Genomic DNA, 72,089 nt, shown 5'->3' on the forward strand with positions numbered 1-72,089 from the left:
GACTGATCATAAAATGTAATGGGACATAAGGAGTGTGGATGAGGTTACCATGAATTTGACATTGATGACATCTCTGAACATACGCGGCTGCATCGTCTTCCATGGTCGCCCAATAATATTTCTCATGGATCTGGAGAAATAATTTCTTTTTTCCTTAGTGTTCGCCTTCTTGCATCTCCTTCAAGATTGTGGGAACTTCATGTCCGAATAGGCATCTCAGTAGACTTCCACCGAAGCTTTTACGATATAAAATCCCTTCCAGGTAGTCCGCCGTTTGGCTGCCTCTTTCTTTTCTGATGGTAAATCATTGTCACGAAAATATTTGATGTAAGGTTATCTCCAGTCCCCAGTGTCATGGACTGTTAGAACTTCCAGATGGTGAGGTGGCGTATGGAAATTGGGACATGATCCTTGCAGCATTCTTGACTGAGTTTCCATGGTGGTCCAATAGTATTCGAGTCTTTGAAGTCTCCTGTTAAGCGTGACCACTATGGTTTTCCTACATATCTCTTCATGTATGCGCTCGAGTTTCTTGCTTGCTTCCTCATCTCCAACGCATCGTGAGAAGGATCCGTCAGGATTGTGGTAATATAATGCTCCATGTAGCAGAAAAAAGTTCTTCAATTCCTTGAGACTAATTTTCCTTCCGTGAGAGAACTGCTCAATTCATGGATGATGGGTGATCGCCAGTCGTTTGCTCGAATGTCATCGACTTGAGAAAGCCATGTAGATGATACAGATCGTATTTGCACCATGATGGATTCTTTGACCCCTCAAATTGTAATTTAGATGCAAGAGTCGCTAGGCAGTCAGCATGTCTGTTGTTGGTGCGACCGGTATGGAAAATACTTGCATCAGATAAATGAGCTAGCAGTCGTTGTGCTTCGGCCCTAAATGGAGCAAGTGTTACTTTTTTTAAGAGAGTACACACCATTCATTTGATTAAACAATAACTTTGAGTCTCCTCTTATCTCCGGGTGTGTTTCTCCTGCTTGCTTTGCCAAGGATAATCCTAGGAGGAAGGCCTCATACTCTGCTAAATTGTTGGCGCAATGGAAGTCTAGCTTGAAGGAATGTGAGAAGACTTCACCAGATGGAGATACTAGCACAACGCCTTCTCCACCAGTATCATTGATCGGAGTGGCGGATCCATCAAAATACAATAGCCATGTTTCTTCTTGAATGATTGAGATCTCTGGAAACTCACCGCGCACTTCTTCATTCAGCATTGTGATGTCTTCTCCAGGGAAAGCAACAAGTAAGCTTGCAACTGGTTGTCCTTTGATTGATCTTGAAGGGACACATGCTATGTTGAACTTTGACATCTGTAGTAGCCATTTTGCCGGTCTTCCAATTAGAGCAGGTTTCAACAGTAAGAATTTTATGGGATCAGCTTTGGCCATCAGAACAACTCGGTTTGATAGTTCTTTCGGCTTTTGGGTATCGGATTTGAGCATCCCTCATTATACGACTGAAGTAATAGATTGGACGTTAGATTCCTTCTTCGTCATCTTGAGCGAGAAGTGCCCCGATAGCAACATCACTGGAAGCTGTGTAAAGTATCAATGGGCTCCCTTTCACTGGAGATTTCATGACAGCAAGTTATAACGGTATCTGATGTATCTTCTGGAATGCTTCTTGTTGAATGGTCGTCTATAAAAAAATTTCTCATTTCTTAAACAGAGGAGTGAATGAAGAAATAAGTTGAGCCAACCCAGGGATAAAATGCCGAATATAATTTACCTTTCCCATAAAGCTCTGGAGCTCTTTCACAGTGCGTGGAGGAGGCATGGTAGTGATAGCTTTCATTTTATCTGGATCTACCTTGATTCCTTCTGCAGTGACCAGGAATCCGAGAAATTTTACAGAAGAGACACCAAAAGCGCACTTGAGAGGATTCATCTTTAATTTTTATTCTCTTCTCCTTTCAAAGACTTGTCTCAGGAGTCTTCGATTTTACCACTACATCATCAACGTATTCTTTTACTTGCTTGTGCATCATGTTGTGAAATATAGCAGTCATGGCCCGCTGATAAGTGGATCCTGCATTCTTCAGACCGAAAGGCATCACTGTGTAGTGAAAATTTCCGATGGGAGTCCAAAACGCAGTCTTGTTAGCATCATGTTTCTACATCTTGATTTGGTTGTATCCGATGTAACCATCCATGAATGAGAACATGTCATGACCACTGGTTGCATTGACGAGCATATCAATATTGGGCAAACGAAAGTCATCCTTCGGGCAACATTTTTTCAGGTTCCTGAAATCCACACAACATCAAATTTTACCATTTTTTTTTTCACTGGGACGATGTTCGCCAGCCACGTTTGATGTTGAATGGGTTTGATGAATCCTGCTGTCAATAATTTCTGGATCTCAACCTTGATTTGTTCCTCAACATCGTGTCTGAAATTCTTGGGCGATTGCTTGACAGTTTTGGAGCCGGGATTTATGTGCAAATGATGAGTAACTAGCTTGTCATCTAGACCGGGCATTTCTTCGTATGTCCAAGCAATGATATCTTGATATTATTTCAACAGACCTATCAATCCTTCTCGTTCCTCTGGTGATAGAGCATAGATGATTAAGATTGGTCTTGGGTTCTCATTTATTTCAATGTTGATAGTTTCAAGATCATCGGTGGTGGAATCTGTGCCATCTTGTAGTTGCCGTGGTGCATCTTGGATTTCTTCGTCGAATGATTACTCGCTCTGACATGATTCTTCGGGGCGGAGAGGCTTGTCATCGGACGCCCCAGTTAATTGCTAATATTTGTATCGGAGATAAATGATCCTTCTTTCCATATAATGACTTGTTATAAAGTTAGATTTCTTATGAGTCCTACCTTGATCTTGGCGACGCTTGAGCGGTGTAGAAGATGTCTTGATTGGTTCATCACTTGAAGTTGACGGTCTGTCAGCAACTTTCTCGATGGATTTCCAGCTCGAGAATGGAGTACTATAAATCTTGCTCGGAGATCCGGGGATGCTTTTTGGTGATTCCAGGAATTCAGCATCGCAAACCGGAGCGTAAGGAGATACTGAATCTGCAATAGGGAAGATTTTGTTGTTGAGCAAGGCTTTCATGCACTTACGATATGTTGAGGGGACAACCTTGTTGTCATGGAGCCATGGTATTTCGAGTATCATGTGATAATCAAGATCCTTATCGATCACATGAAACTTGACCCTAGATTGAATAGGTCCCACTTTTAGGTCCGCATAGACTTACCTGTATGTGTGACTGGCTTCCTTCAAAACCCGTCATCAATATAAGATGATGAACGATCTTGCTCTTAGGGAAATTGTCTTCCTTGAGAGTCTTCATAGTGATGACATTTGTAGAAACGCCTGTATCGATAAGAGCTCTCTTGAATTCAAAGTCTTTGATGAAAGCAGTTACGTACAAAGCTCGGTTATGTCCCTCTTCTGCCATCCTATCATCCTTAGTGAAAATAATATTGTTTATCGAGTGTTCATACACCATGTACACTTCTTCAATACCTAGAGATGGCGGAATCATCTGCACATCAGATGATATCTGATTGAGCGCTGCAAACGTGTTTGTACGCTGATCATTGGAGAATTGCAAGAGTTCACACAAGTTTTCAGTTGAGCGCACAACTTCCTGATCCACCGGATTCTCATAAGTGGTGAAACTGTTGGTTTGAGGAGGGTCATCAGTTAAGGGATTTGGACGCTCCACCATCTATGCTCCCAAAAGTTTTGTCACGTGTACCAGGCAAGTAAACAGGTTGTCAATTGCTCCCTTCAGCCGGTCTACATTTCTTGACAAATTTTCTTGTCTCCGTTCTAGTTCAGCCCAATTCGGGACTTCTCCATCAATCGATTCAACAGAGATGAATGGGGAGGTAAAGTATGAAAGTTCATTGTAACCAGAATTATTCGAAGGGACGTGAGGAACATTACCATTTGATAGATTCTGGCTAAGATTTGAAGTAGTCGAATTAGTAATGAGACCAACCATCTTTGTGAAAGCTTGTGATTGCAACCGAGAGATTAATCTCCCACTTTGGTCGCCAAACTGTAGATGGGGAAAAACGATTTGCTGGTTTTTTAGGGAAGTGAAGAGATGACGGTTCGAGCGAGACTCCTCAACCGAGCAAACTGCTTAACCTCACGCAGATGCACTACATGGGAGTGCTTTGAGTTCGAGAGATCAATCTGTAGGACTCCGTCCTAAACCAGGTCAATGGCCGTTCCATAGTCAATTCGGTCACAAAAAGGGAGATGGGTTGATCTATAGGAGGGAAGCTGAGAATTGTCGGATCGATGATGATCAAGGATTGTGGACGTGTTGAAGGTTTCTGCAAATATGTGTAAATAAGTTTGATCGATAGGACTTGTGTGTAGAAGATTGTTCATTGTTTCAGTCACCAATTCAGAACTTATTTATATTATCAGAATAGCGTACACATTGATCCCAGTAAGTATGACGGTTTCATGAGTGAAAGAGTGGGAAAGTGGGAGATCGTGGTAAAACCAGTTCCATATCGTGCGGATACTTGGTTAACCATCCACACACTACTTTGATAACTCCTTCAACCGTTTGCACGACTTACTCACATTTGTCATCGTGGATGAACACACATGTCGTAGGCCGCCAGACCAAATCCCTAAGTAATATCCCCCTATATGACGTGATTGATGTCTCACGAACGTGGAGTCTTCCAGGCAGACATGTATTTGATTAGTCAGTCGTTGACTATTAGACAGTGAGTCTAAGTTTTGTTGAATCGAGCATGAGTGATCGAATGATCAATGATTCATGGATTGAATATGTTAGATGTTCTAAGATATTGCTCGTCTGAGAAAATATTGTAAATTCGAGGAACTGAGCATCGATAAATTACTGAATATTGATAGTTAGATCAATATTCGAGCAACTGAGCAAGTATTGATCAATTCGAAGAATTATTTATCGGTGACTGTAGATGGTGGATTTTCAACAAAGGTCAAAACCGTAAAATCATGATACTGCATGTTTCTTACACGGATTTCAGGCATATGACGATTCATATTTTATAAGCCATGATGAATACGTCTTTTGAAAAGCCTCCACTAGATGAGCGTTCGATTTCTGGCATTTCATCATGCCCTCTATGTAGAATAACATAATTGGGCGGTTCTATGTATGATTGAGAACTCAACGCCTTCAGGACGTTGGTGACGCTCACTGTTCCCTGACTATGTAGAGAGACCGTGTATAGACTGAGGTAGTTCTCCGTAAGATTGAGAGCAATAACGCCTTCAGGTTACCAGCAACACTCGCTGCTCTCTTACTATGCACCTTTTAGAATGTGTATGACGCTTTAACTGGCTAATACCCTTTCTGCAATAGATTAATTCTATTGTAACATTCACCACTGAATTCCCAGAAGATAATCTATTTTTATCACGTTGCTCCGATTTCATGATCGAATCCACAACTTGATTTCATGAAATGGCAATAAACAACTATCTTATCTCATTACTCCAATTTCTTGATCGAATCCACAGCTGATCTGATGGAATGGTGATAGATAATTCTATTATTCTGAATTCATGGTCGAATCCACAGTTGATCCTATGAATTGATAATAATAACTACCTATCTTTATCACTCAGTTTTATGAATTATTCACCACTGAATTTCATAAATACTCAACAACTGGACATCTGGACCATCACTGAGTAAGCCCCATAAAATGGTGCAAGTGTACTCGACAATGATGCACGACCGGGCACCCGAATGCACAAACGAGCATTCAAAAATATGGATAAATGAGGAATCCTACACAAAACAGGAGAAAACAATAATAAAAAAATAATAAGAGGCTCTATGGGCCGACCCACCGGCTGGCCGGCCGTGCCCTAGCCGTGGACGGTCCCATGCCTCTCCCATTATTTTTCCTTATTTTGTTATTTTCATGAAATCATGAAAACTCCTCCATTCCAGCAACTTTCCTTGTTTGAGCAAAACTCGCGGTTTCTCTATATTTTCATGGTTTCATGAGAAATAATAATATAAAATAGGGAAAGGTGTTTCCCTAGCCGTGGTCGGTCCCACACCTTGCAATCCCTAGTCTTTCATAATTATTATTTCCCTAATCTCATGAAACTCCTCTGTTTCAAAAAAATTCATGGTTTCTCCATAGTTTCACGGTTTCATGAAAAAATAATAATATAAAATAGGGAAAGGTGTTGCGGAACCGGGCAACCTGCCGGCCAGCCATGCCCTAGCCGTGGCCGGTCCCACACCTTATAATCCCTAGTCGTTTATAATTATTATTTTCCTCATCTCATGAAACTCCTCAATTTAAGCAAAAATCATGATTTCTTCATATTTTCTCAAATATTGCTCAAATCATGAAAAAGCCAAAAGCCAACATGGTCACACGACCGATTAGCCTCTCACGACAATATTAAATGTTAAAATAATCTTATTTTATTTACAAAATATTGATCGAATGAGCATGCATGCCCATTCTAGCAAAAATCAAGAATTTCAATCAAGATCAAACTCTTCTGAAAATTCAACATGTTGCTCAAACGCACACCAGAAAATACCAAAACTCTCAAGACTGAGATACGGACGTCGTGGTGGCATAGGCATGCTCCCTTGACCGACTAAGGGCGGCTCTAAGGCTTGCAACAAGCCGGTCCGACACATTTTCACAATTCTGACTTAATTTGCTCAATTTCTCATACTGGGCCCAAACTCTTTTCAACCAACCTGGAGTTTGCTCAAATGACCACCAGCTGGTCCCACGACCACCAAGAGCCGGTTTCATGCCCTCTTGGTCGGTCCCTCACTTCTTCATAATTAGGTTTTATCACCTAATGTTGAATCGAGCAATATTTCAATAAATGATGAAACCGTCATTTAATCATCATTCTTTCACCAGCCGGCCAACTAAAGACCCTGGTGCATGCGCAATCGAGCAGTTGGGAGCCATATGGATGTCCACCATCCCGTATGGTCGGTACCTCTATCACTCATGACCTATCTTCAGCGATTCATCAATTGACGAACAATTGATAAAAAATTAGGGTTTCGAATAAACGCTCCACGAATCATCATTCTGAGGAAGATTCAAACACTAATAAATTTATATTGGTTCAGCAATCAAACATCTGGATTAAACATATAATATTTGGTAGTCTACCAATATTCTAATTAATATTTTATTGGGTCACGACATCCACAAATAGTTTGTCGAATTGAGCAATACTTTCTCAGTCCATCAATATTCAGTAAATTATCAGTAATTTGCTAAAATGAGCAATACTTGCTCAGTTTCTCAAATATTGATCCATCAATCAATATTCTGTAGTTTATCAGTAATTCATCGTCAAATTTACAATTTTTGGCACAATGTAAACATCGTTTAAAGAAATTCGCATGTTCAATCCATGAATCACTGAGCATTCATCGCTCATGCTCAATTCAACAAAATCTAGAATCACTGCCTAATCAGTCAACAACTGACTAATTAATACACGTATGTCATGCAGACTCCACGTTTCGTGAGACATCAATCACGTCACATTGGGGGATATCAATTAGGATTTTGGTCTGGCGGCCTACAACACGTGGATTCATCCACAATGATAAATCCGAGTAAGTCGTGCAAACGGTTGAAGAAGTTAGCAAAGTAGTGAATGGATGGTTGACCGAGTCTCCACATGACCTGGAATTGGTTTCACCACGATTTCCTACTTCCCACTCTTTCACTCATGAAACCGTCACACTTATATGGATCAAGTTCTTTACGCAATATAAATAAGTCTCTGAATCCACGATTGAAGGACATGATCACCAGCAATCAGCAATCGTCTACACAGAATTTCTCGAGTAACTACTCTCAAGAATTCATCAATCTATCAGAACTTATTTGAACTCATCAGTTCACTAAAATTTGCAGAAATCTTCAACACATCCACAATCCTTGATCATCACTGATCCCACACAATTCTCAGCTTCCCTCCTACAGATTAACCCATCTCCCTCTTTGCGGCCGAATTGACTCTGGAATGGACATTGACTTGGTTTATGCCGGAGTCCAACAGATTGATATCTCGAATCTAAGCACTCCCTTTGTAGTGCATCTGTGTGAGGTTAAGCAGTTTGCTCGGTTGAGGAGTCTCGATAACACGCTCGTCTCTTCACTTCCCTAAAAAACCAGCGAATCGTTTTTCCCCATCTACAGATTGGCTACCACAGTGGGAATTAGTCTCTCGGTTGCAATCTCAACTTTCATAAAATGGTTGATCTTAGGTCAGGTTCAGTTACAAATACTAACACAAACAACGCTATCATTAACAACAACGGTGGTACTCTAGAAACCACTCCTTCTTCCAACATCGGTGTTGTTGATACTACTCCTCCTCACAGCAACATCGAAAATCATCCTCTCTTCGGCCGACATTCCGAGGAAGTCAGAGAGAACCGCCTACCATAGTTGATCTCATGACGGCGCAAGAGACTCTTGCCAAAAATCAAACTGACATGGCTGCAACACAGAAGGATCTATGCAATTATCTCAAAAATCTCACTGACAAGATGTCAGAAAAAACTCAGGAGAAGGGAAAAGGCAAAGAAACAGCTTCAACTGTCGATCCAGAAGTTATCCCAGTCTATGTAGTCGACGATGATGAAGTCCACAAAGTTGCGGAGAAACCGACATCAAAGGATCCCGTTGGTTTCATCACTCGTGAAGATCTGGAACGCTTCATGGAGGACCATGGAAAAGGCACTATCCATCGTCACCAACCTCCGTACCCTGCTGCTACACAAAATATCCCTCTCCCAAAAGGCCACACTTCTCCAACATTCACGTTGTACAATGGAACGGGGAACGCTCGAGAACATGTCTCTCGGTTCCTAGAAGCGCTAGGCGAACATGAGCACAACCATGTCGTCCATTTGAAAGAATTTTCAAAATCTTTGACGGGCCGAGCGTACACATGGTACAATAACATTGTACCAGTAAGCATCGCAAGTTGAGGAGAAATGGTCAATGCCTTCTACAAGAAATACGTCTTCGTCTTGAAGCAGATTACTCTTTCTGACTTAGGAAGGATGACTCATAAGAACACTGAACACCCGAACGAATTTGCGAAGAGGTTCAGGGTTCACTCCTTGGATTTCCATGATCCGAATGTCACCGAAAGAAAACTGGTGGACTTGTGCATCAATGGGATGATACCTATCTACAGAGCCCTACTGGAAAATCTCCGGTTCCAGACTTTCTCAGAACTCCATGAAGCAGCCAAGCGATCAGCAACTACCGCGCATGTTTTACTGAAAGAGAAATACCTAAACTGGGAACCTCGTGATACTCAGCGTCTCTTCAACAGACAATACAACCTCCATCCTTCCATGAACGTTGTTGCTAAAGGAAGCAAAAGGAAATCCGAAGCACCACAGCAGAAGCATACTTCTCCAATCTCTCAGGATTCTTCGGAAGCGCAAAGAAAGGATAAGGAATCCTGAAATGCACAAACCTCAACCCTGCATCAACAAACGAGGAAATGATCAGACATATTCAAACTTCCCTCTTCTCATTGAAGAAGTGATCGAGTTACTGGTTGTCTGGATTCAAGGTGGTGCAACCAAATTGACATTCATCAAAAGGTTTCGCATTCAGGCAAGTCTCATTCCTCCCATATCCTCACATGTTATTCTAGCATGGGGACTCAATTCTTCTAGCATCTCTGTTACTGCAAGACATTATGAGTAGGTAATTTCACCTCAGCAATATTTTACCAATGGGTTGAATCTGACACCGCTTCGAATCGAGCATCTCATCGAGACATTCACTACTGAGAGATGACGGAAACATGGCAAAGAACGCTTTGGGTATTTCTCCATAGACTTGCAGGAATGTCCACGAGTGCCACAAAATCATAAATCTATGATGTCTGCACAAGTGTTGAATCCCACTATCACAGCGGAATGCTGAATTAACAGAAGATACACAAGGCCAAGACGATCAAGCCTAAGACATTCGACGCTTCAACGCTCAAGCATCCAAGAATTCTTCAAATTTTACTCCCAATCAAAGAGTACACCCTTTTCATTAGAGCCTATGGCTTCAGCACAAATATCTCGACGATGACACGCTGATTCAACACCAACACGATCAATCGATAAGTTTTCACTATCCCATGATAAGACTTCTGGATCAGATGCAACATCATTCATTCATCAATGGATGCTACAAACTCCTTCAACTCTTCTAAGTGAATGAGGGATGCACTGGGGACTTGATCTTATTGGAAATATCAATTCAATATATTTCAATAAATTTTATCCACATATGCAATCTGATGTGATTCCATGAAACGTCATCAAACAGAACCTCTCTACATCACAAGCCCCTGCACGACTTGGAATTTCCTACCTTCACCAATCAAATTCAGAATGGAGACTTCCGCTGTTATCTGCCACAACTACATCGATTCCCTGACGAAGCCACTTCACAGTAAAGTCATATTCAGGATAATTTGGGTTGAAATCCTAGTACACCTTCATCCAAGGAATGCTCAACTCACAAATTGGGTCGTGCATGTAAAGGCTCACTGGATGGAAGAGCAAAGACTATCATTTTCGGTCTCTGGAACAACTCCAAACATAGTATCGGCATCAACAAGGACATGTGGAGGAACTCCATTCATGGTCTCAGTATCAACAAAAATTTCTGGAGAAAATTCAATTGTGATCTCATCAATCTCAGGCGCAACATCCAGCTTCATCAACTATCCATTCTCTGAAGCGTTACTCTATGGATCGTACTTCTTCAAGCCCTAATGATTCATATCAAGATTTTTAACCTGAAAACATGGTAACATGAACGTATTCCCAGATCTTACACGACAGACGGGGACAAACCAAAGTTTTCTACAAGATGTTCTCATCGCCTCCACAAAAGAGATACAACACATTTCAGGCCATGGGTTTACAAAAACGTACCAATGGGTGAGAAATGGGACAATTCCTCCTCAACAAAAGATGTTCTCCTATGTATTTTCTACAACATACCAAAAGGGCGCATCAATCAGATACACGAGCTGAAAGATATGGCCTTTACCGTCAGGTCTACGAAATCTGAAAAATTTGTACGGGATTACAAATTACAAATGTGCACGCTTCGTTGCCTGACCTCTACAACTCCAAATTGAATGACTCTTTTTTCATGTGATAACTCAGTCTCTTATCTTCAAATGTTGGGGTCAAGTATCGAATTACGACATCGTATGAGGTTCCTACAGCTTCCAGAGCATACAACATGCAAGAAGCAATTCTTAGACGGGATTCATAACTTCCACAGTCGATCGGTGTCCACCAGGTCATTCCGCTAAGTCCTTCATCAAGGTACCTCCAACTTCGACCACCTAGGTCTTTACATCAATTTTTCTACCTGGGTCCTCTATCTAGGTCTGCTATGTCCAAGACTCGTGAAACCAGACTCTCATGCACTGATCATTCATCATAAAAGTAATGCTGCCACCGGGTTATGCAATCATGGTCATTACATCACCCCCTCTTGAGAGCAACCTCAGTGATGATCCCGTGACCAAGGTTTCGGAAGTGATGTTTCTACGACTGACAGAAATAAGATGGCACTGCAAGCACCATGCTCATGTATCAATCAAGGGGTCCTGATCTCAAATTAATCAATGACATCAAAATCCTTCACCAACCGTTCAAGACACAAGCGAATGATCTAAAGACACAACATGAGTGTTTTACAACAAGCCCGTCTGAGATAATTTTACGCTTCCCTGTATAAGACGAAGAACTGGGAGCAATTGGTGAAGAATATAGGTATGGGACATACATATACCATTCTCTTCATATGGATGTTCTCTACAACATATCCAAAGTTCACAGCAATGGGAGAAACGAGCAAAACGATGTGGCCAAAACTTTGGACTACGGACCAGCTGAAAGTTTTCTAAAAACTTCATGGAAGTTTATTGTTTCATCGATTTCGACCCCTAAACATGTTTAAATCTCAAAAATCTTCTTCGCTAAAGCTTGGAAATTTCCTGGGCATGAGGATACATGGGTAGATCGCGAAAATCCGACATCAGATGAAAATTTTATGGCGTTTTTGTTAAAAGACGGAGTTCTGAATTTTCTGTTTCGGGTTTTGGGAATTCTCCGTCTCACCATGGTCCAAGGATGAATGAGAAGCATCAATACCTTGTTCATCCACGATAAATTTTTCCTGGATGCATCAACAACAATTATCATTATTTCATTCAAGGAGATGCCACGATCACCTGCACGAAAGAGATACTTACATCGACTTCTTCTTCGGTGCTGGATTCCTAAATTGTTTGCTCGGGAACAAGTTGAAGACCTTCAATCGATGGAGCAAAATTCTGAAAAGAAATAACAAACCTTGGTTTTGTGATCCTAATTGCACGGGCAAAGTCATGACACAAGGAGCGCTAACAACTCACCAAAGAAACGGATGGGGACTGCACGTCATTTGCTAACATCATGTAGTCCTTACTTCTGGGTTCTCCCCTCCCGTAGACTTTCTTCCATTTCCGTGGAGTCTACATTGATCAGGGATCTCACTATACGATCATCCTGTGGTAAAGCTAATGAAATAACCAGGAGTACAACATAGTATGAAGGATCTCTCACCATCACTCAGAGGTCCCAGAAGTACCATTACTTAAAGTTTCATCCGTAGAGATGTAATCTCTGGAAACACCATCTTTGGAAGTATCATCATGGGAGTCAGTCATTCTTGCAAAGTGGCTATTTCAGCACATTGTTCATACAAAGCGCAGGATTCGACAAAACAATGAATCATGGAATAAAGGTGCTCACAACAACGTCTATAAAAATGGTGACCATCCAACTCTTACCTATTTATAATGTCACTATATGTAGTGATTACAATCTCGAGAATTTGTTCGCTCCTTCAAACCTGCAAAGACGAACAAAATTCATTATTCAAAACCATAACGTGGTTTTCATAAAACTGTGAACAATTCACGAAACTTCCATCATGTGAAAAATTCACATTATTTTCACTGTGTGAGCGACTCCCACCAAGTGAACACTCATTGGTTTTGTGCATACACTATCAGATCACAAAATCCATGCAAACAGTATTTTATCAAAAATTGTTTACTTCTAGCAATTGCTGAAAATAAAAAATTTAATTTCACATAAATTTTCACTGTGTGAACATTCAATGTTTTTTCAAAAATTGGAAAAACATCCATTCTACAATCGTGAAAACTCACATACAAACATTATTTCACCGTGAATAATTATCTACTTTCACCAGTTGTTCAAAATCAAAACATTGATTTTACAAAAATATACATTTTAACGTGAAACTTATGTAACTTTGGCATCCGCCTTTGAAACGAGAGTTTATTCCCTTTTGTGAAATCTCACATATTTAAAAAATAAAAATTTTGGCTTCCGTGAAAGCGCATAGACAAAATTTTTATCATTAGACTCCAGTCTATTTTGTTTGTTTCTTAAACTCACGAACGAACGTGCGTTCCTAAAACAAGGATTTCCTTTTTTGGGCCGGGACTGCAAACGCTATACCGACCGCAACTGGAATTTTGACTGACCAAATCAGCAGTGCCTCATCTCTCAGCGTTCATGGTATGACTCTCTATCATGCTATCAAGGTCCTCACCTGAACATTTGCTCGTAAATGACACCATTGGAGTAAATTGGGGATCCTGAAAATATCTTTGTACAACTGAGTTCAACCACTGATATCATCGACTAAAAGTCACCATTCAATGCTTACTTCGGAACATGACTATCCCCCACTAAGCAGGGGACTTAATGTAGATGGTAGATTTTCAACAAAGGTCAAAACCGTAAAATTATGATACTGCATGTTTCTGACACGGCTTTCAGGCATGTGACGATTCATATTTTATAAGCCATGATGAATACGTCTTTCTAAAAGCCTCCACTAGCTGAGCGTTCGATTCCTGGAATTTCATCATGCCCTCTAAGTAGAATAACATAATTGGGCGGTTCTCCGTATGATTGAGAACTCAACGCCTTCAGGACGTCGGTGACGCTCACTGTTCCCTGACTATGTAGAGAGACCGTGTATAGACTCAGGTGGTTCTGCATAAGATTGAGAGCACTAACGCCTTCGGGTTGCCGGCAACACTCGCTGCTCTCTGACTATGCACCTTTCAGAATGTGTATGACGCTTTAACTGGATAATACCCTTTCTGCAATAGATTAATTCTACCGTAACATTCACCACTGTATTCCCAGAAGATAATCTATTTTTATCACGTTGCTTGGATTTCTTGATCGAATCCACAACTTGATTTCATGAAATGGAAATAAACAACTATCTTATCTCATTACTCTAATTTCATGATCGAATCCACAGCTGATATGATGGAATGGTGATAGATAATTTTATTATTCTGAATTCATGGTCGAAGTCACATCTGATCCTATGAAGTGATAATAAATAACTACCTATCTTTATCACTCAGTTTTATGAATTATTCTCCACTGAAATTCATAAATACTCAACAATTGGGCATCTGGACCATTACTAATAAGCCCCATAAAATGGTGCAAGTGTACTCGACAATGATGCACGACCGGGCACCCGAATGCACAAACGAGCATTCAAAAATATGGATAAATGAGGAATCCTACACAAAATAGGAGAAAATAATAATAATAATAAAATAATAAGAGGCGCCCATGGTCCGGGCCCACCGGCTGGCTGGTCGTGCCCTAGCCGCGGCCGGTCCCATGCCTCTCTCATTATTTTTCCTTATTTTGTTATTTTCATGAACTCATGAAAACTCCTCCATTCCAGCAACTTTCCTTGTTTGGAAAAAACACACGGTTTCTCCATATTTTCATGGTTTCATGAGAAATAAATATATAAAATAGGAAAAGGTTTTGCGGGACCGGCAACTTAACCGGACGGGCATGCCCTAGCCGTGGCCGGTCCCACACCTTGCAATCCCTAGTCTTTCATAATTATTATTTCCCTAATCTCATGAAACTTCTCCGTTTCAACAAAATTCATGGTTTCTCCATAAGTTCACGGTTTCATGAAAAATAATAATATAAAATAGGGAAAGGTGTTGCGGGACCGAGAAACCTAGCCGTCCGGCCATGCCCTAGCCGTGTCCGGTCCCACACCTTACAATCCCTAGTCTTTTATAATTATTATTTTCCTAATCTCATGAAACTCCTCAATTTGAGCAAAAATCATGATTTCTTCATATTTTCTCAAATATTGCTCAAATTATGAAAAATCCAAAAGCCAACATGGTCACACGACCGACTAGCCTCTCACGGTAATATTAAATGTTAAAATACTCTTATTTAAATATTTACAAAATATTGATCGAATGAGCATGCATGCCCATTCCAGCAAAAATCAAGAATTTCAGTCAAGATCAAACTCTTCTGAAAATTCAACATGTTGCTCAAACGCACAACAAAAAATACCAAAACTCTCAAGACTGAGACACGGACATCGTGGTAGCACGAGAAAGCTCCCTTGACCGACCAAGTGCGGCTCTAAGTCTTGCAACAAGCCGGTCCCACACATTTTCACAATTCTGACCTAATTTGCTCAATTGCTTATATTGGGCCCAAACTATTTTCAACCAACCTGGAGCTTGCTCAAATGACCACCAGTTGGTCCTACGACCACCAAGAGACGGTTTCATGCCCTCTTGGTCGGTCCCTCACTTCTTCATAATTAGGTTTTATCACCTAATGCTGAATCGAGCAATATTTCAATAAATGATGAAACCTTCATTTAATCATCATTCTTTCACCAGCCGGCCAACTAAGGACCCTGGTGCATGCTCACTCGAGCACTTGGGAGCCATATGGACGTCCATCATTCCATATGGTCGGCCCCTCTATCACTCATGACCTATCTTCAGCGATTCATCAATTGACGAACAATTGATCAAAAATTAGGCTTTCGAATAAACGCTCCACGAATCATGTTGAGCAATTGAGCAAGATTCAAATACTAATAAATCTATGTCGATTCAACAATCAAACATATGGATTAATCATGTAATATTTGGTAGTCTACCAATATTTTAATTAATATTTTATTGGGTCACGACATCCAGAAATAGTTTGTCGAATTGAGCAATACTTGCTCAGTCCATCAATATTCAGTAAATTATCAGTAATTTGCTAAAATGAGCAATACTTGCTCAGTTCCTCAAATATTGATCCAGCTATCAATATTCAGTAGTTTATTAGTAATTCATCGTCAAATTTACAATTTTTGGCACAATGTCAACATCGTTCAAAGAACTACGTATGTTCAATCCATGAATCACTGAGCATTCATCGCTCATGCTCAATTCAACAAAATCTAGACTCACTGTCTAATCAGTCAATAAGTGACTAATTAATACACGTCTGCCATGCAGACTCCATGATTCATGAGACATCAATCACGTCACATTGGGGGATATCACTTAGGGTTTTGGTATGGCGGCCAACAGCACGTGGATTCATCCACAATGAGAAATGTGAGTAAGTCGTGCAAACGGTTGAAGGAGTTAGCAAAGTAGTAGGTGGATGGTTAACCGAGTCTCCACATGACCTTGAATTGGTTTCACCACGATTTCCTACTTCCCCACTCTTTCACTCAAGAAACCGTCACACTTACAGGTATCAAGGTCTTTAGCAATATAAATAAGTCTCTGAATCCACGATTGAAGGACATGATTAGAGCTGGCAAACAAGCCAAAACCCGCGGATTTACCCGGTCCGGACCGTAAAAAACCCGCACCCGGATCGGCTGGTGGCTAAACAAGTCGGGTTAGGGTTGTAGAAATGCTGGCTTGTTAGAAAACGGGTTAACCCGTCCTGGCCCGTGAACCTGTCTGCCCATATCCATATTCCATATCTCCCAAAAGTCGAGAGTAATTCATTCTTATTCTCTCTTCTTCTTTCGCCTTCTTTTTCTTCTGGTCTCAAGTTCTTCTTTTTCTTTCTGCCATCTCAATTCAAAAAATTGAGTTAATTTTTGTGTAAGAAATTCATAAGAACGTGTTTAGTATGATGAATATAAGATGATGAAGTTAGAACTGAAGTTGATTGAACTCGGGAGACGAAGGGATTAATGTTGTTGTAGTTGAATTGGGGTTTATAGAGTTGATTGATGTTCTGAAGACTTAGAAGATGAACTATGGATCTATTGATAGATGAAGAATCATGGGTAGATGTTAATTGAAGCTTTGAAGTTGATTCAATGACGAGTCTTTGAAAAGGTAAATTAGGGTTTCTGTCTAATGTATATTTCTTGTGTTTTTTGATTGATAATTGATTAATTAGTTTTGGGTTTGTTCTCAATTGAAGAATAGTTAGATGCTTTGCGGTTAAATTCAGTTTATGTAGGAATTGAGTAAGAAATTAGGGTTCATCCTATTTAGGGTTAGTTGATTTGGAATTGGGTCTGTGGGGAAGAAAATTGGAAGTGGTTGTAGTTCAGGTCATGTTGAGACTTGAGATACATGGGATGTGGAGTTTAATTTTGAATTGAAGTGATGGTTTGAGCAGTTATAGAGTGAACTGGTGATGGGGTATATGATGGAGATGAAGTTGTTTAGCTGGTGATGCTGAATTGAGATGCAATTGAATGTTAATTTAACTAGTAGTTAGTTCATTTTGATTATAGAATATTACTTGAGTGAAACATTTGATGAACTGAACAACAATGATTCGACATGATTCGTATGTATGTTTTTGATGAAGATGCAGTATAGTTGTGGTTCAACTGATGGAGTTATTGATTAAATTGCAATGTAAACGGGTTAACCCGTAAACCCGCAAGCTTAACCCGCTACGGGCGCGGGTTGAAGAAATGACCACCCGTGAAGAATATCGGCCCGCGGGTTTTGACCCGTGTTAACCCGAACCCGTGTAACCCGTAACAAGCCAGCCCCGCCCCGCCCGTTTGCCAGCTCTAGACATGATCACTAGCAATCGGCAATCGTCTACACAGAATTTCTCGAGTAACTACTCTCAATAATTCATCAATCCATCAGAATTTATTTGAACTCATCAGTTCATCAAAATTTGCAGAAATCTTCAACACATCCACAATCCTTGATCATCACTGATCCCACACAATTCTCAGCTTCCCTCCTACAGATCAACCATCTCCCTCTTTGCGACCGAATTGACTCTGGAACGGCCATTGACTTGGTTTAGGCCAGAGTCCTACAGATTGATCTCTCGAATCTAAGCACTCCCTTTACAGTGCATCTGTGTGAGGTTAAGCAGTTTGCTCGTTGAGGAGTCTCGATAACACGCTCATCTTTTCACTTCCCTAAAAAACCAGCGAATCGTTTTTCCCCATCTACAGTAACGTGACCCAATAAAATATTAATTAAAATATTGATAGACTATCAAATATTATATAATTAATCCAGATGTTTATTGCTGGATCAACATAAATTTATTAGTGTTTGAACTTGCTCAGAATGATGATTTGTGGAGCGTTTGTTCAAAACCCTAATTTTTTGATTAATTGTTCGTCAATTGATGAATTATTGAAAATAAGTCATGAATAAGGGAGGGACCGACCACGTGGGATGATGGACGACCGTGTGGTGCCCAAGTGTTCGAGTGAGCATGCACCAGGGTCCTTAGTTGACCGGTTGGTGAAAGAATGATAATAAAATGTCGGTTTCATCATTTATTAAAATAGTGCCCGTGTGAACGTTAGGTGATAAAACCTAATTATGGAGAAGTGAGGGACCGACCAAGGGGGCATGAAACCGTCTCTTGGTGGTCGTGGGACCAGCTGATGGTCGTTTGAGCAAATTCCAAGTTGTTGGAAAGAGTTTGGACCCAATATGAGCAATTGAGCAAATTAGGTCAAAATTATAGGAATGTGTGGGACCGGCTCCTTGCAATCCTTAGAGTCGTCCTTGGTCGGTAAATGATGCATGCCAGGGTCACCATAATGTTCGTGTATTAGTACTGAGAGTTTCGGTATTTTTTGGTGTGCGTTTGAGCAATATCTCGGATTTTCAGAAGAGTTCGATCTTTGACTGAAATTCTTGATTTTGCTCGAATGAGCAAATAGGACTTTGCTCATTTGATCAAAATTTGAAAAATATGAAAATAATAATATTTTAATATTTGGCGTGAGTAGCCCAGTCGGTCATGTGACCATTTGATTTTTTGGCCTTTTCATGGTTTGAGCAGTATTTGAAAAAATATGAAGAAACCATGATTTTTGCTCAAACGGAGGAGTTTCATGAGATGAGGGAAATAATAATTATGAAAACAAGGGATTGCAAGTTATGGGACTGGCCACGGCTAGGGCATGACCGGCTGTCTAGGTAGCCCGCTCCCATGACACCTTTCCTTATTTTATTATATTTCATGAAACCGTGAAAATATGGAGAAACCGTGAGTTTTGCTCAAACAAGGAAAGTTGCTTGAATGAAGGAGTTTTTATGAGTTCATGAAAATGAATAAAATAAGAAAAATAAAAGGAAAAGGCGTGGGGGACCGGCCATGGCGGCATGGTCGGCCGGCCAGTGGGCCCGGTCCTTAGGCGCCTCTTTTCTATTTTTTTTAATTATGTTCTCTCTCCTATTTTGTATAGGATTCCTCATTTGTCCATATTTTCGAATGCTCGTTCGTGCATTTGGGTGATCGTTCGTGCATCTGGGTGCTCGTTCGTGCATCATTGTTGAGTACGCTTGCACCATTTCATTGGGGCTTACTCGGTGATAGTCCAGATGCCCGATTGTTGAGTAATTATTACTAATTCATGAAATTCAGCGGAGAATGATTCATGAAACGGAGAAATAATCATGAATTGTGCATCTATTACCAATCCATAAATCCAGCCGGGGAATTCAGGGAACATGGCAATGAGATGAGTTGGTTATCTATTACTAATCCATGGAGTCAGCCGGGGGTTCATGGAACGGATTAATGAGATATAATAGATTATCTTCTAGGAATTCAGTGGAGAGTGTCACGGTAGAATTAATCTATTGTAGAATCGAGATATGCGATAGTTGAAGCATCATACTCGTTCTAAAAGGTGCATAGTCAGGGAACAATTAGGCAGCGTTGCTAACATCCTGAAGGCGTTTAGCCCCCTCAACAAACAATTATGTAGGAGAGCCGCCCGAATCTATACACGGTCTCTCTACATATTCAGGGAACAACGAGTGTCGCCGACGTCCTGAAGGCGTTAAGCCCTCTCAACAAACAATTATGTAGGAGGACCGCCTAATCGTTCTTATATGTAGAGGTGGGTCTCTCTATGTAGTCAGGGAACAACGAGTGTCACCGACGTCCTGAAGGCGTTAAGCCCTCTCAACAAAAAATTATATAGGGGGACCGCCCAATCATGTTATTCTACATGGAGGTCATCATGAAATACTCATCATCGAACGCTCGTCTAGTGGGAGGCCTTTCGAGAATCATATTCATCATGTCTCTGAGAGGAACTCGATCAGAGATCATGAAACGGTTCACGAATTGTAAAATATGAATCATCACATGCGATCCTGAAGCCGGTTCAGAAACATGCAGTATCATGATTTTACGATATTTACCTTTGTCGAAAATCTACCATCAACAACATTCCAGTCCGAAGTTAACTTGTAGTAGGCTATAATTTGTAGCGACTTAATACAGTTTGGTGTTCAAGTCTGGACTAGGTCCCGGGGTTTTTCTGCATTTGTGGTTTCCTCGTTAACAAATTTTTTGGTGTCTGTGTTATTTCTTTTCCGCATTATATTTTCTTTATATTATTGAAATATCACAGGTTGTGCGTAGTTCAATCATAGTTGATAAATCCAACCTTGTTTGTTGGATATGACTTGATTGACACTCGAATATTGGTCTTTGGTACCATCCGAGTTATTCTCATAACAATCAGATTCGCGGATTTATGTGTGTTTGATTTATTTATGTTGAGAAAGAGATAAATATCTTTGATATGTTTCCTGATTGAGACTAAGTAACTTGGTGCTCTCAGAATTATATTGGAGTTTAGTCCATACCGATTTTCGAACGAATTAGTTGGATGTGGTTGTTATACCCCGTGTTTTCATAAGTGTCTATGAGAGTTGTAGCAAAAGAGAACATAGTCATATAAAATAGTTCGCGACCTTCTGTTAAAATGAAACATTGCAAACCGAGTTCACAAACCACTAACAGTTCACCAAGTAAAGCTTTAAGGGTTTGCAAACCTTGGAAGTTTGCAAAGTCATATTAAAGGGGTTTCCAAACCAACTTTACAATCATATCGCCATTCTGGAATTCAGGTGTAAAGGGTTCGCAACCAAGTTTAAAAATCTCTACAGTCTGCGGAATCCACACTGACTTAGGTAATACACACAAGTATATGTACCTTGCGCCAAACAATTCTATTTTTCTCATAATTGATTTGAAACATTCTCAATATCTAGAAACAGTAAAAACTTTTGCTTGGGAAATTTCCAAATGATCAAATTAAAATAAAAATAGTTTGTGGACAATAAATTGTTTTAAATGAGATTTCTAAGGATTTAGGAACATCCATTGCATGAATCGTATTTCAAGAGTTTGTCCAAGACAAGCTTGAACTCCAATTTTCTTCTTTACAATATTAATATACTAAAATCATACGACATAGTCTCATAAGATAAAATGGTAAATGTCGTGAGTAAATTGGATAGGTTACATGCCTCTTTGTTGATGAATTTATCGAAAATGTCTTTGTTTATTCTTAAGTCTTTAATCGTCGAGGGTTATTCAGTAATGTCTGATACTCAACTACCATACTCTAATCCTAATCCGAGACTTGACTTTAGTAGACTAGAAATCAAGATAAATTTTTGTATATCTAACATTGACAACAAGCTTGAGATATAAAAAGTTACGAGTTTGACCGAGAGATGTTCTAACAATCTCCCCCTTTGTCAATTTTATTAACAAAACTACTAATACATAAAAATAAACCTTTCAGCTCAATTTCCATAATGCTTGTGTTAGAGCATCACTCGGTCAAACTCACAAGTTTTAGTATATCAAGGTTGTTATCAATTTTAATTGTTCAAAACTAAGTCTTGATTTATAATCTACTAAAGTCGCTCTTGGACTAGGATTAAAGCGTGGTAGTTGAGTATCAGAAATCACCAATCGACCTTGAAGAATTGAAGACTGGAGACTGCGTAAACGGAACATCTATCATCAAAGGTGTGAAGAATGACTATCCTCTTTACCCATAATATCTAACTTTTCACATTCTTTCATGCACAATCTATGTAGAGAAGTTTTTTTTACTTAGCAGTTATATACAACAAAATGTTCCCGAACTTGGATTTGTTTGTAAGCTACCAAGGTTGTTTATCATTAAAAAGAAGGGACTCTATGCACATTAGAAACTTAATCCTATCACTTTTATGTCCTAGTTGCAGACTAGAGTCGTAGAACCTAAATTTTAGTGAGAAACATAATTATGTTATGACTTGAAAGATTTCACTATGAGATCTTGAAGCCTGGTCATACTATATTTTACCAGATATTTCTTATTATCCGGATCTTATTTTTACTGATTTCCTAAGTTCTCAAAACTTTGGATTAGGAACTTGATTAATAGAAATCATAAGGTTCGTTTCGTCTCAGAGTTTGTGATTTCGCAAAGAAAGATATCTCAATCATTTCTCGTTTTATTTGTTTAGATTGTTCTTGTGAAGTGATATTAATTAGGCATCTAAATAACTTTTGAAGGGGATAAGTTCAACCTAACCTTTGAGTTTGCTTAATTTTTTTTTTTTAAAGATCCCTCATATCATATCGATTTTCATACCTTGATTGAATATCTAAATGAAGGAAATCAAATAGGTTTTTTTTAGAGGCATAATAGTCATAGAGTCTTCACTTAGGCTGAAGCAACTCATATGTCTATAAATGACGTCAGATAGGGAAATCGTGTTACGCATGGTCTTTCAAGATCCAAGAGACGTAAAGGAGCACAACTGAAGCTGAATTTATTGTATGGTTTATTTGGACTCAACTACATTCCATTCTGAAGTCTGATAGTATGGTGCTCACTTTCTAGACTAGGTCATGGGCTTTTCATCTTTGCAGTTTTCCTCGTTAACAAAAATTTTGGTGTCTTATGTTATTTTTTTCTGCATTATATTATTTATCTTTCTAATTTAATTATCACAACTAATATTTTAACATAACCTAGATAATTTCTTAAGCCTAAAAGACTGTGTGGAACCTACAAGATTTATTCTTGAGAAATTCGTATCTTGATAGGAAGATTACAAGGTTTGTTTTTGTTAGAATTCGGTTCGTGTTACAGTTCGGGTACATACTAGGTTATTACTTGGATACTGATTTTTGAGATCATCCAAGTTAAACTTTTCTCTCTAATCAGGTATTAGATCATTATTGTTGGTATGTGCTACTGATCCTAGCAAATTTGTCCATACATGTTTCCGTATTAAAATTAGGAGGTGTACTTGGCACCCCCTATTTTTTTAATTGGTATCAGAATAGGAAAACACCGGAAATACGTAACTTTCTGTACTGTTTGAAGCGGTCTGAAATCTATGGACAAGATCCATTAATGTACCACCACCCTTTGATGGTACAAATTACTTATGGTGGAAAATAGCTATGCGTTCGTTCTTACAAGCTCGTGATTTCGCTACATGGGTGAAGGTTGTCAAAGGATACATTCATCCGACAATTATTGTTAGCACTGTAACCTTTGCCAAGGATATTTGTGAATATGACGCTGATGAAATCCTTGCTGCAAAGCATAATTCTGATGGATTGAATGCAATTATACATGACATAAGCCCGGATCTTCAACATCATGTGTCTTCCTGTGAAACGTTGAAGCAAGCCTAAGATATTATTGAAATCGTATTCGAAGGAAACACCTCAGAAAAGGAGGCACGATTTCAAAATCTAACTTCTAACTGGAAAAACCTTTATATGGATGATGAAGATTCGTTTAAGGAACTTAATCACAAACTTTATGAAATAGTGAATGCCTATCATGCATTAGGAAAAACTATTTCAAAAAAGGAAATCGGTGGTATTTAGGGGGTTTTAGCATTGTGAGGTTCTAGAGGGGGTTAAATAAATAACTGCAAAAGAAAAAGGAGTTACTTATGCCGCTAGCCTGCTACATGTAATATGCATCTTTTCCAAAAAAAAGAAAAAGAAAAAACTTGCAATATCATAGGGTTGAAATTACCTTCCTTTTATTCCTGCTTATACATTTTATTCCTGCTTATATATGGATCGTTTCTTAGAGACTCCAAAAACCCTAATTCTAGGAATATAATACAGAAACCCCAAGAGCAAGCTGCCGATCCAAGAGAAACAAAAAAAATACTACAGTAAGCCACAGCAACGATAACGCATTATTAGAAGTGTGTTCGATAAAAGTTCATTACTACCATCCATCCTCTTTTTCCTTATCAAGAATGTCATCTTCTTGTTCTGTTCTTCATCAGCTTCGTTATCAACATCGTCATCGTTCTAACATCATGCATTATACATTACGAAGAATGTCATCCTCCACATTTCGACTCATTGGCCCTCCTGAAATTTATCAAGCTCCCTTTCTTCTGTCTTCACCACCGCCCACGCCATCAAATAATCTGCCAGCCTCGTCTCCCTTCATTGATCCCACGGTAGCCAATTTCAATAAAGAAAGTATTCCCTATCAAGCAAGAACAGAGAATGGCTCACCAACTTTTGCATCGTCTGGAAACCCATTACTTGATTTCTTCTTTCATGTAGTTCCTGACACGCCATCTAAAGGTGTGACTAAAAGATTAGAACTAGCTTGGAATCATGACCCATTGAAAACCTTGAAGTTAGTATGCAATTTAAGGGGGGTTAGAGGGACTGGAAAATCAGACAAAGAAAGTTTTTATGCCGCGGCATTATGGCTTCATAAACATCACCCTAAAACCTTAACGTGTAATCTCAAGTCATTTGCTGAATTTGGTTACTTCAAAGACTTACCCGAGATTCTACACAGATTAACTGATGAAGAAGCGGCTGAGGAGAAGCAGAGGGAGAAAGAGGAAAAGCTTATAAGGGAGAGGGAGGAAATGCTGACACCAGTTTACTATGGTTCGGGAATAATTTCCCCTAAAAGAATACGGGAATTGATGATTGAGAAACAAAAAATACCGCGAGAAATAAGGATTCGAGAAGAGATGGAAAGAGTTCAATTGGTGAAAGAAAAGGCCGCAGTTTTGAGGAACGAAAAAAGAATCAAGAAAGCAATAAAAGCAATCGAGAGATATTATGGTGATGCAAGTTACAGATTGTTACACGATCGAATCTGAAGTCTTTGCCGAGTGTTTAGTTTCGGATTTACAGTTTCTGAATTCTGGTGAGTTTTACAAGATTAGTCTTGCTTCAAAGTGGTGTCCTTCTTTGGATTTATCTTTCGATCAATCAACTCTTTTGTGTGAAAGCATTGCCAGAAGAATTTTCCCCCGCAAATCATGTCCAGAATATGAAATAATCGATGAAGCTCATTACGCTTATAGGATCCGTGACCGTCTAAGGAAAGAAGTCCTCGTACCCTTGCGTAATGCTTTGCAACTACCTGAACTCTACATGAGCTTAAACAGGTGGGAATTGTTGCCGTACAACCGAGTTGCCTCTGTTGCCATGCGAAGCTACAAGCATATCTTCATAAAACATGACGAAGAAGGGTTCAAAAATTATCTGGAGAGCGTAAAAAACGAGGGAGAAAAAGATTGCTGCTGGAGCTTTGTTACCGCACCAGATCATATCGTCTTCAAAATATGATGATTGCGACGTGGCGGAACTTCAATGGAGTCGGATGGTGGAAGACTTGTCAAAATTTGGTAAACTAAAAGATTGTCTGGCAATTTGCGACGTATCTGGAAGTATGGATGGAACTCCAATGGATGTGGCAGTCGCTCTTGGTTTGCTAATATCAGAGATGAGTGAAGAACCTTGGAAAGGAAAAATTATCACTTTCAGCAATTATCCTCAACTGCATAAGATTGAAGGCGACAACTTGAGATCGAAGACCAAATTCATCAAACAGATGGACTGTGGTTATACAACTGACATACAAAAGGTGTTTGAACAAATATTGCAAGTGGCCGTTGATGGGAACTTGAAAGAAGATCAGATGATAAAGACTCTTTTTGTGTTCAGCGACATGGAGTTTGACGAGGCTTCGGCACATGGTTACGTTCACCGAGGTGGATTGCTGTGTTTTGGCCGTCTTGTTGAGAGCACATGGGAGACGGATTACCAGGTGATAGAGAAGAAGTTCAGAGAGAAAGGTTACCTGAATGTGCCTAAGATTGTGTTCTGGAACCTTAGAAACTCCAAGGCAACTCCAGTAATGGGTGCACAGGAAGGTGTGGCGTTAGTCAGCGGATTTTCAAAGAATTTGCTTAAGTTATTTCTAGAAGGGAAAATCACTGATATGAATCCAGTGGCTTTCATAAGAAGATTATGCTCATATTAGTTGGGTGGAGAAGTTCTATCATTATCAATTGTTATTATTTATTGCTAGAGCGTTCTCTTTATCTTAGGTGCGGTTATAGGTATTCTAGTATATTTTCTTGCAGTGGAGAACCAGGAAAATGAGGTTAAATTTTCGTGGCTTTTCTCAGTTAGAAATTTAGGCCGACTTTTTTTAGTCAGTATTTATTTACTCTGTAATATTAACAAGTGTTCCAATTTAAATATTATGCAGTGGTGATATGAACACAAGAATGAATTCGGGTTTCTTAGTTTGTTTTCTAGAATAAGCAAACATTATACTGTATTAACTATAGGTGACGCAGGCTGCAGAACACAGCCAAACATCCAAGGAAGAAACGAAAATACGTCTGCTTTTTGTTTGAAAACGAAATAAATACAACGAAAACAATAACCATGCTATTTGGACATCAGTTGACTCATTCGGGCAAATGTTATGTGACAGATAAAATCAAATCCGTATGTGGTTGATCTGGCTACCAGCTTGGCTTTTCTGCTTAAACAAAAACAATAACCATGCTATTCTTTCGGTATATACTAATTAAATAAAAAATTTAGAATTTCAACTGCTGCCAAAAGCTAGTGGAGGTCTCAGGTCTGATTGTGTCTTCCAGTGTCATTTCTGTCTCACACGTCTATCTTTGTTTGCAAAGCTAGGCTTCTCTGCTTTCTCTTCCCGCCACTTCTGCTTCTTTCTTCTGCTTCTGCTTCTCTTCCGCAACTTGTCCTTGATTAATGCAGAAGCAAATAAAATTGAGTTTCAAAAACACCACCAATCTGACGTCCATGTCCCTATCAATCATGGCCAAAGATCTAGCAGTATATAAGAACCGAAAACAAAAAAATTAAGACATTAGTCAAATCGTTATAATTAACAGAAATGTTAAAAATGTAAGCAACATTCACGAAATGGACGTCAGTCTATATACCTCACCGCTGGGGATTGCCATTTCCTATAGCAACACCATGCATCATCAGTGTTTCAGGACCCACTAAACTACATGCATTTAGAACATAGAAAGAGTACTGTACGACTTTATAAAACTCTAAATAACTACAAGCTACAGAGAGACAACCTTCAATTATGTGGAGCAGATCAAAGACCTGTTCATATTTGATAATAACTCAAGCGGCAATGAACTTACAGCACACTGAAGTGAGCAGTTGTACTAGGATGATGCCTGTATCCGTCTTAATGACCTAACTTTAGAACGTTTGGATGTATTTTGGGTGAATGCCAAATATCACGTCCACAAAAGATTCCCAATGGAAGAAATTTCTAAAAGACTGGGACTGTAGAGACACACGACTAACATTTGAGATTTAAGAGTTCTAAGTTGTTTGAATATTGCAATTACCCATTCGAAGACAAATATTAAGCAAAGTAGAAAATATGGTTTAAACAAGGAATCAGCGTAGTATCAAAGGATCAAGAAAAAAGCATACTATAGATAGAAGGATCACGAAACAGAAAGAAAATATATCAAAAAAGAGTATGAATACTAGGATTCACTTAACAGAATAGAATGGATTTCTTAAATCTCAACTCCAACTTGAAAGATAGTTACGCCAGAAAAATTGTAAACTGACTACTATTTATTTGTCTTTAATATCCTAACTCGCAAGGGAAAAGAGGTTCCACGAGATTAACCTGACTGCCATAGGTCCCAAGACACTGTAGCACTCCTGGTGCATATACCACAATCATGTCAGGTACATGAACAACAAATCACAAGATACAGTATAGGTACGTCAGTTTCACAAACCAATGTTGCATGAAAGTTAAGAAGTAAAATCCTAGTAACTGAAACATACCTGCACATATAGCTTGGGTTGTACACTAAAATTAAATATGACCACTTTTCTGTGGTCCACATGGCACATGGATATTCCAACTTCTCTGCATAACAATGGTTTTGCATGTGAAGCAAATAACAACAACAGAGTTAGGAAATAGGAAGTCAGCAATACAAGCTCCACTACTTGCTTCACAAGTATGAAGATGTGAAAGATTTGGACGATGGACTCATACAGGGTGGGACTATCAAGTAATATAAATGTGCTATACTCATCTCTGTTATATGCGGCCATTAGCATCCTTAGGATATACCCTACTGTGACTTAAAGGACTTTTTATGTGCCTAAGTGAAAGCGTCTCATTATTCCCCCAAAGGAATCATAGGACATACTACACCAAATAACTACAATGCAGTTGGAAACTTAAGAACATAAACACCACAACAAGTACCATAACTGCTCAAACGTTAGCAAAACCAAAGGTAGGGGACGCGAAGTGATAAAATTTAGAAAGCATCGCTAGACATAATGAAGCAATAAAGGCTGACAGCTTTATATTAAGAAAATATGCAAAATAAAAGGAGACCTTAACTTTTCCGTCCATAACTGAAGTATTTCGCAAAACAATTCCTATCAATTGAATTGAATTTTTTTAATAAGAAGATCTGCCAAAATAAAGATGGAAGTTAGCAAGCCGGAGAATTCGTCAAAAGATGAGGTTTGAGTACGAGATTACATGAAGCTGGTGAAGGATCGAGAGAGTTTGTTCAGGGAACAGAATTCAAAAACTTCTGACTGCTCTTATAACAGTGACCAAAAGGAAGGCTCTACTGTTATCCTAGACAGTATCGGCCCAGTGGTAAAAAAAACATTAAAAAAAAGGCTAGTTCAGGGGGGATTTTGGGAAATATGCATAAATTGGCTTTAGGAGCCAGTTGCCGAATGGGGCAATGGCCCCTACTTGCCCATACCTAGCTCCGCCCCTAGTTTTGATAACACCCATCATGATGCAAAAATCAGTAGAACCAGAGGTCCCCAATATAATGCAGAAGCTGTGGTGGAACCAATGGTGTCCATCCTAATGAAACTGAGGTTGCAAGCAAATGATTGATGGGTGGGATATGGAATTGGAAGCTGTCAAACATTTATGGTTGCACAAAATAACATCTTAGATTCTTGATAAGCTCTAAAAAGTTTCAAAATATAAAGATAAGATATCCATTAGATCCCAACTACCAAGGTCTTGTCTGACCTAAGCATACCAATGGCGGTGAAAAGGGTGCTCCATCATCAGTCGGATCTGCTAACTGATGGCTGGTGCAACCATTCTAGTACTCTTTTTTTCCTGCTTTGTTTTTAACAATTCAGAGATGTTGGGAAATTTACAACTCTAACCTCTTTCTAACTAAATTTTCACTACAACAAGATATCCTCTTTCATTCAGTGAGGAGGGTTCCCATCAAATTGCTTCATTCAGTGCCACACTCACAAGTCATAATCATATAATATAAACATACTTTCCTTTGGTTCGAATTATCACAATGCAGGAACTAATCTTATTACTATCAGTCGTAATTAGCTTCGTCTTGGAGATAGTTGTATATAAACCTAATACTCCGTGTTTTACACTCCATAGATGTTTTCAAAATTACCACTAACCTTTTTATAAAGAAATCTGTAATCCTCTTCATTCCGTGGTCTATTGCTCATAACCATATAATAAAAAGAGTCTCAAATTGTTACAGGGAAACCTAAGGCAACAAATCTTATTTCTAGTTCTACCAATCATCAAAATTAGCTTCGTCCACATATTCCATCGTAGAGATGGCTGTATATGAAGTTATGAACCTCAATTTTGACCGAAAAGAAGCAATGTAATTAGTAGTCTTGGATAGAGTTTGCAAACTATAGCTCGTGTTGAGTTCGCATGCCATAGTACTAAGAAAACATCAAATTCTATGAAGAAAAAAACATCAAATCAACATTCCAGATAGTGTCATAGTACTAAGTCTGTCTAGCTGTTGAACGATATGCAATGGCCAGAAAATTAACTTGCTTAATATCAATTTAAAAAAACAAATTAACTTCCTTAACGTAAGGGTTTTAAAAGCATTCCATAAGACTTCAAATTAAAGTAACACAATGGCAATCATGCATGAATATGTTGATAACTTCTACAGCACTTTGCACTTCTTTTATTCTTCTAGCCTTAAAATGAACTTGGGGCGGCTTCTAGGAATCATAAATTGTTATTAGGTTTCCTTTACTAGTAAAAACAACAGAATTAAGAAGAACGGGAACCTGCAAAGTTTTGTAATCATTTCGAATTAAGAAGAAAGGGAACCTGCAAAGTTTTGTAATCATTTCGCGTTTCTGGTGATTGGTCTCGTGCATCAGTTATCTCCGTCATTACCTACCAAATCTCAATCCCAATTTATTTCTTATCAATATAACAAAACTTTATGGAACTTATAAGCCTACCCATCACTGCATTGTTCATACAAAAAACACCAATTGCATAGAAGAGGATAATAGTGAATCCCAATAACAGAAAAATCCTGCTTTTAACCTAAAAGCACAATTATAAAGAATACTAACAAGCGATCTGGACAAGTGCGGCAGAAGGTACCCTGTGACAGCTAACAACTCCACGGTGACTGCGAGGTGAGATGTAAGACGAGCAGTGGTTGTAGTGACTACGTACACCTATTTCACCCTGTGCATAAAATAAAATCAAAGTTCAATACAAAACTAATTGAAGACTGAGATTTTTTATTAAAAACCCTAGAAATGTTAGGGGTACCTTGGATTGGCAAAGTTGAAACGAGGTGCTTGGATACGAGGAGGAGCCATTACTGGTGTTGGACGAATACGAGGTGGTCGTTGTGCTGTTGAACGCATAGCTCTTGCTGCGGAGAAGAAAGATCTTGATGCAGATCCGCGCCAAGCCATTTGATGTTTGTTGGTGAGAAATTGGTTTTGAGTTCTCTGATTATATGCAGTGTCTCGTGTTTTCAGCTCTATACGGGTGGACTTCTTCTGAATCACTCGCAGGGTGTTAAGGGGAATTTAGGGGAATAGCTTGGTTGGATGCACACGCACAGAAGTAACTTTTTCCTTTTTCTTGCTTTTTTAAGTAAAATGATAAAAACAACCTACGAAGAAGTAAGGCTAAGTTATGAATAATGCCCTCCTTACTAAGAAAACAAAAGTGATGAATAATGCCCAGCTTAGAGCAAAGGCTATGGGTAGTCTCCATTTGGAGACTAACTCGCCCATATGAACGACCACTCATCCATATGAACGAGTATAGTCACTATGAGCAAATATAAAAGAAGGACTAGACGGGGGACCGTCCCCCGTAAAAAATAAAAAGAAGTCTTGACGGGAGACAGTCTCCCATCGAAAATTAAAAAAATCCAAACCCGTCTATGTAGGAAGTCGATATCAGGAGAAAATTCTCCTGGATGTCTTCATTCTTCTTCAACAACACCATGGTTTTTCATCTTCTCCTTCACTATAATCTTCAAAAACCATAAGCAATCCGATTTCTTGCAAAAATAAATGTATCCCATTGATTAACTAGTAGAGGTAAATCCTATTCTAACAAAAAAATCGTTTATTGATATTATTTTCATCATCTTATTTAGGTTTTGGTTAAAAGTTACCCTAATTTAATTTTTTTTCTAAATTCTTGAAGGTGTTGAGCTAATTGGGATAATTGAGCGAATTAAAGGTACAATTCTTAGCTTAATCTTAATGTTGAGCGAATTAATTTTGTTTACCTCTTGTTTCATTGTTTTAATTTGATTGATTTATAGCTTACTTTTGATAAATGGTTAATGACACTTGTTTTAGGGTTCATATAGAGAACAATGGATTATACTATTTTGTCTTCTAAAGGTGAAGAAAATCATATATGCAACACTCTTGACATTGTATATGGTGAACCTTCAGTTAGATTTAGAGGTGGATGGAGCAATATGTAAACGGGAGACTGTCCCCCGTAAAGAAGAAAATAAAAACCTTACGGGAGTATGTCTCCCGTTTGTTGTTATTTTTTCTTACGGGGGATAGTCCCCTGTCTAGTGTGAAACTCCCAACCACTTGTTCACCTGAAGGAGTGTGTGGAAGGGTTTGGGGGAAAAGTGGGTTGAAACCTACCCATAGGAGAGCCTAATTTTCTCAAATTGGTAGTGCACTCTTTCATTTGAAAGGGTGACACTATCTATAGCCCTTGCTCTTACTAAGTTAGCCTGGAGATTGATAACTGAAGAAGATTCTTTATGGAGTAAAGTAATGAAAGGTGCTTACTAAGTTAGCCTCTGAAGAAGATTCTTTATGGGGTACGTAAAGTAATGAAAGGTAAGTACTTTCTCTTCCATAACCCTCTTCATTATGTTAACGACAAGACTGGATCTTGGATTTGGAAAGGTGTTTGTCAAGGCATTAGTGTCATTAAGGATGATTACTGTTGGAAAATTGGAGATGGTAGGAGTATTTCAATTTGGAAAGACATATGGATTCCAGGTTGGAAAACTCTTCCATCCTCCCAATTTGTTTCTTCATCCTTACAAACTGTTGATCAGCTCATTGATCGTGACAATATGTCATGGAGACTTGATATCTTAACTTCTTTGTTTAATGATGCAACTGTTAAGGATATCCTAAAAAATAGAATTTCATCTGCAGGTAAAGATCAGTTGAGGTGGACTCCGTCAGAAAATGGTCGTTTTTCTGTCAGCTTATAGAGTCCTTGACACAGCTAACAGTAATGCTAGTACCGATCCTAGGGTTAACCTCTTTCCTTGGACCAAATTTTGGAAATCTTTTTCGCCTCCCAAGATTATGCATTTTATTTGGAAATGTGTGTATGATTGTCTACCAGTTAGGGAAAATTAGCTAGATATGTAGCTGATATTAATCCAAAATGCACCTTTTGTGATAGACAAAATGAGAATGTGCAACATTTATTGCTTGATTGTGATGTTTCTAAAGCCATTTGGATGGCTATGAATTATAATATTACAGGATTGTGCAGTGGTGTAGATCTGATAGACTGGATTGGTAGTTGGTTTACAATTAATGATAGCTTGGCAGCTATTAACAAAGAACTGGTGGATTTTGCATCCTTCACTCTTTGGCATATCTGGAAACTTCTTTGTGCAGTAGTATTTGATAATGCACAAGTTAACATTCTGAATATAGTTTGTATGATTAAACAGAGCATGGATGAATGGGTTGTAAGTAATAGTATGTCATGTACCTGAGTACAATGACAAGGTTGGGTCGATAATCAATTCTTCGGCCACGAACAACTCTTCAATCTTTGTTTCTTCTGGAACCACAACTTCTTCTACTGTTGGCTCTTCAGATTGAATTTCTTCCTGAATCTGTTGAGATTCTTTAACCCCATGGATTGACTGTAACTCCTTAATCGCTGATGGTGGTAAGTAAATTGCTTCTCACCTAAGCTTGGCGAAGGAGATTAGAGACTCTAGTTGCGAAATATGATAATTTCGACTCGGTGAATATACATCGTTAAGCAGCTCACTATGCCTTCTCTTTAGATCAAGGTAATGGAGATAGGCTTCAGCTTTCTCCCTAACTAGATACGAAATACTCCCCATGGATCGAAACGGCTCTAGATACCAATTGTCATGTACCCGAGTACAATGACAAGGTTGGGTGGATAGATTGAGGATAAATCTCTCTTGATTCGTGAGAATCAAGCCTTTGAGTTCAAAGAACACAACCTGTAGAAAAAAAATTCTATTTGGATTAATAATTTGCTTAAACTCTTCATTACAGACGCATTTCTCTTATAAAGATAGAGACAATCTAACCTAACATTTAACGGCTACGACCCGACCAGATGGCTACATCTAAGCCATCCTTACAATTGATAAACACACTCACTACTAACTTAAATACTACCACCAACAACTTGTACTAGATACTGACACTAATAGGATATGGGCAACCCAACACCATACTGGGTACATGACACTCCACTCCCCTTGAAAACATCCTTGTCCTCAAGGATGGAAGTGAAAAGAATCGGCTCGATAGATGGAAAGACGCACATCAGAAGACCAAAAATCATAAAGCACTGAAATCCCATGTGAGGCCCATAAACACTTTCATACCCAGCCCAGTGTTATCAAATTTTATAGTATCGTACGTACTAGTAGAAGCAAGACTTGCATCAGCAACCTTGTGGATAGTTCCATGACAACAAGGAATAATTCTAAGTTTAGCTATGGCATGAGCATTCTGCTCCCCATCATCTTCTTTGTAAGGAACTGTAGAAGCATGTGAGAGTTTTTTCTCCACTGCAACCGTTCCAGAAAAATGAGCTTCAGTAGTTGTAAGATTGCCAGAAAAATGACCTGCAATATCTATCCAGTTGTAATCTCTCTGTTGGTACCACAACTTCAACACATGTTGTAAAAGAAATTTTCCTTTGTCAAGCAAAAATAAACTAGAAAGTTTCATAAACTTAGCAAAGATGATTGGAGCTCTTGGTGGTAACACTGCCTTGCTGAAGTCCACACAAAATTTCACTACTACCATGAACTGCAGAAGAGACCCACCCCCATAGAGGAATATCATGACCAAAGTGACATCAGAATTTCGGTAAGAAATAAACTTGGTGTAAACATAGATGTTCACTCCAGAAGAACTCTGCGCATAATTGTCCTTCGCAATCGCATAATCTTGTAGGACCTGAATAACCACTGAATTCCAGGATGCAGTATTTCATTGGAGCACTGTATACACCATTGAGATAACAGTTTCATCAACCCAGATGACATTGCACAAACTCCACAAACCAGTCAAAACCAACCTGAATTTCCATCTCAAGTATCCCACTAACAGCCGCACATTTACAGCACTCTCCGGATTCAAAGAATGCAATTTATATTTCCATCTTAAGAATTCCACTGACTTTGACACAGGTGGAGCATGTGTAACAGTGAGTACAAGTTGTATTATCCTCATCCACCCACATCCTCTCATTGCTCCATACTCCACACACCACCATTGTTTATAGCTACAAGAGTTGTGTTGAACAAAATACAAGGAATGAAGAGCATCTTTGGTAGAATGCAGAGATTTCTTCATTTCTTCTTCTTGAATAACTCCATTTGGTAAGCCTTGAACTTGAGAAGAAGAATCCCATCCTTAATGGTCGAAAACAACTTCTAACAATTGCGAGAATAATCCTTACAGAGTAGTCATGGAGTCTAACCAAAGTAACGTATGAATTCCATAGTTTAATCACTTGGTGAGACTATGCAGTTTCTGACTGAAAAACTTCTTTAAGAAGTCGAATAAAACCAATAACCAAGGACTCAAACTGACAAACCAAGATCTCATCAGGCAAAGCATACTTCAGTTTTAAAAGAATAATTTCCTCTTCCCACAAATCCAGAATTGGATCAAACAATTCATAAACGATCTTGCTCTCACACCATGGCATCCACATAAACAAAAAAGTATTCATGGTTATACAATTTTCTTGTGATAGTTTCTCAAACAACATACCACTAGCACCATTGTCACTAGTTGTAACAGTTACCAATAGAACTGAAGCACAAAAAGAAGAATCTGATTCAAACCCATGCACACGAATAATCCTATAAACAAATTTTCCATTGTATGTCATCGAATTTGAACCCACGTGAAGAATGAAAGAACCAGAAGTAACCAACCTTAGCAAAACAGAATCTAAAACCAGCAAGCAACTTAGAAGACAAATATAGTTCATTGCCAGGCTTACTTTGTTTAGGAACTTGAAGTATCCGTTTAGTCAAGAGAATACTGCGTTGTTGAGGCCTGGTGTAAAATGTATGTCTAACAGCATGAATATCACCATTGATAACAGACAAGGACACACTTGAATACCCAATTAGCAATTTGAAACAGTACCATAGCTCCGCAATTATCTCATAATAGGAGTTATCACAGTAAGCATCCATGAATATCAACCCAAGAAGAATAATCATACAGGAAGTAAGTGTATCTAAATAGTCTTCAGATTCATAAATAAAAGACACTAACCCCTTAACAAGTTGAAATCCGTTTCCAGGATCAAATACGTTAGCAGCATACTAGAGACAACGGCGAGAAGAAATCCTAGTATGCAGTGTGTGTTTGAAAAAAAGTTTGAGCTCAAAACATATAATATCCATCAGGAGAATTTTTATAACCATCAAGAGCTCAAAAAATTCTGATTCCTTCATATCAAGCACTGGAGCATACCAGTTATGCGCCTTGCTAATGCTCACCATTCTAGCAAACAAGAGAATCAAAATTATATTTTTCGTTGACAAATCAGCAACCAATTTCCATCCACCACCAATTACAACCACATAGACAAATCCAAGACTCAGCGAATTCAGAAAGTGAAGTTCAGACGGATATTCATTGTATATTTCCAGCACTACAGACCCAAGAAGAAAATTCAGGGAAGGAGTAAATGGAACAAAACCACAGTCGTATTCACCAACATGATTAGAAAACATTGTAACACCATCTGATTCTTTGCCACGATTAATTACTTTACCCATTTTGAGCTGCCATAAACATTCTACTCGAACACCACTCAAATTCACACTCTCATACCTTTTATCAAACAGTTTTCTCTCATCTAGAATTGCCGCATCATTAATACGCAAACGCTCATTCAAATGGATACGCCAGTAATCTAATTGGTACCCCAAACTTGAAATCCATGGAACAAGCAATTTATCATATGAATCGAAAGAATTAAGGATACACTTACCTCGATCAAATATGCTGCGAGACCTATCGAAGAGAAGAGAAAAAAAATTCTTACCAATTAGTTTACTGTGACTAATGACCAATTCCTTCGAGCATTCATGTTTCTCACAATTAACCTCAGAACTGATAACTTCTTTAGTTTGAAATTTCACCTTGTCAGACAAATCTTCCTCTTCATCGAACAAAAATGAAGGAATGAGCAATTCGAAATTGAGAGAATCATCATCTTCTTCTTCAACAAAGAAAAATGTAGGAATCAACTCAGCAGGGAAATCGAAAGAGTCGATAATCAATTCTTCGGCCACGAACAACTCTTCAATCTTTGTTTCTTCTGGAACCACAACTTCTTCTACTGTTGGCTCTTCAGATTGAATTTCTTCCTGAATCTGTTGAGATTCTTTAACCCCATGGATTGACTGTAACTCCTTAATCGCTGATGGTGGTAAGTAAATTGCTTCTCACCTAAGCTTGGCGAAGGAGATTAGAGACTCTAGTTGCGAAATATGATAATTTCGACTCGGTGAATATACATCGTTAAGCAGCTCACTATGCCTTCTCTTTAGATCAAGGTAATGGAGATAGGCTTCAGCTTTCTCCCTAACTAGATACGAAATACTCCCCATGGATCGAAACGGCTCTAGATACCAATTGTCATGTACCCGAGTACAATGACAAGGTTGGGTGGATAGATTGAGGATAAATCTCTCTTGATTCGTGAGAATCAAGCCTTTGAGTTCAAAGAACACAACCTGTAGAAAAAAAATTCTATTTGGATTAATAATTTGCTTAAACTCTTCATTACAGACGCATTTCTCTTATAAAGATAGAGACAATCTAACCTAACATTTAACGGCTACGACCCGACCAGATGGCTACATCTAAGCCATCCTTACAGTTGATAAACACACTCACTACTAACTTAAATACTACCACCAACAACTTGTATTAGATACTGACACTAATAGGATATGGGCAATCTAACACCATACTGGGTACATGACATAGTAACGAGTCATCTATTTCCCAACAGGGAGGGGCTCATATGTGGGTTCATATTCCTTGGACAAGACCATCTGGAAATTTTATTAAAGTTAATTTTGATGCGTCTTATTCAAAAGACTCTAATCTTATGGGAACAGGACTAATAGTAGTTGATGATGCAGGGAAGTAGAGAACAACATGATGCATTCCGGCAGTAGCTCAGGATGCAGAAAAGGCTGAGGGGCAAGCTACTTTGGAAGGAATCAAATGGGCAGTTGCAAATCAAGTCCTCAATCTTCAACTAGAGGGAGACTGTGCTAATGTGATGAACGCTATTAATGGCAAACATGGCTCAGTTAAATGGACAACTAATAGTATCATTTATGATTGTCAAGAACTTTTTAAGAATTTTAATAAATGGGAATGTTGTTATGTCCCAAGAAAAACAAATGAGGTAGCGGATCTCTTAGCAAAAGATGCAAGGCTAAGCAATAGTACTGTTTTTTGGTCAGAGAGTTTACCACAATGGTTATCCTCTCTAATTTCTGAAAAACTTGATGTAGTCCTTTAAGTTATTAATAAAAAGGCTAAGTCCTATGGTCTTCTAATCTAGCATCTAGATTGGCATATATAACAACTTCCTAAGTCTTATGGCAGTTCTAGTCTCGCATCTGTATGCGCTGAATGGAACAGCGAAAAACAGCGCGCTAAATGGAACAGCGAAAAGTAGAATTAGGTTGCGTTGTATGGAACAGCGTAACCATCTCAGCCGTCGGATCAAAAAATCAATCAATCTGCGCTTAACCATTCCGCGAAAAGGTGATTTTGGGTGCGCTGAATCATTCAACGAAAATATCTCGCTACTAGTTCACATGCGAGATATATCTAGAGATAAGTAGTGTTAAAAAATAGGTAACATTTTTTTTCTATTCTGCAACGCTTTTTGGCTAATCTAGCAGCCAAATCTAGCCTATATGACTTAGTCTACTGAAATAAAAGTGCAGAAACCACTTTTACAAGCACCAATCTCAATTCTAAGCACACGAATAGGAACATCAGATTATTTCTCGGGAGCATTTTTAGTGAAAAACATGGCGTGTCTAGCACCACTCTTATAACTTTGTTGGTAACGTCAGTAATATTTTTTTCTATAAACAGGAAAACTTCTTTTGGATCTGATAATTTTGGCTTCAATTCTCCCAGAAGTTGCTTGTGCTTCTCTTTTATCAATGCTTCTTTTGGATCCAATAATTGTGGCTTCAATTCTCTAAGAAGTTGCTTGTGCTTCTCTTTTATTAATGGTATGATTTCTTATTTTATTTCCTTTCCTAATAAAACACCTTATTCTTTTCTCTTTTCTTTCCCAGATTATAAACACAACTGTGAGAAGAAATGTACAAAGTTGAGAGAAGAAGTTCTTCTATTTCTGGTGCCCAAACCCCTCTCACCATATCTCTACTTGAGACATTTTTCGATAGATAAACTACACTTTTGTCTTCGTGAATCTAGCTTATTATGAAATCAAAAGTTCTTATTAAGGCTCCTCAAAATCCAAAAAGGCTCATTAATAAGATGCAAGATAATAGTGTAAGAGTTTTTCATCTAGGAGTTGGATGTTTGATCCCCCTCATGTTAGTAACAAAGATGCATGATGCACGGTTCTGCGTCAGTCCCCATTTTTTTGTATGCATAGGGATTCTTTTTGACTCGGGATGCTTGGAAAATGAAATAAGACCCTTGTACCATGTGAAATTGGGTATGATCAAGGTGGGAAGCGATACTCTATGAGTTGGAGACGTCCGTGGAGAATCATATAGATTTACTGAACGCATGTGTCTTCCTGCACAAGATGAAGTTGTTGTTCAGCCTCTACTACGTGTCTTGACAAGGGTTCATGCGAACTTATGTAGCTGAATCATATATCGATATCTGTCTTTCTTCTGGGAGATGGTAAGCCAAAATTAAGAACAGTGTACGCCTTCTAGGACTATCAGAACTATGAATGTGGCTGAATAATCGATTTGTGCTGACTTCGTTGATGGGATAGTTCTCTGAAAATATTCTAGGCATTTCTTCACGCGGTAGAATCGTGTTTTGACCTGAGGAAATTTTAAGTGATCATCATATCTTGTCCTTTTCTCATCACGTATGACTCTGACATATGGGATAGCCTGTCGAGCATATATTTTCGAGAGAGGAGGCTTTTACTGACAGAACTGCAAGCAGCGTGTGGCTTATATCTATGGTATCAAATCCTTTCCATGTTTACTTCAGTGATAATAGTTGGTTGCGGTTGTATGTCTAGTAATTAAGTTCTACCTGAATTGTTTGCCTCATGAGTATCACTTCGAAAAAAAAATTCCCTTGATAGGTTTGGATGGAAAGATATTATCCTTCTTCGTCTTGGGTGAACTGAGGTTCATCGAAAAATATAATGTGATAATTTTGGTAAAGCTGAACTAGAAGCTCATCGAGGCTTGACTGTAAATCCTAGGTGTAGTTCCTCTTCTTTCTGGCAGAACGGGTGTTGAGGTAGCATATTGACTAGCAGCTTTGCGTCTTCAAATAAGGATGAGTTTCGGTTGAGCCTCCTCTTGGGATCTTGTTTCGCTTCATACTTTGTCGCGTTCTTGTCATGATTCCCTTAAGCAGGAAGGGCGACAAGATGTATCTTTGTTGGCGGTTTATGTCCCTATGTGGCTCTATAACGCTTTTGACTAGGTCACGAATTTATTTGAGCCTTTCCAAGTTTCCATTAAGTTTATACTATAGAGGACAAGAAAAAAAATCCGATGGAAAAAGAACTTGGTCAATCGGATACAGAATGAAAGAGTTATAAGTAAAATAGTAAAGTGAAGTAAACTTCCCGAGTCCCTTGTGATCAGGTTGATGGACCTTGACCTAAACGATTTTTTTAGTAAATATTCGTCAGAATCTCCAAGTTTAGAGCGTCATCTAGTCCTTGAGGTCCTTGAGGTCCTTGAAAGTGACAAGGTCAACTAGATGGTTTCTCCTTTGCTCTGTCGCGTTCGTTATGAACTTTATCTTCTCCGGTGAGGTCGTTTGCAGGCAAGATCCCGTCAGTTCTATTCTCAGCAGTTTTAGTACTCCTTATTTAAAAAACGTGTACTCGATCCAGATTTGTTGGATCTATCCCTACCGGTAACCCTAAAGGCGTTTTCAGATAAGTTTGGATGTCGATCTGAGACTTTGCAAGATTCTGTTGAGTCTCCAGGAGTTCTTCCTAGTTCTTATCCAACGCTTTCAAGGATTAACAGTAGATTTTTATGAAAATTAGGTTAATAGGGGTTTTTTTTATACAGGGAGAGATCCATGTGATCCTGGACACACTAAACTATTCACTAAGGTCAAACTCGAAAGAGAGAGAAAGTGCTGGTAGGGATAACTCTCTTGGATAAGTCTGTAATGGATTTACAAAGACTGAATCAATAGAACGTTTTTGTGTTTCGATTAGTGGAATTGTCTTTCTTCCTAAGAGACAATGATTGGTATCAGTAACTGAGTGAACAACCTCTCACTGTGGTCGCCAAAATGTAGCTACCTAAAATCTGAGAGAGGCTAAAGTGGGATTCTAGGGTTTGTGAAAGTGAGTTACGGGAGGTTGAGCGAACAATCTTTGCCTAAACCACGCACAGTGGTCGTTCAAAGGCTGCTTCAGTCACAGGGAAATGGTTTAGGGCTGGTCTTAGGGAGAGAAGCATACAAAGATAGAGATCAGAGAATTTTTAGGATTGAAGAAGAATTGCTCTGAGATGTTATGAGAAAAATTATTGTAGCTTTGAGAAATAGAGGACCTATATATAGCTGAATTCTCTAATCTCAGGTCGGTGAAGATAAGGATTTCTTTTCATGCCGTGCGGAGCAATTCTCCCATCTCTTCAGGAATAAAGATAAACTAGGTTGAGTTTATCTCATTATTCCACCGCCTTTACTCTCTTATGCGGTTAGAAATAAGCCGGGTATTTCTCACACGTGTCGTAGATCGTCAGACCAAAACCCTAATTGTTATCCCCCCCATTTGTGTGAAGCTGGGTCAGCCTTTATAATGATGTATTGAGAGAGAGAAATATCCTCTTTAGCCGAGTTGGCCAAGATAGAGAGATATTATCCGATCTGTAAGAATGACTAGGATGAGTCACGTGAAAAGGCATGAGATGCCTCAGAATTCGTATGGAGAGTCTGAAAAAGAGACTTGATTCCTACATGAAGCTCTTTCCTATCATGCGGAATATTCAGCCTTGTCTGAGATTTCCCGAGATATTTGAATCTCTTTGTGTTAGAGCATTGCTCGGTCGAAGTCGCATGCGTTACTATCTCAAGCATGTTTGTCAATGTTAATAATCAAAACTATAAGTCTTGATTTCTAGTATACTATAGCTAAGGTCTCGGACTAGGATAGAAAGTGTAGTTGAGCTCAAGAACTCCATGGCAATCATCATACAAGACGAAGGACTACTCAAGGAACTCGTGGATCTTCATCGACTAAAAGGAATGTGGAGACTTGAACTTATCTATCACTTAAAAGTCTATTTATCTCCTATCTTGAGACAAAAGTCGTTTTGCTATATAGACTTAGATTATACACATTTGGTATTTCGAGCCGAGTTTACATCGCCTATCTATTTCTCGAAATATATGTTGGTGTAGCTTTCGCTTTAGCCAAGTTCATTTTTACCTAGTGACGAAAGTCATGTTATGTTTCAATCACTTTGAAAATTGCTCTGACGAAAAATGGTTTGTGAATAACAACTATATAACGTCCTCTGAGAATGTTTCAATGATTGAAATGAGAGTTTAGATTATATAACCATTTGGAGGATATAAGCATTGTTGTGGAAACACGTATATGTATAAGTCCTTATTGCTTGAACCGAAGTTTGCGAACTTTGTTGATCAAGTGAACCGGAGTAGTGCGTGAGATAAGTCCACGAACTGGCGAAGTTCTCAAACCCGAGAATTTCTGCTGGAGTTTGTGAACTCCATACGGGAACTTAAGTCCGCGAACCCAGTCCGCGAACTTGAGTAGGTTATGTCTAAAAACGAATATTCGTGAACTCATACTTATATAAACTAAGGAATGCAAGTTTACAAACCATGGCTATATAGTGAAAAAGCGAGGGTCTAACAACACCACTCAATATTTCTCTTAGCAAGCTGTATGGACAAACTCGAATATACTTTTAAGAGAATCAACAAAACTCAATCAATTAAAAGTATATCAACGAGTTTATATCTCTCTTCTTGATTTGTTTACTCAAGCAAGAACTGCGAGTTCTAATCAAATACAAGGAATAACTTGGATGGTACAAAGACCAATATCCAAGGATCAATCAATAACCGAAGGTCGTATTTCCAGTTGATTGATTCAAACGCACAACCTGTATTATTTCAGTTATATAAACAAATATAATGCGGAAATATAAATAACACAAACACCATAAATTTTGTTAACGAGGAAACCGCAAATGCAGAAAAACCCCGGGACTTAGTCCAGATTGAACACACACTGTATTAAGCCGCTACAGACACTATCCTACTCCAATCTAACTTCGGATTGGACTATAGTTGAACCCCAATCAGTCTCTCACTGATCCAAGGTACATTTGTACTCCCTACGCCTCTGATACCAGCAGGATACTACGCACTTGATTCCCTTAGCTGACTCACCCACAACTAAGAGTTGCTACGACCCAAAGTCGAAGACTTAACAATAAACAAATCTGTCTCACACAGACAAGTCTATCAAAATATCAATATGTCTCCCACAGATAAACCCTAAAAGGTTTTGTTCTGTCTTTTAATAATAATCAAGGTGAACATGAACCAATTGATAATCCGGTCTTATATTCCCGAAGAACAGCCTAGAGTTATCAATCACCTCATCTTAATCGTATGGTAGCGAAACAAGATGTTGCGGAATCACAAACAATGAGACGAATATGTTTGTGATTACTTTTTATATCTTGCCTATCGGAGATATCAATCTCAAGCCAATTAATCTGATTGTACTTGTACGATAGAAGATGCAAGATCAGATCACACAACAACGATAAAAATAATATCGGTCTGGATTTACAATCCCAATGAAGTCTTTAAGTCGTTAACCTAGTTTTAGAAGAAGAAAACCAAAGGTTAAAGGAGAACCGACTCTAGTATGCAAACTAGTATCACACGTGAGGTGTGGGGATTAGTATTCCACAGATACTAGAGTTCCCCTTATATAGTCTTTCAAGTCAGGGTTTGCAATTAAGTTACCTTGGTAACAAAGCAATCAACATCCACCGTTAGATGAAAACCTGATTTAGATTCAAGCTAATATATCCCAACCATTAGATCGAAAACTTAGCTTTTTACACACACTTGACAATGCACACTTCTAGGTTTATTAACCGTACCCAAACGTATGCACTTGTTGGTTCAACAATAGTTAACCAAGGTTAGCCATATGAGCATTCCATATCAACCACGTTCTTCTTCACCATAACTAGTTCAAATGATTTCAAATGAACTAGTTAGAGAGTTATTCAATTGCAAGGAACTCTCATGTACTACACAAGACACAATTGATGAAAAGATGATTTGATTCACTTGAATCGGTTCATGAACTTTTATAGTCACAGTTTGCAAACTGCATTCCTTGTTCTTTTTAAGTTTAAGTTCAGAAATCATCTTCAGATATATAACCTTCTCGGGTATGAGAACTTCACCGGTTCGCGGACTGGGTTCACGGACTGATTCACAGACTTAGCTTTACGCAAGTAGTTTGTGAACTCCAACAGAAATTCTCGGGTTTGAGAACTTCGGCAGTTCGCGGACTGAGTTCGCGGACTTGGCTCACGCCATTCTTCCGGTTCTCTTGATCAACAAAGTTCGCAAACTTTGGTTCAAGGAATAGGACTTATACATAAATGTGTTTCCACAACAATGCTTATGTCCATCATTGGTTATGTAATCTAAACTCTCATTTCAATCATTGAAACATTCTTAGAGGACGTTATATAGTTGTTACACCATTTCTCGTCAAAGCAATTTTCAAGATGATTGAAACATATCATGATTTTCGTCACATGGTAAAGATAAGCTTAGTTAAAGCGAAAAAATTACCAACTCATATTTCGAGATATAGATTGGCGAGGTATACTCGGGTCGAAATACCAAATATGTACAATCAAAGTCTATATATATAGCATACGACTTCTTGTCTCAAAGAGTAGGATATAGAGTAGATAGACTTTTGAGTGATAGATAAGTTCAAGTCTTCACATACCTTTTTGTCGAGAAGTTCCACCAGTTCCTTGAGTAGTTCTTCTACTTGTATGATGAATCGCCATGAAGTCCTTGAGCTCAACTACACTTTCTATCCTAGTCCGAGACTTAGCTATAATAGACTAGAAATCAAGACTTATAGTTTTGATCACTGACATTGACAAACATGCTTGAGATAGAAACGCATGCGAGTTCGACCGAGAAATGCTCTAACAATCTCCCCCTTTGTCAATTTTAGTGACAAAACTATCAATACATATGGAATACAAAAAAGATAAAGAAACTTTAGTAGCTCCTATTCCACATGTCTAATATTCAACATTCCTCGAAATCTTCGTCACTTCCAAGTACTCCAATGATCCCAAAGGTTGTAAGTTTAGCATCACCGATGTTGAAGATCCGTAGCTATAACAATGAGAAAAAATAATCCTCGATCATTGTTATATAGTGTCATAGTATTATTACACAGCGTCAAAGTTCAATTGTATCATAACTTCAACAATAATACTATGGTGATATATATCACTCCCCCTTAGTCAATACTCCATCTCACATGGAAACCACTCCCCCTTACACAATGATCTGAAAACCATATGTATTTGTAGTGTGAACTACATATTAATTCTCCCCCTTTTGTCAATAAAATTGTCAAAGGTACAAGAACAGGATCATAATGAAATTTCCGAGAGATACATTTCATGGCAAGAGGAAAAAATACATACCAACTAATTTAGATGCAATCATGGAGCCGAAGTTAAATGCATTCATCAAGGAGTTTAAAGATACAAGATAACCCCTCTAAAATTCCACAGCCGCACACCCCTCAAGATATGACCATTAAGCACAAGTTCAAAAGAACTCTCCCCCATTTGATGTCATTCCCGAAGGAACAACAAGAGCGACCTTAATTTCGAAAGAAAAGAAGGATTTTTATTGGACACAAAAAACCATGAGAATGATTTCCTATATCCAAAAACTCAATCAAATTAATCACAAGTAAACCCATGATTAATTTAATCAGAATACGCAATCAAATTAAACACAAAAAGTGATCAATTCAATTGATTATGCTCAACATAAGAGAACTTATGGAGACACGAAAATACTCAACTAGATTAATTACAAGAGAACCCATAATTAATCTAATCGTAATACACAACCAAACTAATCACAAAAGTAATCAATTTAATTGTCATTTTTTTTTCGACATAAGAAAACTTACGGAGCAAAAACTAAATAACCAAACAAGATGATTAATTTAGTTCAATATGCTCGACATAACATATCTCACGGAACAACAACTAAGCTAAAAAATCAACTTGGTTGTATAGTGCTCAACACAAGATATATTACGGAGCCTCACAGTAATACATAAAATATGGATCAGGGATGATCAATTCTGCAGAATACACAAGGATTCATTCTATATTCCATCACTATTTGTATAACGATATTTAATAGACATAATCCTTGAAAACAAAAGATTTTAACCTATCTTCCATCAAATATTTGACAATATAGGCTTAACTTTTGTATTTGTCAAAAGTCCATTCATTCTTTTATCAATACGTGAATACAGATCATGACCGAATTTACTTTTGATAAAGTATGGGACAAACATAATTCACGGTTGTAAACCCCAATATCCCATTAAAAATTGCAATATAACAAATCATAAAGATTAATACTGCAAAACATCATCCTCCAAACAGTTTTAGTATTTAAACAAATAAACCTAAAAAAAGAACAAGAAGATGAAAAATAATAGCTGTGTGTAGTCACAATCATTTCTATTCAAACCACTAGTTATTCTTCCAACAAAATCAAAAAGAAGACATACTAGGCAACAAAAATAACACAAGCTAAAGGAAAACAGACTTCAGTGCTATTCCGAACACGAACTAAGATCATATGGACGGTTCAGAATCCTCATGAGACAACGGGTCTTTGAGTGTGAACAACATCATTCATTGCAGTATTAGAGAGGTGATTCTCTTTGCGAAGATCATTGATGTAAGACTTTATGAGACCAGGGCCAGCAGTAACCTTTTCCAACTCAGTTTTCAATGCATCAAGATTTTTCAGCGTAACAATGAGCTCTTGTTTTGCTTCCCCAAAGAACTTAAAAAAGTCATGAACAACTTCAACAGAAATCATATCATCCTTTTCAGCATCCTCATGAACGTAGGAAAAATAACATGAAGAGTTAGGATGATCTTCATCTACAAGGGTTCTTTTCTTCTTGGACTCGATAACAAAACCTTTGTCAAGAAATCCCCTTGCAAAACCACCATAATAAGACGAGGAAGAAGACGACATTCTAAAAAAAACCCAGAAACCAACCTAGAGTATTCGAACGTGACTTTTGAAACTCAGTAGGTCGGATATTTAAGGGTTTCTTAGGGAAGGAAGACTTTTAGGGTTTACAAACAGTTGTCTCGTGCCGGAACGGGTATCTGTGCGAAAACAAACTTGACCCACGGAAAAACTCAAAAAAAAGTTCTATTTTAAAAAACAAAAAAAAAAATACTTTAAGCAATCATTTCTGCAAACCAGTAGTTGGCTATAGACGATTAGAAGATAGCTTCACTAATCAGAAGTAGTATGCTTAAGGTATACCTGAAAAAGACACATCTTACTCAACAGGATTTTTATGAGTAAGTTCTTTACCCCTTGTGATTAATTAGCACAAGTATGAGCTTTAAGCTCATTAAAAGATTTGTATTTATGATCAAGTCTCTTTTTCCTCCTGAATGTAGAGAGGGATCCCTTTTGATGTGAGAAACTATCATAAAACTTGCTGTCATCAAAATACGAGACATAGTTTGAGTTCTTACAAGAAGAATGTTGATTTGAGGAGGAAGACAACCTGTTGACAATTTCCTTATACCTTTCGATTATCTCCTTCAGATTATCTCTCATTTCATCAATTTTTCTTCTTTCTCCTGGAATTTCGTTCACATCAGGGACAATGTTATTTCCAGAGACCATGACTTGATCTTCCTTTAGACGATGTTTATTAAGACGTCTGTTCTGTACTTGAGCATTTAAGGAACTCATTGAACTGACTTTCCTGGTATCATACACAAGGTAGGTACGAAAACCAATCGGTTTAGTCATACGCATGTCAGTTACACCTTCGAGAATTAAGTCTAAGGTGTTTTGAAGCTGAACCAAGGAGTTTTAATTCAACTTAGAGTTTCCCTTACGTTTCACAGAACACTTTGTCTCACAGATAAGACATACTTTCTGATCATCCGAATGATTAGATAGTGCAGTCTTAATATCATCGTTAGAAGATTTCTTCCCTCCATTTGATGTGCAACATCCTTGAGTGATGGTGACTTCAGGCACATCCGTTTTATTAGAAGGGGCTTCCGTTTTTACTTCTGAGCATGAACCATCTTTAGTTATGTTAGAAGTACTTGGCATATTAGATTTCTTTGAGCATTCTTTAATAGAGATCTTACTCAAGCGATGCTCAATCTCCAAGGCATCTCTTCTGAGGCTAGCTTCAAGAGACGTACACGATGAATGAACTTCAGAATTACCTTTGGGTTTGCAGTCTTTTATTACACAAAGTAGAACATTGACATGGTTCTTCAACCGATTCAATCTATCAGCTTGTATTCTAACAAGATTTAGAATCAACTCACTCTCTTCAGCTGAATCCCGTTCATTAATGTAGAGGCTCACATTTGAAGGGTAATCGGAAGTACACATGTCAGTGCTAGTCTTTCTCGTCAGTACAGAAGGGTCATCTATATTCGAGATTGTAGAACCCTTCTCTTTAATATAGTTAGACGAGATAAAACTTTTATTTCTGGCGACGCGTTTATCAAAGATAGTACTCTTGTCCATAGAGTCAGATCGCTAACAACACCACCCAATATTTCGCTTAGCAATCTGTATAAACAAAACTTGAATATACTTTTAAGAGAATCAACAAAACTCAATCAATTAAAAGTATATCAACAAGTTTATATCTCTCTTCTTGATTTGATTTACTCAATCAAGAACTGCGAGTTCTAATCAAACACAAGGAATAACTTGGATGGTACCAAAGACCAATATCCAAGGATCAATCAACATCAATCAATAACCGAAGGTCGGATTTCCAATTGATTGATTCAAACGTACAACCTGTATTATTTCAATTATAGAAATAACATAGACACCAGAAATTTTGTTAACGAGGAAACCGCAAATGCAGAAAAACCTCGGGACCCAGTCCAGATTGAACACACACTATATTAAGCCGTTACAGACACTAGCCTACTCCAAGCTAACTTCGGACTGGACTGTAGTTGAAACCCAATCAGACTCCCACTGATCCAAGGTACAATTGTACTCCCTACGCCTCTGATCCCAGCAGGATATTGCGCACTTGATTCCTTTACATGATCTCACCCACAACTAAGAGTTGCTACGACCCAAATTCGAAGACTTAACAATAAACAAATCTGTCTCACACAGACAAGTCTATCAAAGGATAAATCTGTATCCCACAGATAAACCCTAAAAGTTTTTGTTCCATCTTTTGATAATAATCAAGGTGAACAGGAACCAATTGGTAATCCGGCCTTATATTCCCGAAGAACAGTCTAGAGTTATCAATCACCTCACAACAATCTTAATCGTATAGTAGCGAAACAAGATGTTGCGGAATCACAAACAATGAGCGAAGATGTTTGTGATTACTTTTTATATCTTGCCTATCAGAGATATCAATCTCAATCCAATCAATCTGATTGTACTCGTACGATAGAAGATGCAAGATAAGATCACACAACTATGATAAAAGTAGTATCGGTCTGGCTTCACAATACCAATGAAATCTTTAAGTCGTTAACCTGGTTTTAGAAGAATAAAACCAAAGGTTAAAGTAGAACCGACTCTAGTATGCAAACTAGTATCACATGTGAGGTGTGGGGATTAGTTTTGCACAGATACTAGAGTTCCCCTTATATAGTCTTTCAAATCAGGGTTTGCAATTAAGTTACCTTGGTACCAAGAAATCAATATCCACCGTTAGATGAAAACCTGATTTAGATTCAAGCTAATATTTCTCAACCGCTATATCGAAAACTTAGCTTGTTACACACACTTGACTATGCACGCTTCTAGGTTTGTTAACCATACCAAAACGTATGCACTTGTTGGTTAAACAATAGTTAACCAAGGTTAGCCATATGAGCATTCCATATCAACCGCGTTCTTCTTCACCATAACTAGTTCAAATGATTTCAAATGAACTAGTTAGAGAGTTGTTCAATTGCAAGGAAATCTCATGTACTACACAAGACACAATTGAAGCAAAGATGATTTGATTCACTTGAATCGGTTCATGAACTTTTATAGCCACGGTTTGCAAACTGCATTCCTTAGTCTTTTTAAGTTTAAGTTCAGAAATCATCTTCAGATATATAACCTTCTCAAGTTCGCGGACTGGGTTCGCGTATTGAGGTCGCGGACTTAGCTTCACGCAAGTAGTTTGTCAGCTTTAGCAGAAATTCTCGGGTTTGAGAACTTCGGAAGTTCGCGGACTGAGTTCGCAGATTTGGTTCACGGTTCTCTTGATCAACAAAGTTCGCAAACTTTGGTTCAAGGAATAGGACTTATACATGACTTTCGTCACTTGGTAAAGATAAACTTGGTTAAAGCGAAAAGCTTACCAACTCATATTTCGAGATATAGATAGGCGAGGTATAGTTGGCTCGAAATACCAAATGTGTATAATCAAAGTCTATATATATAGCATACGACTTCTTGTCTCAAAGAGTAAGAGATAGAGTAGATAGAATTTTGAGTGATAGATAAGTTCAAGTCTTCACATACCTTTTTGTCGAGAAGTTCCACCGGTTCCTTGAGTGGTTATTCTACTTGTATGATGAATCACCATGAAGTCCTTGAGCTCAACTACACTTTCTATCTTAGTCCGAGACTTAGCTATAATAGACTAGAAATCAAGACTTATAGTTTTGCTCACTAAGATTGACAAACATGCTTGAGATAGCAACGCATACGAGTTCGACCGAGCAATGCTCTAACATATAGTTCATGAACCGATTCATGTGAATCAAATCGTTTTTTCTTCAATTGTGTCTTGTGTAGTACATGAGATATCCTTTCAATCTAACAACTCTCTAACTAGTTCATTTGAGTCATTTGAACTAGTTATGGTGAAGAAGAATATGGTTGATGTGAAAGTAATCATATGGCTAACCATTTGGTTAACTATTGTTGAACCAACTAATGTACAAGTTTGGGTACGGTTACACAAAGCCCAGGAACGTGCATTTCATTTGTGTGTAACAACCTATGTTTTCGACTAACTGTTGATAAATATTAGCTTGAATGTAATCAGGTTTTCATCTAACGGTGAATATTGAATGATTTGTTACTAAGCTAACATTGATTGCAAACCCTGATTTGAAAGACTATATAAGGGAGAACTCTAGCAACTGGGAAACCTAATCCCCACACCTTATGTGTGATACTAGTTATGTAATCTAGAGTCGATTCTCCTTTAACCTCTGGTTTTATTTTCTCAAACCGGGTTAACGAATTAAAGACTTCATTCGGATTGTGAAGACAGACCGATACTACTTTTATTATAGTTGTGTGATCTGATCTTGTTGTTTCTATCGTACGAGTACAATTGTTATTATTGTCTTGAGATTTTTATCTCCGATAGGCAAGATAAAAAGTAATCACAAACATCTTCGTCTCATCGTTTGTGATTCCACAATATCTTTTTTTGTTGCGTCGATTAAGACTATTGTGAGGTAATTGATAATACTAGGCTGTTCTTCGGGAATATAAGTCCGGATTCTCAATTGGTTATTGTTCACCTTGATTTATCAAAAAACGGAACATAGCTCATAGGTATATTCGTGGGAGACGGATTTATCTATTACCGTATACTTTTCTGTGTGATACAGATTTGTTTATTAAAGTCTTCGAATTTGGGTCGTAGCAACTCTTAGTTGTGGTGAGATCATCTAACGGAATCACATGCGTAGTATCCTGCTGGGATCAGAGACGTAGGAGCATAACTGTACCTTGGATCAGTATGAGATTGGGTGGGGTTCAACTATAGTCCAGATCGAAGTTAGTTTGGAGTAGGCTAGTGTCTGTAGCGGCTTAATACAGTGTGTGTTCAATCTGGACTAGGTCCCGGGGTTTTTCTGCATTTCCGGTTTCCTCGTTAACAAAATTCTGGTGTCTGTGTTATTTCTTTTCCGCATTATATTTGTTTATATAATTGAAATAATACAGGTTGTACGTTGTTCAATCAATTAGAATATCCGATCTTTTGGTTATTGATTTAAATTGATTGACACTTGGATGTTGGTATTTGGTACCATCCAAGTTATTTCTCTTTGATAAAGACTCGCAGATTTCTGTTTGCTTGAGTATAGACCAAATCGAGAGATAGAGATATAAAAACTCTTTGATATACTTTTCTATTGATTGAGTCTAACTGTCTATTTGATTCTCATAAAAGTATATTGGAGTTTGTCCATAAAGATTTCTAAGCAAAATATTGGGTATGGTTGTTAGACCCCCGCTTTTTCAATTGGTATCAGAGCAGGAAAACACGTTCAAGACCTTATAAGTCTGTGTTTATAGAAATCTGAGTCTGTGGGAAAAATATCTTTCACGCATACCAAGATGTCTCCTGAAGCTTTCGATTACGCCAAGTGTCTTGGAAACATCTCAAAGGGTTACTCCTTAGTTGATTCTTCCGAATCCCGAGGTGAAAGGATTGATACATCTGACGTTGACATGTATTCCTCTCTTGAGGCACGTGACACTCTGGCAAAAGACGAAAAGGAGCTCACCAGAATCTCAAAAAACTCTGTTGAGATTATTGATTTTCAGGATCATGATCATCTTATTGATGAATTTGAAAAGTCTCTTGATCGAGAACATGGTCTTTATAGCATCATTGAGTCATTCTCTAAGAATATTGAAAAACTTCTCCAAGAAACTACTCTACAGCGCGAAAAGATTAGTGTTCTTGAGGACATTATTAAAGAAGACTCAATTAGAGAAAAACGTTTGATCGAGACGCATTCGTCAAATCTTAACAGACTTCGTGTCGAAAAAGAGAAACTAAGTGCATCTCTTACTCTGGCCCATGAACAGTGAAAATCCTTGGAAAAGGAAAACTATGTCTTAAGGGAAATTTCATCTGTACAAACTAATTCCCATGAGTTATAGTACATGACGAAACCTTCTCCAGAAGAAGATTTTGTCAAGAAAAGTTTACATAACTTACAATCTTCTCATATGGCTATGAAGTTAAAACAGTTGCCAATTATTGTTTCTCCTCCACGAACCTGTACTTTCTGTGGGAAAAAGAATCACTATGCTATCCATTGTTTTTCCAGAAGGAAACAAATTTCTAAACTTCATAATTTGCTTCTCTCCACTGTCAATGGAACAAATAGTCAATCGACTACTGCAGTGAATCATATGCCCACAAAAAACCAGAAATGCTATAAACATGATCTCTTTCCTAGAAATCATCACAGGGCTCAAGTGCATTCTAACATAAATTCTTGTGTTGCTAATGAAAGTATTCCCTGCGTTCATAATACTGTTTCTGGTAAATCTAAATCTAGAAAATGTATTCCTATCTATTCTGATCCTCTTGTGACAATTTCCAGAGGTCCTAGATTTAGTCCTCAGAGAATGTTTTCTGATAGATATGCCAAACAAGCAGTGTCTTACTTCTTTGGGGTAAGCCCTTGTCAAAGAAAGAAGGATAGACAAAAAAACGTTCATTTAATGAGCTAAAAGCTCATACTTGTACAAATTAATCACAAGGTTGATATCTCACACCAAAAAACCTAGTTGTGAGAGAATTGAATAGGTATGCTCTTGACAAAGTGACTCTAATTATCTAGATAATTTCTTATCGTTCTTAGATGGATAGTTGGTCAAACACTTTTACATGAGTATTTCTTTATCCTTCCGTATTTATTAGTTTTTCCTTGCCAATATACTTGTTGAAAAGTAAAAGCTTGGACTTCTTCGTACAGGGCCTTGTGAACCCTCCTCTTACGGTTTCGGGGTCTCTCTTACACCTGTCTTGTAAATCCTAAGTCTCTCGAATTTTATTTATATACTTATCCTATTGAGTTGATCTTTTTACTCTAGGTTTCATATTATCAATGGCTTCTTCTTCCTGCTCGTGGGATTTACCTAAAGATTTCGTTGAAAACGCGGTATATTTCGAATTCGATAAAGAGAAGGGAACTTTTGTTGAAGTCGAAGGTTGTTTTCCTCAATATCTTGATTCCTATTCGGATATAGAGGAGGTTGAAGAGATCTCGTCATATGTAGTTCTCGACTTCCTAAAGAACTTTGAGGAGGCAAAGCAGCAACTTGTTGATACTATGAAGTGTCTTGATGTGGTAAGAACTGAGTTGAAAAAGGTTATTCTGACCTTGTTCTCATGAAAACCCGTTTCAAAGAACTTCCTAATAAGGATATCCTCTCCAAAGTTGCAGAGGATGATGTCGTTCACAACCTCCAGGACCTCAAGACTCAAGAAGGTCCCGAAATGTCTATATGACTTCAGTTCGCTTTGGCATTGAAGTGTTTTTTGTTTAGTCTGTTTTGAGTATTTTTGCCTAGTAAATCTTCTATTTTTTTTTGTTTTATTTAGAATAATAACTATAGTTTGGAATAACCATTATTGTGATTACACATAGCTATGTCCAACGATTTCATCTTCATGGTTTTAGGTTTATTGGTTTAAAATCTAAATTTGTTTGGAAGATGATTTTTGCAGTATTAATCTTTATGGTTTCATATATTGCAATATTTTTATGGGATATATGTGTTTACGTTCGTGAACTTGAGTGTCCCATATCTTGTCAAAAGTAAAGTCGTTCATGAGTTGATATGCATGTATTGATAAAATAATGAATTGACTTTTGACAAGTACAAAAGTTAAGCCTATTATGTCAATTATTGATGGAAGATAGGTTAAAATATTTTGTGCTCAAGGATTATGTCTATTGGGTGTCATTGTGCAAATGGTGATGGAAAATAGAATGATTCCTTGATTATTCCACGGTATTAGGTCGATCTCCGATCCACAATTTGTGTACATACTGTGTTGTTCCATAAGGTGTCTTATGTTGAGCTCTATCGACTGAGTCATTGTTTTGGCATAGTTGTTGTTCCGTAAGGTACTTTATGTCGAGCATATTCAACTAAATTAATCATCTTGTTTGGTTATTTAGTTGTTGCTCCGTAAGTTTTCTTATGTCGAGCATGACCAATTAAATTTATTACTTTTGTGATTAGTTTGGTTGTGTATTTCGATTAGATTAATTATGGGTTCTCTTGTGATTAATCTAATCGTATATTTTAGAGTCTCCATAAGTTTTCTTATCTTGAGCATTTTTCGATTAAATTAATCATGGGTTCTCTTATGGTTAATTTAATTGAATATTTTTGGATTCAAATTCATACTTGTATGAGATTTGTTATGTCCAAAGAAATCCTTCATTTCTTTGTGAAATTAGGGTCGCTCTTGTTGTTCTTTCGGGAATGACATTTTATGGGGGAGAGTTCTTAGTTGAACTTGTGCTTAATTGCCAAATCTTTGTGGGGAGTGCGGCTGTGGAATATTATAGGGGTTATCTTGTATCTTAATAGACTCCTTGATGAATGCATTTAGCTTCGGCTTTATGATTGCATCTAAATAAGATGATTTATGCTTACTCTTGGTCATGAAATGTCTCTTTCGGAAATTTCATTAGGATCCCATTCTTGTACCTTTGCCAATTTTATTGACAAAAAGGAGGAGAATTAATATGTAGTTCACACTACAAATATATATGGTTTTCGGATCATTATATAAGGGAGAGTGGTTTCCATGTGAGATGGAGTATTGACTAAGGGGGAGTGACGTATCGCCATATTATTGTTGTTAAAGTTGTGATACAATTGAACTTTGACGATGTGTAATGATACTATGACACTGTATAACAATGATTGAGAACTCTTGTTTTCTCGTTGTTATAGCTACGGATTTTCAACAACGATGATGCTAAACTTAAAACCTTTGGGATCATTGGATTACTTGGAAGTGACGAAGATTTCGAGTAATGTTGAAGATTATGCATGTGGAATAGGAGATACAAAAGTTTATTTATATATTTTTTGTATTCCATATGTACAAAGGGGGAGATTGTTAGAGCATTGCTCGGTCGAACTCGCATGCGTTGGTATCTCAAGCATGTTTGTCAATGTTAGTGATCAAAACTATAAGTCTTGATTTCTAGTCTACTATAGATAAGGTCTCGGACTAGGATAGAAAGTGTAGTTGAGCTCAAGAACTCCATGGAAATCATCATACAAGACGAAGGACTACTCAAGGAACTAGTGGATCTTCATCGACTAAAAGGTATGTGGAGACTTGAACTTATCTCTCACTCAAAAGTCTATTTATCTCCTATCTTGAGACAAAATTCGTTTTGCTATATAGACTTAGATTATACACATTTGGTATTTCGAGCGGAGTTTACCTCGGCTATCTATTTCTCGAAATATGTGTTGGTGAAGCTTTCACTTTAGCCAAGTTCATCTTTACCTAGTGACGAAAATCATGTTATGTTTCAATCACTTTGAAAATTGCTATGACAAAAAATGGTTTGTGAATAACAACTATATAACGTCCTCTGAGAATGTTTCAATGATTGAAATGAGAGTTTAGATTATATAACCATCTGGATGATATAAGCATTGTTGTGGAAACACATATATGTGTAAGTCCTTATTGCTTGAACAGAAGTTTGCGAAATTTGTTGATCAAGTGAACCGGAGTAGTGCGTGAGATAGGTCCGCGAACTCAGTCCGCGAACCCAGTCCACGAACTTGAGTAGGTTATGTCTAAAAACGATTATTCGTGAATTCATACTTATATAAACTAAGGAATGCAAGTTTACAAACCGTGGCTATATAGTTCATGAACCGATTCATGTGAATCAAATCGTTTTTGCTTCAATTGTGTCTTGTGTAGTACATGAGATTTCCTTGCAATTGAACAACTCTCTAACTAGTTCATTTGAACTAGTTATGGTGAAGAATAATATGGTTTATATGAAATTAATCATATGGCTAACCATTTGGTTAACTATTGTTAAACCAACTGATGTACAAGTTTGTGTACGGTTATACAAAGCCCAGGAACGTGCATTTCATTTGTGTGTAACAAGATATGTTTTCGATCTAACGTTGATAAATATTAGCTTGAATCTAATCATGTTTTCATCTAACGGTGAATATTGAATGCTTTGTTACTAAGCTAACATTGATTACAAACCCCGATTTTAAAGACTATATAAGGGAGAAATCTAGCAACTGGGAAACCTAATCCCCACACCTTATGTATGATACTAGTTGTGTAAACTAGAGTCTATTCTCCTTTAACATCTGGTTTTCTTTTCTCAAACCGGGTAAACGACTTAAAGACTTCATTGGGATTGTGAATCCATACCGATACTACTTTTCTTGTAGTTGTGTGATCTGATCTTGTTGTTTCTATCATACGAGTACAATTGTAATAATTGTCTTGAGATGTCTATCTCCGATAGGCAAGATAAAAAGTAATCACAAACATCTCCATCTCATCATTTGTGATTTCATAATATCTTTTTTCGCTGCGTTGATTAAGACTATTGTGTGATGATTGATAATACTAGGCTGTTCTTCGGGAATATAAGTCCGGATTATCAATTGGTTCTTGTTCACCTTGATTTATCAAAAGACGGAAAAAATCTCATAGGTATATTCGTGGGAGACGGATTTATCTATTACCTAGACTTTTCTGTGTGATACAGATTTGTTTATTAAAGTCTTCGATTTTGGGTCGTAGCAACTCTTAGTTGTGGGTGAGATCAGTTAAGGGAATCAAGTGCGTAGTATCCTGCTGGGATCAGAGACGTAGGAGCATAACTGTACCTTGGATCAGTGTGAGACTGGTTGGGGTTCAACTACAGTCCAGACCTAAGTTAGTTTGGAGTAGGCTAGTGTCTGTAGCGGCTTAATACAGTGTGTGTTCAATCTAGACTAGGTCCCGGGGTTTTTCTGCATTTCCGGTTTCCTCGTTAACAAAATTCTGGTGTCTGTGTTATTTCTTTTCCGCATTATATTTGTTTATATAATTGAAATAATACAGGTTGTGCGTTTTTCAATCAGTTAAAATATCCGACCTTTTGGTTGTTGATTTAAATTGATTGACACTTGGATATTGGTCTTTGGTACCATCCAAGTTATCTCTCTTTGATAAAGACTCGCAGATTTCTATTTGCTTGAGTATAGATAAAATCGAGAGATAGAGATATAGGAACTCTTTGATATACTATTCTATTGATTGAGTCTAACTATCTAGTTGATTCTCATAAAAGTATATTGGAGTTTGTCCATACAAATTGCTAAGAGAAATATTGGGTGTGGTTGTTAGACCCCCGCTTTTTCACTTTGAGATTTTCTGGAGAGATGTGAATCTCTCTGGGATTTCGAGAAGAGATGTGAATCATGACATCACGACCAGCAGTGTCTCGCGGGGACGTATATTAGAAATCGTGGCGATGGATCCCTTGAGGACCAATGGCTTAATCTCTCACGCGAGAGTTGAGTTTCGTCAGTGCATAATAGGTGAAACCTATATATTATTGATTCACTCCCCATTACATGATGATCCGTAAACCATATGTATGTAGTACGAAACTACTAAATAATTCTCCCTCTTTTTGTCAACAAATTGGCAAAGGTACTAAAATCATGGGATCACAATGAATACAACCAAAAGATATGTCAAGTTTTAAGGAAGTTAGAGATACTACATTATAACATAGTTAAAATGCAACTCCTCATATCAACTTTATTTAGATAATATCACATAGTAAGAAAATACTTAACGCTCATCTAGGAGATTTGAAATACAAGCATCCCATTTAAATTCCACAGCCACACACCCCACAAATGTATAACAATTAAGCACCGGTTCATTTAAGAATTCTCCCCTATTTGCTGTCATTCCTTCAAGAACAACATGAGTGACCTTTCTTTATGAAAAAATAAGAATTTTGTCGGAGATTAAAAAATCACACGGATTTGTATCCTGAAAATCGACTTAAAATAATCTCAATGCCAGTTACGTACAAGAGAATGATTTTAATCGGTATGACTCAACATAAGAAAATCTTACGGAGTGTGTCGAGCAGTCTAAACACAGCGGTATGATCATGAGTAGATCAATATTGCGAGAAAATTCTGGAAGAGTTTGTTCTATTTTGAGTTTATAAAAAACATAATAGATTTAACTTCTGAGCATATATGAAATATCATCTCGATTCACGAAAAACGCAAAGGCACATATATTTCATAAGACTTTTATAATAATTAAACCAATAATTTATTTCAAGCCCTTTTTCTTTTCTCTTTTTGTTTATGAGTAGCCCATTATTAAGATTCATAATATCTGAAAACCAAATAAATACTAGTTTACTAAATTAACCTTTTATCATATTAACTAAATTATTATCTATTTTGTTTTTTGTTTCTAACAAACAAAAAAATCGTTGAGAAAATAAAAAGAATATCAAAAATCGGAATCTTAAATTGTTCCTAAATTAACTCCAACTTTCATTACGCCTTGTCATTTAACTGTTTTACTTCTTCCTAAAACAAATCATTAATTAATTCCTTAAAATTCTCTTCGCCAACGAATATTGATATAAAAAGTGTAATTAGAGTTCACACTAAGTTGAACGGTAATTAGGGCTTAAATTAGCTCCTCTAAATTCTCCTTAAAAATATTTTTTCAATTCTTGTGTTTACCACGCCAGTTTGAATGTGAAAAATCTGCTTTGCACAATTTAATGACAATTGCAGGGTGAATGCGAGAATCCTAGTTGTTACAATATAGAGATAATGACGATTTTAACTTGTTGGGACCATTGTTATGTGAAAATCCAAATTATCAAGAATTTCAGTTACCAAATTTTTGTGATAATTACAAATTTCCATCCGTTATAATCGGTTAAGTTTGTGAAAATCACAATTATCAAAATTCGTTTTTCATAAATAGTGGTAATCTTGATTTCCAATTGAAATACAAGTCATAAAAATAAATCGCCTCAAAATAAGGTGAAAATATAATTTTTTTCATAGGAAATATGGTGAGTCTTTATTTTACATGCCATTTTAGAGTCTTTAATTTACATGCCATTTTACCCTGAGAACTTTAGCTCTCACAGTTTAGTGATAATCGGAATTTTCAGATGTTGCATTTTGTGGAAATGACAATTATCATTGTTTATGGGTGAAAACTGTTTCTGCGGTTTTTGGTAAATTTGGGTGTGTGGATGAGAAACGAATCTAAACCCTAAACAAATGCATTGCGCGGGAGTGCTTTCTAATTCGAGAGATCAATTTGTACAATTCTGGCATAAACCAAGAAATGGTCGTTCCAGACTTGCTTCGGTCACAAAGTGAAGGAGATGGGGTTGATCTTAGGGAGGGAAGCGAAGAAGGTGTTGAGATTTTGAAGGTGTTGGTTGTTTATGACTTGTATCAGAATATCGAACATCCTTGCAATAGTGTGAGCAATCAGCTCTGGGTGTTTGAATACGTTGTATCAACACTTGGTTTCTGTCTTGTTGGAAATAGGGAGAAGAACCTATTTATACAAGCCATTGAGCATAACCCTCATCTCTCGTGGGAAGTGGAGGAAGTGGAGTGATGGGATAGTGGGGTCGTGCGTTAGTGTCACACGATTAGTTTTGCCCACTTCTCCCGTCATCACTAACCGTATATGTCTTCTGACACGTTCTTGTGATGACGCGTTGCATGCTGCACGCTGTAAACCGCCAGACTAATACCCCAGTAAGTATCCCCCAGTTTGTGACATGCTTGATGTCTCGAATGTGTGGATCGTGGGACCCAAAGGAAGTAGCATGTGATGCTAGGTTAATTAACTAAGTTATTTGAGAAGTCGATATTTATAAAATATCGTGTGTATTCTATGCATGCAATGCATCGAATATATGCAATATGCATGAAGCATCGTTGTTTTAAAGCTTAACGGAGTAAGTCACGAATTAAGCGTCTTAAAACAGCATCATGTCCAACCATCTTCGAGTGATCGTTTGGAGGCTGCATGGGAGAGCCATGCTTTGGCCGGTCACTCCATGTGGAAGAGTGGTGGACGGTGATTATGGTGATGCTTCACTGGTCGTCTAACTCTTAACCTAGGCTGTCCGTCCAAGCTAGCGAAGTTGGACGGACGAGATGGCTTGCGACCCTCATCTGTGATCGTTCGATAGTTTTTTATGGTTTTAGGAGGCGTGCAAGCACCCACTTTCATCTCGATCAATTTTGATCTTAGGGGCCGATTCTAGTGGGAACGATCGGTCCTATATGGAGGTGGTCCGTCGATGTTCACACCTATGCTAGCTCATCTTGCGAAGGTGCGATCTAAGCCACTCGATTTGACCGGCAAAAGTGAGTGGTAAAGATCGTTTTCGACAAAAATCCATTGCCGCAAAGGAATGAAAAGCCGCGAGTCATATCCACTTTGGGCGCATGAACCGAGGCGTCTGGCCATGCTTGACCTAGGCCGATCGGTCATGTGTGTAGATGGGCCCACGGTGATCATGTTGACATGCTCGGGACCCTTTAAATCTACATATACGCCCTCCATCCAAGCTTGCGAAGATGGACGCTCGTGATCGATTTGCAACACATGTAACATGCCGCAAACCCTAATTAGGGTTTTGGATCGGTCGTGTGTATGCAACTTCAACCGATCGGTTTTGCAAGTTGCGCTCTTCCCTTGAGGAGGCCGATCGTGTGGGGTCCACATTGGCCCGGCGATGAGCATGTGTGTACTTGCTCCACAGTCCTAGGTGTGATCTAATCCATCCAACCATGCTTGCGAAGTTGGATGGTTGTGATCAATTTAAGACACTAGTGACGTTTCCACAACTTAAAGCATCACGCCAGCCGTGGTTTGGGCAATCATTTATTGCTCCATGGATTGGCCATGAGAGAACCGATCAGGTAGGCGAAAAGTGGGCCCGCCAACGTGCGTACCAACACTTCACCTATCGATTGCGGAACGATCCAAGCCGTCCAACCATGCTTGCGAAGTTGGACGGTCGCGACCTCTTAGAGACTGCATTTGACAGTCTTGCGCATACTAACCACTCCATACCAGCTCGACCATCCCTCTTCAGGGCTAGCGTTTGGCGGTTATTTGGGGGCATAGTATATGTTCGACCAGCCAGGGAATAACGGGACCGCTGGTGGTCATTTTGGTGGTAGCCTTCTCCTACTGAGGATCGTCTAGGCTGGTTAAATCATGCGGCCAACCTGCGTGGTCGTGATAGTTTCTGAGACTGACACGGGTAGTCCAGATTTCCCTTAGGGAACTCAATCGGGCTAGTATAACACACTGAGAGTCTCAATCGGGATAATATAACACACCGAGAGATGTAGCCTGTACGGGTATTTCGTGCATGCCTCACTATTGATACTTGGAGATTCGTGTTACTCCTCTAAGAGCAACACTCAGTCGTCATGCCGCACCAATAATGAGAGTTCTGCGGGAACAGCACAGGAAATACAAGGCTAATCATGCATTAATTAATAATGTTATGAATCCACAAAATATCGGGATTGTTGCTACATGCTCCGTTCTGGGTGTATTTAATTCACATAATACTGGGATTGTTGCCACATGATCCATTCTAGGTGAATTAGTAAAGTGAAGAAGTATTCATCACTCAGATAGCTTTATCCTCTGCAGGATGTCATCGTATTAAGTTTGGCTTTTACAATTTTATCCTTGAACAAAAATCCACCATCAACATTAATTCCCCTGCCTAGCACATAATGGTTACATTATTGTGGGGTAGGCATGAGATGGTGACAAATACACGTGAGAAAAACGAGATGAAGGGAGCTTACCCGGAAAAGCTTTGACCGACCGCCAGCAATTTCCCATGTGAACGCGCCGGTGCAAGCATGGAATTTTGGGAGGGACCGGTTTCCTCCTTCGGGTATTTGAGCCAAGAAGGGAATAGAACTTGTACGCTCCACTTCCCATAGAAAACCGTGCATATAACCCTGGACGAATGTGGACCCCACCATGTATACGCTTCGACCAAACGTCACCCTGTTGCACCTGTTTGATAGGCACGTGGGCCCGCCTACTTCGCTCAACCGTGGGACTCATCCTGCGCTTGCTTGATCGAATGTGGGACATGATGTGAGCATTCTTGCTTCGAACATGGGCAGTTGTGCATGCTTTGATCAAACACGGGTCCACCGTGAATATGTTTCAAACGTCGGCCATGTCCTGTGCCTGCTTTTCCCGTACGGTTGATGTGCTTGCTCGAGTGTCATCCTTGCTACTTCGACCAAACACCGACCCTGTTATCTTGACCAAACACCGGCCTTGTTGTCTGCTTCGCTTGAACGTGGGACCTACCGCCTGCTTGCTTTGATCAAAAATGAACCTTGTGTGCTCAAATGTGAATGTGGGTCATGCAGAGAGCGTTGAAGCAGCTTCTAGAGCGAGCAGGTCCCGGAGAGCGTTGAAGCAACTTCTGGAGCGTACGTCTAAGCGGGTCCTGGAAGAGCCTTGAAGTGCTGAAGCGACTTATTCTGGGGAGAGAGATGAAACGCCTTCTTCTGGAAAGAGATGAAACGCCTTCTTCTGGAGAGAGAGCATTGAATCGGCTTCTGCTGGAGGGAGCGTTGAATCGGCTTCTGCTGGAGGGAGCGTTGAAGCGGATTCTTCTTCAGTTTGGTTTCCCCTTGCGAATTACATGATTCTTGATTGACCATCTATCTTGTGTTAAAGAAGTTCTTTACTGACGGCGAAGGAATTTCGTGTTGAACCTCAGTCCCCAAGCGTGGTCTACGTGGCTCTATCTTGTATGCCCGATGGGTCTACCATAATAAAGGTATCCCCATCCAGCCTTCGTACTAGTAATCATATTACTTCTCCATGGGTAAAAAACATTCAGAAGTTTAGATTACCTTTTGTACATAGTGGTCGTTGATATGGTGAAGCTCTGGATGGTATCAATCGACGAGCAACAACGGTTTTTGGCAGTAGCTATGATCAGAAGAGACTGGCAGGGAGAGGCGTGGTGGCAACTTGCACGAATTTGGCACCCTTCATACAATGGTAGAGATCGTCTCGTTATTAGAGGGAGAAGCTGGAACCGATGGCTTTATTGATGAGGGAGACAGTCCCCATTCCACTAGTATCCAATGAGCTTTCTACTTGATAGATGTTGTCATACTAGGTTTATGATGACGTCTTTACGTATGCTCACTTGAGTATATCCTCGTCTTTGGACATCTTGGAATCATAATGATAGCGTGCTTGCATCTCTCTAAATTCACCATCTTTGAGATGGGAAGTGCTAAGCAGTCCCCAGTCATACTCCTTTGCCATTATCATCTTTGGATTGTGTCTTTGAGGAGTAGGGAAGTTCCTCTTAAATCCCATTTGCAATCTCCCTTGGAAACGCAACTGCTTCTTCTACGAGAGAAAAATTCTGAAAGCGTCTCTCATTGATGTAGTTACCGTCGATCCAGATATGGAATATCTTGGACGTTGCTTCACCATTGTGGTAGTCGTGCATATGGTACTGGAGTTGGAGTTGGTGATTTTGGACGTGCAGGATATTGTATCTCGGTGGTTTTCCTCTTGCTGCTTCAGCGAACCTGCTTACAGAAGGCTGAAGCTTGCATTGCCTGTTGGTGAGATGTATGCTTCCACGAACATCATGAGGCTCTTAATTACTGGAAAACCCGGTTCTTTCTAGCAGGGAAGATGCTGTTGTAGATGCGCGTTCAAAAACTTCACGAAGTCCATAGGATGACCAAAAGCGCAGATTATCCAACATAGCACGATAGACATGCACCATCCTCTGATAGAGTGATTCGCCCGGATCTTTCTCAACATGACGCGCGGACATCGTTATCTTCTTGGGGATGCTCCCTTGAGGTGTCGGCTCCAGTGGAAGATTGTCGTCATAGAGCGTTGATACGTTGCATCGACATTCTTTAAACCAAATGCCATTACAGTATAATAAAAATTTCCGAGAGGAGTTCGAAAAGCTGTCTTACTTGCGTCATGCTCGTACATCCTTATCTGATTGTACCCTCTATATCCATCCATGAATGAGAACATGTCGTGTACGCTGATGGAGTCTACTAACATGTCAATGTTAGGTAGAGGAAAATCTTCTTTGGGGCAGCATCTGTTCAAGTCTCTGAAATCCACGCAACACCTGATCTGTCCATTTTTCTTTTTCACCGGGACCACATTAGCCAACCAGGTCGGATGATGGATGAGCTTAATAAATCCAGCATCAAGCAACTTATAAATCTCAGTCTTAATTTGCTCTTCTACCTCGTGCTTGAATTTCTTCGTAGATTGCTTGATCGGCTTGGATCCAGGTATGACATGTAAATGGTGGGTGACCAACTTTTCATCTGGCCGGGCATTTTTTCATACGTCCAAGCGAATACGTCCTGGTATTCTTTGAGAAGTTGTACAAGCTTCGTGCGTTCATCCGTACACAAGGTTGAGCTGGTGGAGATAGGCCTTGGAGATTCCTCATTCCCGATGTTAACGATTTCGAGCTCATCAGTTGTGGAGTTGGTGTCATCTTGCAGCTGTCGTGGAGTATTCAGCACCTCTACCTGTGGATCGTCGTTATTGTACCATTCTGTTGGGCATGGAGACTGGGTAACAGTCTCTCCTGCTCGTTGCTAACAGCAGCGTCGGTATATGGTTTTCCTTTTCTGGTCACGACTTTCCATAAAAGTTCGTTCCCTCTTAGCGTGAGCGTGGGTTGCAGCTTCACCGGATGAAGAAGAACGCCTTGTCAGCAAAGATGCATCGTGGGGCTTAGCCCTCAATGATGCAAGTCGGTCCTCCTCCTGAATTGACACTTACGTGGGGAGTGGGATGCAATGAAATTTGTCTGATCCTTCCTGCGGAGCTTCTCTTGGTTCAAACAATTCCACTCCACATATCGGTGCATAGGGAGACAACGATGTAGGGATACGAACGACTTTTTTATTCAGCATAGTCTTCAGGCACTGGTGATATGTCGAAGGGGAAATCCTACTGTCATGAAGACACGGTCTCCCCAATATCATGTGGTAGTCTAGCTCTTTTTCTATGACTTCGAATTTCACCTTTGAATAGACGGGCCCTACAGATAAATTCAGGTTGACATACCCTTACGTGTTCCTTCAAAGTCTCTCATCGTGGTAGGTTGTCGTACAATCTTTCCTGGGCGAACCTTGGACGTCCTGAGAGTCTTGAGAGTAATCACATTCGAAGACGCTCCCGTGTCGTGTAGGGACCGGTTGTGACCTTCATCATGTCTTCTTCTGTAAACGTAACATTATTCAAAGACATCTCTGGTGTTCTTGAGGCTTCTCGACGCAAAAGAGTTAAATGCACGTCCAGGGATATCTGGTTGATTGCATCAAACGTCTCCGCCCGCTGATTCTTCGAGAGTTATAAAAGTTCGCATAAAATTTCCACTAGAGAAGCCGCTTCCTGATCCAGTAGCCTCTGATTCATAGTGAAACTATTGACTTGAGGAGGATCGTTGTGAGGATCAGTCCCTAGTAGGAGTCTCCATGACAGGACCGCTCATATTTGATGTCATCTTGATGAGGAGATCGAGTATGCCGTTTATAGCTTCTTTGATCAGGTCCATGTAGGACCGCGCCGCTGAAGTACCTGCTCCGGGTGCGTTTAATGCGTTCTTTGTCAGCTCCAGGATGTCGTGGCTCTTCTGGAAATCGATCAGTTAATGTCTTAAGAAAAGTGAGTACCTCATTCTGAGTTGTAGCCATGTACGTTTGTTCCCTTGTGATAAGTTCTTGTCTCTCCATCAAATCCACCATGGTAATAGGGGGTCGTCCTCCTCTGGCTCCTCCATCCCCTCGTCCTGACGGAGGAGCGGCAGTTGCTCTGGTGACGGCCGGAGATGTTACACTCAAAGAGATGTCGGGTTTTCAGCTGCTCTGGCTATGCTAATAGAAGGTGTCACGCCCAAAGGAATATCTCATCTTGCTCCGCTGGTGCTGGTGGTAGAGGACGTAATTCCACGAGATACATTGATCGTATTGACAGGCTGCACGGTAACACCACTAATCGGGATATCAACGCCAAGATTGTAGTCAGCATTAGTTCCGTCGGGATTGGTTGCTGATCCAGACCTAAAATCCATCATTTCGAAATTGATAAGATTGAATTGGATTTTGAAGAGATTGACTTCACAACCGAGAGATTAATCTCCCACTGTGGTCGCCAATTATTTATGGGGGAAAACTATTTTTGCGGTTTTTGGTAAATTTGGGTGTGTGCATGAGAAACGAATCTAAACCCTAAACAAATGCACTACGCGGGAGTGCTTTCTGATTCGAGAGATCAATCTGTACAATTCTTGCCTAAACGTAGAAATGGCCGTTCCAGACTTGCTTCGGTCACAAAGTGAAGGAGATGGGGTTGATCTTAGGGAGGGAAGAGAAGAAGGTGTTGGTTGTTTATGACTTGTATCAGAATATCGAGCAGGCTTGCAATAATGTAAGAAATCATCTCTGGGTGTTTGAATACGTTGTATCAACACTTGGTTTCTGTCTTTTTGGAAATAGGGAGAAGAACCTATTTATACAAGACATTGAGCATAACCCTCATCTCTCGTGGGAAGTGGAGGAAGTGGAGTGATAGGATAGTGGGGTCGTGCGTTAGTGTCACACGGTTAGTTTTGCCCACTTCTCCCGTCATCACTAACTGTCCATGTCTTCCTGACACGTTCTTGTGATGGCGCGTTGCACGCTGCACGCTGTAAACCGCCATACCAATACCCCAGTAAGGATCCCCCAGTTTGTGACATGCTTGATGTCTCGAATGTGTGGATCGTGGGACCCACAGGAAGTAGCATGTGATGCTAGGTTAAATAACTAAGTTATTTAAGAAGTCGATATTTATAAAATATCGTGTGTATTCTATGCATGCAATGCATCGAATATATTCAATATGCATGAAGCATCGTTGTTTTAAAGCTTAACGGAGTAAGTCACGAATTAAGCGTCTTAAAACAGCATCACGTCCAACCATCTTCGAGTGATTGTCTGGAGGCTGCTGGGCAAGCCATGCTTTGGTCGATCACTCTATGTGGAAGAGTGGTGGACGGTGATCATGGTGATGCTTCACTGGTCGTCTAACTCTTAACCTAGGCTGTCCTTCCAAGCTAGCGAAGTTGGACGGACGAGATAGCTTGCGACCCTCATCTGTGACCGTTCGATGGTTTTTTAGGGTTTTAGGAGGCGTGCAAGCACCCACTTTCAGCTCGATCGAATTTGAGCTTAGGGGCCGACTCTGGTGGGACCGATTGGTCCTGCATGGAGGTGGTCTGTAGGTGTTCACACCTATGCTAGCTCATCTTGCGAAGGTGCAATCTAAGACACTCGATTTGACTAGAAAAAGTGAGTGGTCAAGATCGTTTTCGACAAAAATCCATTGCCGCAAAGGAATGGAAAGCCGCGCGTCATGCCCACTTTGGGTGCACGAACCGAGGCGTCTGGCCATGCTTGACCTAGGCCGATCGGTCATGTGTGTAGATGGGCCCACGGTGATCATGTTGACATGCTCGGGACCCTTTAAATCTACATCTACGCCCTCCATCCAAGCTTGCGAAGATGGACGCTCGTGATCGATTTGCGACACATGTAAAATGCCGCAAACCTAATTAGGGTTTTTGATCGGTCATGTGTATGCAACTTCAACCAATCGGTTTTGCAAGTTGCGCTCCACCCTTGAGGAGGCCGATCGTGTGGGGCCTACATTGGGCCGACAGTGAGCATGTGTGTACTTACTCCACGGTCCTAGGTGTGATCTAAGCCATCCAACCATGCTTTCGAAGTTGGATGGTCATGATCGATTTAAGACACTAGTGGCGTTTCCACAGCTTAAAGCATCACGCCAGCCGTGTTTTGGGCAATCGTTTATTGCTCCATGGCTTGGCCATGAGAGAACCGATCAGGTAGGCGAAAAGTGGGCCGGCCAACGTGCGTACCAACACTTCACCGATCGATCGCGGAACGATCCAAGCCGTCCAACCATGTTTGCGAAGTTGGACGGTCGCGACCTCTTTGAGACTGCTTTTGACAGTCTTGCGCATACTAACCACTCCATACCAGCTCGACCATCCCTCTTCAGGGCTAGCGTTTGGCGGTTATTTAGGGGAATAGTATATGTTCGACCAGCCAGGGAATAACGGGCCCGCTGGTGGTCATTGTGGTGGTAGCCTTCTCCTACTGAGGATCGTCTAGGCTGGTTAAATCATGCGGCCAACCTGCGTTGTCGTGATAGTTTCTGAGACTGACACGGGTAGTCCAGATTTCCCTTAGGAAACTCAATCGGGCTAGTATAACACACCGAGAGGCTCAATCGGGCTAATATAACACACCGAGAGATGTATCCTGTACGGGTATTTCGTGCATGCCTCACTATTGATACTTGGATATTCGTGTTACTCCGCTAACAGCAACACTCAGTCGTCATGCCGCACCAATAATTAGAGTTTTGCGGGAACATCACAGGAAATACAAGGCTAATCATGCATTAATTAATAATGCTATGAATCCACAGAATATCGGGATTGTTGCTACATGCTCCGTCTGGGTGTATTTAATTCACAGAATACTGGGATTGTTGCCACATTCTCCATTCTAGGTGAATTAGTAAAGTGAAGAAGTATTCATCACTCAGATAGCTTTATCCTCTGCAAGATATCAGCGTATTAAGTTTGGCTTTTACAATTTTATACTTGAACAAAAATCCACCATCAATAATCATCAAATTCTGAAAATTGATAATCGCAATATCACCGCTTATTGAAAATTATAGTTTTCACAAAATATGGATAATATTTTGACGGAATTAAAAAACAAAGACACTAACGCCATATTTACTTTAGATCGTCAAGCAAAATAGAAAATAGAATTAGAACTTCCGAAACAAACTAGAAAATAGGGAGTTCATCATCGATTTATTGGATTATTGATACAAGTACAACAATCCCACTAATATACCTTTAAGCTCAAACAAACAATGAACCAACTATCAGTAGGAAGATGATCCCACACGTGGACTACCAGCTATATGAATCCATTAAGGATCGAACTTAGTATGGGATGGCGATGTACAATGGTGATGTAGTTATATATAATCCATTAAAAAATGTTCGGTGAAGATTAATCCTAATAACACTCACAAAACAAAGGTACTGGAAAAGAAAGAAACGAAAAGAGGAGGAGGAAGAAGAGAACGTGTCATTCAATTGAGAGGAAATAATAATGAGACATTTATCGAAGATAATAACCATACTTGTTGGAATTAATGGTAAATATTTTTGACCACAAATAATGCCACAAAATACGCCCATAATTGATTTTTTTTTGATTAAAAGATGAACTTTTATAAATCAGGTAATATAGTACAAAAGATTTACAACATCATTTTTTCCAAAATAACTAGATAAAATACTTGATTTACTAACTTTTTTCTCTAATGTGCAAAGATAAATTTCGGAGACTCTTGATCCTAGCTTCCTTAGCTAAAATGCCTGCTGCTGAGTTGTATTTTCTGTTAATATATCTCACCTTGGCTTGTGGAAGAGTATCCAAAGTCGCTTCAACCCTTTTCATTGTGTTTTCAACTTCCCGGGAAGTTTCTTTACAGTTCTTGTTTGAATATTCAGCAATACTTTTGCAATCCGTGACGAAAGAAACGCTGGATAAAATGTTGTTTTTCAACCAAGATGTAGCTTTAAACATTCCCTTTGCTTCTGCATGAGTTGCTATCATTGCCTTGTCTGAACCTGCATCAATATGCATGAATTCCTCTTGATCCACCGAATATAAGATAAGCGCGAAACCCATTGATAGATCTTCTTTTTTGAAAGCCGCATCGATAAAGATTATCCAGTCTGTGTTCAGAGATGTCCAATTTGGCTTTGGAACCACTCCATTTCTAGCCGTAGTTTTTCCTTTAGTAGTATAGAAGCTGCTGATTGTAAATACTTGTTTATCTGGTCTATCAACATTATCGGATTAGGATTTTTTCCTTCGAAAAAACTGAGCATCTATGTTTCCAAATAAACCAGAGAACCGTAGCGATTTTATCCAAAATTTGCTCGGAATTCAGACCTTCTATCCAATATTTGACCCAGTTGCATATAGGATCATTGAAATGCTGGTTGTGAATAAAACTTAAAGAGACTCCAAACCAAACTGCTCTCGCGAAAGGGAAAAATCTGAATAGATGTTGTTCGTTTTCATGAATTTGCGAGTTACACATCTGGCAATTCGCTGAAGTATCTTTCATGTGGGCAACTAATCTACTTGAAGTTGGAAGAGCTTTCTGTACTAATTTCCAAATGAATAATTTAATTCTTGGAATTGTTCTAATTTTCCATAATTTCTTCCATGGGAAATTCGCCAAATCGTCATTTTCTTGTTCTTTGTAGTTAAGAAAATTATAGATATTTTTGACTGAAAATGATCCTGAAGAGTGGTGCCTCCATTT

General features: G+C 38.8%; 1 long non-coding RNA gene and 1 pseudogene across 2 annotated transcripts; one reads left to right on the forward strand and one right to left on the reverse strand.

Moving 5' to 3' along the window:
- The first annotated feature begins 24,501 nt into the window (after nt 1-24,501).
- On the forward strand, nt 24,502-26,546 carry LOC113291468 (annotated as a pseudogene).
- A 352-nt stretch (nt 26,547-26,898) lies between these two features.
- Nucleotides 26,899-31,432, reverse strand: LOC113289207. 2 transcript variants are annotated; one of them, XR_003330918.1, is made up of 3 exons: nt 31,164-31,432; nt 28,379-31,076; nt 26,899-28,249 (listed from the first exon to the last, which is right to left on the reverse strand). It is a non-coding gene; the product is annotated as an uncharacterized LOC113289207 (long non-coding RNA). The 2 variants fall into 2 exon arrangements; XR_003330916.1 differs by having other exon boundaries at nt 26,899-31,076; nt 31,164-31,418.
- Between the last annotated feature and the right edge of the window lie 40,657 nt (nt 31,433-72,089).

The sequence above is a fragment of the Papaver somniferum genome, chromosome 6 (genome assembly GCF_003573695.1).
Source record: "Papaver somniferum cultivar HN1 chromosome 6, ASM357369v1, whole genome shotgun sequence".
Taxonomy (NCBI): Eukaryota; Viridiplantae; Streptophyta; class Magnoliopsida; order Ranunculales; family Papaveraceae; genus Papaver; species Papaver somniferum.